We start from the raw sequence: 72089 nt of genomic DNA, 5'->3' as shown, positions 1-72089 counted from the left end.
TGTTTGTCTCTATGATATTCATCTAGGAATTACTTTTATCTGTGTTATGTTATGTGCTAGTATGATATGATGTTATGTGCTAGTGACAGTAGGGGGAGGTAGTCCCCGAAGTATCCGGTCGGTAGGACCGAAGGGGAGGCCAGCACCCAGATATGCTAGGCAGTATCCGGTCGGTAGGACCGAAGGGGAGGCCAACACCCAGATATGCTAGGCAGTATCCGGTCGGTAAGACCGAAGGGGAGGCCGGCACCCAGATATGCTAGGCAGTATCCGGTCGAGAGGACCGAAGGGGAGGCCAGCACCCAGATATGCTAGGCAATGTCCGGTCGAGAGGGCCGAAGGGGTAGGTCGGGCACCCAGATATGCCTGACAATATATGTATGTTAGGAGATTATGGTATGTGGTACAGTGGGGGAACTCACTAAGCTTTGTGCTTACAGTTTTCAGTTTTGGTTTCAGGTACCTCCTCAGCTAGGGGAAAGGAGCCGGCGCGGTAGCAGCATGTCACACACACACTCTCTGGATTCCGCATTTATGAGATTCTCTGGGATTTATACTCTGATATTTTGATTGGTTGTATGATTTGGCTTTTAGACATGGTTTACGTTGCGTCATGGTTGATCAAACAATGTTAATGTTTTCCTAGTAATGTTTTAAAACGAAATTTTTGGACGTAAAATTTGGGACTTTACACGCACACTCCCCATGAAGTGTGTCAAAACGTATTTTGAGGCCTTAGGACTCATCTAGGAAGGTTTCTTACTTCATGTTCTAGCCATATATGGAGTTCGTTGCCATTTTAGGACCTAAAAAGGGTGTGTATGGTTACACATGGTGTGTGCATCCGTACACACCTGAAGATCATGATGTTTGGCGTTTTTCATGCATATCTTCAAGTGTTCTTGGCCTAAAACAAGTTATTAATGAATCAAGGAAGCAATACTCGCTTGTTTTGAAGATTTGAAGATGAATGTGGATGATACTTGAGAGAAAACGAGTTCCAACTTTGAAGGAGTGGTAAAAGTGTTCAAAAATGACTAAGGGTCATATATATAGGAGGGAGTGTGTGGCTAGGATGGGTGGGTGGTTGTACACTCAAGTGTGTGGCAGCACACTCCATGTGTTGGAGTGTTTGGCCCGAGTTTGCTTGATATGCATCGTGTTATCCCATTTCTATGCTCCTACCTTAATAGTACTAGGTTTAGAACACTCAAATAGACCCTAAACAGTGTTAAAGATAGAAAAATGATTCTAACTTTGACTGAATTGATCTATTGTTCGAGATAGAAATTTCGGGTTGTCACATCATCCCTCCGTTAGAGAGAATTTCGTTTTGAAATTAGAGTTTAAGCAATAACTAGTGACAATTTAACTAAGCGAAAAGATGAGGATATTTCAGTTTCATTTGATCCTTGCGCTCCCAAGTGAATTCAGGTCCTCGCTTGGCGTTCCAGCGAATCTCGGGATACGGCGTTGCTACGTTTGCTTGACCTCCCGGTCCATGATCTCTACAGGTTCTTCCACGAAGTTAAGGCTCTCGTTGATCTCTATCTCGTCGAGTGGGATAACAAGAGTCTCATCAGATAGACACTTTTTCAAGTTCGAGACGTGGAAAGTAGAATGTACATTGTTAAGCTCGCGGGGTAGGTTGAGTTTGTAAGCTACTGGGGCGATTCTAGTGAGAACCTCGAAAGGTCCTATGTATCTTGGATTGAGCTTCCCATGCTTTCCGAAGCGTACCAAGCCCTTCCAGGGTGAGACTTTCAAAAGGACTCGGTCTCCCACCTGGAATTCTAAAGGTTTCCTTCGTTTGTCTGCGTAGCTTTTCTGTCGGTCTCTAAAGGCTTTTAATCGTTCACGAATCTGAATGGTCTTCTCTGTCGTTTCCCGAATGATCTCCGAACCTGTGAGAGTGTTGTCAGGAACTCGTCCTTTAGCTAACTGGGTGTCACCCACCTCGGCCCAGCACAGAGGGGATCTGCACTTCCGGCCATAGAGGGCTTCAAATGGAGCAGCCTTGATGCTCGTGTGATAGCTATTGTTGTAGGAAAACTAGACAAGGGGTAAATGAGTATCCCATGCCTTTCCAAAGTCGATCACACAGGCTCGCAACATATTTTCCAGTGCTTGGATGGCTCTCTCACTTTTTCCGCCGGTCTGTGGATGGTAGGTTGTACTCATGTCTAGCCTTGTTCCAAGGGAACTTTGTAGGGACTGCCAGAATCTCGAAGTGAATCTACTATCTCTATCGGAGATAATGGATATAGGAACTCCATGCAGTCATACGATCTCTCAAATGTATGTTCTTGTAAGTTTCTCCATCTTGTCAATTTCTTTGATAGGCAGGAAGTGTGTGGACTTGGTCAATCTATCGACGATGACCCAAATGGTATCAAGTCCACCCGTTGTCTTGGTCAACTTGGTTATAAAGTCCATAGTGATCCGCTCCCACTTCCATTCTGGTATCTCTGGTTGTTGTAGTAAACCGGAGGGTTTCTGGTATTCGACCTTGACCTTAGCGCAAGTAAGGCATTTACTCACGAAGTTAGCAATTTCTGCTTTCATGTTAGGCCACCAGTATAACTTTTTAAGATCCAGATACATCTTATCTGAACCTAGGTGGACGGAATATCGAGTGTTGTACGCTTCTGTCATGACCAAGTCTCTGAAGCCACCGTGTCTCGGTGTCCAGATCCGATCCATGAGATATAAAGCTCCGCCACCCTTGACTTCTAAATTCTTATCCATCCCTCTAAGGGATTCACCCGCCATGTTTTCAGGTCTTAAGGCTTCGAGCTGAGCCTCCTTAATTTTTGTGGACAGATGCGAATGGATAGTCATGGTCAATGATTTAACCCTTCGACCATAATATTCTTTCCGACTTAAGGCGTCTGCTACTACGTAGGCTTTACCCGGATGATAACGAATTTTGCATTCATAGTCATTGAGTAGTTCGACCCACCGTTGTTGTCTCATGTTGAGCTCCTTAGTGCTTTTTGTACCATACAGATAGCGTCTCCATATCTTCAGAGAAAACACAAATTCTCCTAGCTCAAGATCATGTGTGGTGTAGTTGACTTCATGTGCCTTCAGCTGTCTCAAGGCATAGGCGATGACCTTACATCGTTGCATTAAAAAACAGTTGAGCCCCTGGTTGGATGCATCACAATATACAATGAAGTCTTCTATCCCCTCGGGGAGGGATAGTATCGGTGCGGTGCATAAGGCTCGCTTTAGCGTTTGAAACGCTTTTTCTTGTTTCTCTTCCCAGTCAAAGGCCACGCCCTTCTGGGTCAGTGTTGTCAAAGGTTTCGCGATCCGAGAGAAGTTCTGTATGAATCTGCGGTAGTAGCCAATGAGACCTAGAAATTGACGAATTTTTGTAGGCGTCTTTAGTGCTAACCAGTTCTCAATGGATTTAATTTTGGACGGGTCCACATGGATTCCTTCTTCACTAACCACGTGTCCTAAGAATTTGCCTTTTCGGATCCAAAATTCACATTTTGAGAACTTCGCATAGATCTTCTCTGATCGTAAGGTTCCTAGAACTTGTCGCGGATGATTGCCATGCTCCTCCTTACTTCGGGATTAGATCAGTATGTCGTCAATGAAGACGATGACGAACTGATCCAAGTAAGGACGGCATACTCTATTCATTAAGTCCATTAATATTCCGGGCGCATTGGTCAATCCGAATGGCATCACCACGAACTCTTAGTGTCCGTAACGAGTTCGGAAGGCTGTCTTCGGAACATCCTCCTCAAGCACTCTCGTAAGTGGTGGTATCCGAATCTTAGATCAATCTTGGAAAAGTAATTCGCCCTTTGTATTTGGTCAAACAAATCGTCTATGTGAGGCAGGGGTAATGATTTTTTACCGTAAGCTTGTTGAGTTCTCTGTAGTCGATACACATACGGAATGATCCGTCTTTCTTCTTAACGAACAAGACCGGTGCTCTCCATGGCGAGAAGCTAGGTCTGATAAAGCCCTTGCTGAGCAATTCGTTAAGTTGACCAGATAGTTCCTACATCTCAGTCGGTGCTAATCGGTAGGGCGATTTGGCTACTGGGGTAGCTCCTGGGACTAAGTCGATTCTAAACTCGACTTGTTGTTGCGGAGGTAATCCGGGTAGTTCTTCTGGAAAGATGTCGGGAAAGTCGCTCACTACTGGGATGTTCTTTAGTTCTTTCGTTTCTAGTCTAGTATCGACAACATGAGCAAGGAATGCACTATATTCCTTACATAAGTTCTTCTGTGCTTGAATTCTTGAGATGATACGGAGACTCATGTTAGGTTTGTCACCATAAATAATAAGAGTTTCGTTAGATGGGAGGTTAAGACAAACAGCTTTCTCGTAGCACATGATGTCGGCGTGATGAAGACTCAACCAATTCATGTTGATTATGACGTCAAAACTTTTAATTGAGACTGGCATGAGGTCGATTGAAAAGGTATGGTTATCTAGAGTTAGGGTACATCCTATGAATATACTACTAGTGCTCTCGGTTTTCCCGTTAGCCATTTCTACAGTGAATGGTTCCTTAAGCGTACGTGGTTTTTGTTTAAGTAGGCGAGCAAATTTATGATTCACAAAGCTTCTCTCCGCTCCATTATCAAACAGTATGCATGCATAAGAGTTATCGAGGAGAAACGTACCAGTGACCACTGTAGGGTCGGCAACTGCTTCCGCGTGGCCTATAGCCAAAACTCTTCCCACTCCACCGGAATTCCCTGCCTTCGGGTAGTTCCTTTTGTAGTGGCCAACCTCGCCACAACCGTAGCAAGCTTGGCGCACACCTGCGTTGGGGACTTCGATGATCGGCCTTTCCGGAGCTTTGCAGAAATGGACAGTGTGTCCTTTCTTGTTGCAATTAGAGAACTGCATTTCCCGGAAGGGACCGTTGTGGTGGAAATTACATTTGTTGCACTTAGGCAAACTTCCAGCGTACTGTCGTATCGGAGTAGCAGCGGCAGGTGCTATCGCAGCATGAACTGCCATGACCTTCTGCTTTTTAACAACTTTCTGCTTCTTATTTTCATTCCAGAATTTCTGCATGATGTCAGCGGCTTTGGAGGGTTCTGAGATGGCTAGAGTTGTTGTTGACGGGGTACGAGCTCCATGGTTAATGAGCCGATGTGCCAATCGCTTGGCACTATCGAAAGTAGCGGGGTTTGAAGCTAATAGATTCCCCTACTAATATATATATATATATATATATATATATATATATATATATCTACACACACACATATATATATATATATATATATGTGAAAAAACATCATAAATGTTCCCTGTGGTTACCCAAAATCTGAAGTTTAGTCCCCGTGGTTTAAAAACCTCATAGATAGTCCCTGTGTTTTCAAAACTTTTGATGTTTGGTCCTTTTTGCTAACTCCGTTAAGTTTGTCCGTTAACTGAAGGGTATTTTTGTCATTTCACCACCACAGGGACCATTTATGATGTTTTCTCGTATTTTTTTAAAAAAAGAAAAAATTAAACATATTTAAATATATAAAAGGTCTCTCTCTCTCACTCTCACTCTCTCTCTCTCTCTCTTCCCTAACAAACCACCACATACCCTTCACCGCCGCCATTATCTTAAATAAGAGGGCTCTCTCTCTTTCTCTCTCTCTCTCTCCACACACACACAAATACTGTATACCCACCTGTACACTTTTACTTTATCTTCTTCGTGTTTCCTCTTCTATCTCTTATAGCTCTCCGAAAAATTATAACACATCGCACATACACACACAGAGGATGTGATTTGAAGCAACACAAAGCTCTCTTTTGGGCATATCTTTAAAATCGGTGACTTGAATCATTGAATTAACACCTCCATGATTGAATTGAAGCATCTTTATTCCTCTTTCAAGAACTCGAACTCTCCATCGAAGAAACTTCTGTAATTGCAGATATAACTGGTGATGACGAACAACTCTCACTTTTTTAGTCTAATCCAACAAGTTCATGTCAAAACTTCATAGTATTTGATGAAGAAGTCATGAGCAGCCTTTAGAAAACGAAACAGATGAGGAAAGAAGTGTTGGTAACAGTAATGACTTGTCTTTCTATAGCCTACCGGAATCTGAATCAGAAGAACACAATAGTCAAGAGGAAGAAGAAGAGGAGGTAGAGATGATATCATTGGATGTTGGTCCAAAATCGACATCTAAATCTTTTAGATATGATGTAAATACACCATTAATACCTGATTTTATCGATTTCAGTAAAGGAAAACACACCCAAATTGATTTTAGAAATGAAAACACACAAAGACACACAATTTCATATTTTATTTCAAGGAATCCACCTGATGAAACCCACAGCTTGAATTCATATTAGAAGATGAAATATGGAGGGTGATGATTTATGGTCCCTATCGTGGTGAAATGACAAAAATAACCTTCAGTTAACGGACAAACTAAAATTAACGGAGTTAGCAAAAAGGACCAAACATCAAAAGTTTTGAAAACACAGGGACCATCTATGATGTTTTTAAACCACGGTGACTAAACTTCAGATTTTGGGTAACCTGTAACACCCCAAAGTTTGGAAAGTCAAGAAAAGAAAGAAGACCTCAATTTTAAGGGGAGACTCGGCGAGTCCATGGAGGGACTCGGCGAGTCCGAGCGGGATCCGGGTCGAGGTGTAAGCGACCGACTCGGCGAGTCGGCCAAGGAGACTCGACGAGTTGGGTCTGAGCGAGGAAAACCCTAAAACCGGGACTTGGAGCCTATTTAAGCGTCTCATTCTCCTTCCTAGGGTTCCTTTACTGCCTCTCTACCCCAAAACACCAAACCCTAGCCACCATATCCGTTTTAGAGCTAGATCTTGCCTTGAAGAGTGCACTAAAGCTTGGAAAAGGAAGAAAGGCTTTGGAGGTGCAAGAAGGGGTTGTAGATCCGGGATTGAGAAGACATTTCAGACCAATTGGAGGTAATAAGCTGTTGCTTGGAATCCCTTTGCACCTAGATCTATTCTCATGTGTGAGTTTTGGACATTTTGGCATGATAAGTAACCATTTCGAGTTAGAGGTCCAGATCTGAGGTTGCTACCTCAGATCCATGTTTGTTTTGGTCTAGAATCCCCTAAAGTATCATCCCTTGGTATGTTGAAGAAGTATGTTGCCATAAACCCTAGTTTGAATGTATTTTAAGCCTAGATCTCTTGATCTACACGTAAAGTTTGCCACTTTACGTGGGGGATAGGCCTTAGAAGTATGGATCTAGGAGTTGGAAGCCCTGCTTGGCTTGAAAAGCCACTGCATGGATTAAGGACTGAATAGACTCGGCGAGTCCTTCGAGTGGACTCGGCGAGTATCTTGAAGATGAGGAGGAACTCGACGAGTGGGATGAACAGCTCGTCGAGTCGGATGAAGTTAGGCATCAACTCGGCGAGTTGGAAGAACAACTCGACGAGTTGGTTGAAGATTGCCTTGGACTCGGCGAGTCAGGTCGCGAAACCTCAAACCCTTCGAGTTGAGACTCAAATCAGTGAGTTGGGTGGTGACTCAGCGAGTTGGACAGGACAGGACTTGGAACTAGTTGGACTCGACGAGTCATAGAATGACTCGGCGAGTCGAATCGCAAATAGAAAGACCCTGAGCTTATGAACTCGGCGAGTCATTAGGAGGACTCGGCGAGTAGGGTTGACCTGGAAGGTTGACTTTGACCAGAGTTGACTTAGTTGACTGTCAGACTAAGTGTTATATGTATATTGATAGCTCGGAGAGCTAGAGGAGCAGCGGTTCAGGGGATTGTCGAGTAGCAGCCAGAGGTTTATCAGCAGAGCTCAGCAGTTCAGGTGAGTTTTCTCCCAGTAGGAACGGGTCTAAGGCCACAATGCCGGCCCGTTTAGCTAGCAGTAGTATCCGGATTTTGATCCGATGCAGTAGTTAGCATGTTTGATGCCTTCGTGGCTCAGACATGATTTATGTGTGTTCATGCTAGTAGATATGTTTATGATATGTCCAGTCAGCTTCGGACTTCGGTCTGATGTAGGGGACAAGGTCCCAATCAGCTTTGGACTTCGGTCCGATGTAGTAGTTAGTATGTTTAATGCCTTCGTGGCTCAGATAGGATTTATGTGTTTATACTAGTTGATATGTTTATGCTATGTTCAGTCAGCTTCGGACTTCGGTCTGATGTTGGGGACAAGGTCCCAGTCAGCTTCGGACATCGGTCCGATGTAGGGGACAAGGTCCCAGTCAGCTTCGGACTTCGGTCCGATGTAGGGGACAAGGTCCCAGTCAGCTTCGGGCTTCGGTCCGATGTAGGGGACAAGGTCCCAGTCAGCTTCGGACTTCGGTCCGATGTAGGGGACAAGGTCCCAGTCAGCTTCGGACTTCGGTCCGATGTAGGGGGCAAGGCCCCAGTTAGCCCGGACTTCGGTCCGATGCAGCGGGCAAGGCCCAGTATGTGCTTTATATGTTATTGTGTGGTATGTGGTAGATTGGGGGAGCTCACTAAGCTTCATGCTTACGGTTTTCAGTTTTGGTTTCAGGTACTCGGTTTTCAAAAGAGGAGCTCGGGAAGATTGCAGAGCACACACCATAGTCAGTTAGCCTGGGAATGTTTGACTCTGATAATGATATTATGTTTTGAATTTAATACTCGAAAGTGATGTTTGACTTATGATACGTTTTTATAAATCTAGTTTTAGTAATGTTTTAAAAGAAATTTTTGGTCGTGATTTTTGGGTCGTTACAAGTTGGTATCAGAGCCTTGGTTTGAGGGATTCGGGCGCACTCCCGAGTGTGCCTGAACTCAAACTAAGGAAGTGGTATAGAGTTTTCAAAAGAAAAATCATAGTTACAAAAGGATTTTGAGAACAGAAAACAATTTTAGAAAAAGTGTAAAGAAAAGAGTTTTAGAAAAAGCAAAAAGAGTTTTGAAAAGAGAAAAGGGTGTGGTGCATGCAATCAGCCGAGCTCAAGTAAGTACTCCCAATTCACCCATACGAGTTATGTTATGATTATCAGTATCAGTTTCAGTTCCAGTTTCAGCTTCAGCTTCAGTAGAACAGCATGCTAGAATAGGACTAAGGATCTAGGATGATGCCTTATGTGCCTGCTTTATGTATTCCAGCTTGTTGAGAATTGCATGCTAGTATTGAGTAGATAGTAGTAGGATAGCCTGTGTAGGTTATGCATGATAGTATGAGCTTAGCATTGTATGCTAGTGCAGTTTCTTGTTATGAGAATAGTTTTGCCTGAGTACGTTTCCTTTATCCGAGTGCTGCTTGCTTTGTGCTTTGTGGGACTCTGAGTGATGGGAGTTAGCCATTAGGTGAATACGTCACATCACATGTGATTAGGGTTGAATAATCTCAGAGTGCTGGATTTGGCCATACTGCGCAGCTCTCGTCTGATTCTAACCGTTGTAGGGACGAGACTTTTACTCGAAGGATTATCCGAGCCTCATTGCATGTGATGGTATTCAGGTGATGGCTAATTGGCATTACAAGGAGGCCTTCAGCAGTTGAGGACTGGTTTGGGTGGAGTCAGAAGTTCCCTAGGGCAAGCCTAGGATGAGAGTAGCAGAGATCAGTAGTAGAGAAAAGGGGATTTGGTGGAGTTGAGGTAACTCTTGAGGAAAGTACGGATAGATGTGGAAGGTAGTAAGGGCCCATACTACTGAAAGCAGAGGATCCGTACTCAATTCAAGAGGGGCCAAGACGAAACCAGGGAATGGTAGAGTGTGTGAGAGGTCCCTCAGCAGTAGTATGTAAATTGATCAGGAATTGTTATCTTTTCAGCATGGTGTCATTGCACGAGATATCAGTTAGCAGTTCAGGCGTAGAGGAGGGATCTGGCTCGGGCTTTAGAGCCGGGCAGCTTGATGATAAGATGAGGGATTTCATTTCCGCAAAGATTGTGCGCAGCATCATTGATCAGACTCCAGTGATTTTTGGTTCAGTTAGAGAGGCCATCGTGGAGCTTATGGACAGTCATCTTGAGGCCTTTAGGGCCGGGATAGTTTCAGGACAGTTTGGGGCTCGTCTAGAGCCCGATTCTTATGGAGTTTGGGGATCCATCAGAGAGGGGGATTCTATTTCTGACTTTTGCCATCAGGGGTCAGGAGTGAGTGGGGCATCCTGCCTCCGGGAGAGACCCTTACATGATTGGGTAGCTAATGAGGTTTCGCTAGTCATTCGTGAGGAGTTACCCAACATCATTGAGCGGGTCACTGGTCGTTTGACCGTTAAGTTCCAGGGACAACCAGCTGCTCTTCATACGGTTGATGGAGTAGTCGGGGTCACTCAGGAGCAGGAGATTGGTTTGGATGGGCAACTCGGAAAAAGGAAGCGAGCATGTGTCGCAGGGAGATTGGGAAGAAGTGTGGAGTCCTACTCAGCTGACTTGGGCGCTGGAGGTCAGGAGGACCTGGAGGTGTGTGGTAAGTGTGGAGGAACCCATGGGTTTGCTTGTCACAAGTTCAGGTGTTTCAAGTGCGGGGAAAGGGGGCATGTGTATCGGGATTGTAAGCAGGAACAGAGATGTTTTCATTGTCACCAGCCGGGTCATTTCAGGTCTCGCTGTCCCGTCTTGGTGGTGGAGAGAGTTCAGGGTCAGGCGCCCATCGTTCCACAGGAAGTCAAGATCGAGCCGCACTAGATCTAAGGTATGTTGTTGAATTCCTTCCTTTGTAGTAACTCTATGGTTATGGTATTGCATCGATGTTAGTAAGCATGTATCTGTGAGTATTATGCTACCTGCTTGTGAATGAGTTATATGCCATTTGCATACCTTGGTTTTAGATTGATAGTCAGCGGTTGCTCCCCAATAGAGCGGGTTATCTAGGTTGCGGTAACTGTAGCATGCTTGGGAGGGATTTGGTGCGTCTCGCTAGTTCGGAGTGGCATAGTGTTAGAGATGGATTGGTTAGATCCCTAGCTATGGCAGGCTTGGGTTCCTTAGCAGAATGATTATGGAATGGCAGCAAAGATCGGGATCTCTTTTGAGTATCGAGCAACAAGGGGTAAGCGGGATCGAAGTGGGGGAGAATCCTCCGAGTGTGCCCAGGTAAGAGCACGCATACCCAGAGCGAGTATGTGGCCTCCGAGAAGGAAAAGAAGTAGTTCAACGTTTGATGGACTAAGGATTCAAGGTTGGGAGTTTGAGAAACTCCCCACCAGTTAGCGCGTGCGAACGAGATGGTCGGAAGCTGGTTGAGAATCCAGGATTGGAGGACCACCTGTAGGGGCTCAAGTGAATCGGAATGAGGATCCTGAGAGCGGTTAGCAAGAGATGTCTTCGTATTAGTAGCCTGTGGCAGAGTCAGCATGCAGGATCGCGTAGATTCAGGAGTTGGGAGTTTGGAAACTTCCCAACAATAGCTTCTTGTATCCGGATTAGTGGACGGTTGGTTTGGGAACCAAGCCGAAGAGTTCCTCGACGAAGCGCTAAGTATATCAAGGATATAAGATGTCGAGGACGATGCAGTATTCAAAGATTGAGGGCTGGTTTTGAGAAATCGGGATGAGGAATCACTAGCGGGACTAGGGATAGTTAGGATGTTCTCGAGATAGTAGTAGTAGTGTTGTAAGTCTGCGGGGGTAGCCGTAGCATTCACTAGCAGTCAGATAGTAGTAGTAGTGTTGTAAGTCTGCGGGGGTAGCCGTAGCATTCACTAGTAGTCAGATAGTAGTAGTAGTGTTGTAAGTCTGCGGGGGTAGCCGTAGCATTCACTAGCAGTCAGATAGTAGTAGTAGTGTTGTAAGTCTGCGGGGGTAGCCGTAGCATTCACTAGCAGTCAGATAGTAGTAGTAGTGTTGTAAGTCTACGGGGGTAGCCATAGCATTCACTAGCAGTCAGATAGTAGTAGTAGTGTTGTAAGTCTGCGGGGGTAGCCGTAGCATTCACTATCAGTCAGATAGTAGTAGTGGTGTTGTAAGTCTGCGGGGGTAGCCATAGCATTCACTAGCAGCCAGATAATATTAGAGAGTTGTAAGTCCGCGAGTGTAGTCGCAGCCTTTATCAGATTGGTAGGTAGCATGAGCGCGTGTTAGACGCGGGAAAGCAGTAGTACCCACCAGTTCGGGTGCAGCAGTGAGGATATGGGAATCCACGGGTTAGATTTCGGATTTCCCAAATGGTTCAGTTATGGCTAAGTCAGCAATTTTGGCTATAGATCGTCACATCAGTTATGAGATCAGAGTAGCAGTGGACCGTTGGGGTTCGGGTATGTTAAGGGCTACCGTCAGTCTGGGAGCCATCATGTTGTTAGTCGTGGAATTGATGATGTCAGGATGTGACGTATGGACCCGGTCGGTTGGATCGGAAGGTTGCTAGAGCCACAGTGACAGGATAACTAGTGGAAACTAGTCCTAGAGGAAGATTTCATTTAGAAGTCGTGGAAGCGACTAAGTGAGGAGTCCCTTGACTCCACAGTTGGGTTGGAGTTCAGTGTTTCAGTCAGATAAGTGTTTCAGGCAGCTCAGTGTTTCAGCCAGTTCAGTGTTTCAGGCAGCTCAGTGTTTCAGCCAGTTCAGTGTTTCAGGCAGCTCAGTGTTTTAGTCAGTTCAGTGTTTCAGGCAGCTCAGTGTTTCAGTCAGTTCAGTGTTTCAGGCTGTTCAGCGTTTCAGTCGGTTCGGCGTTTCAGGCAGTTTAGAGTTTCAGGCATGTTCAGTATTGCAGGCAGTTCAGTGTTTGGAAGGTTTCAGAGTTTTGGGACAGTATTAGTATTTGTGTTGGAATGCAAGTGCTGACGGTATAGTTGGTTGATTTGGAAATGGCAAGTCTCTCTCAGCAGGATCAGTTGAGCCTTCTGCCAAGTGTAAGTGATCTGTAAGGATAGCTAGGCAGGTAGCTTTTCTTTCAGGAGGGAAGGCTCGAGTTAGTAGGAGTTGAGTAATCAGATGGGATGTAAGCAAGCTGATTCCAGCAGCATCGTTTCAGTATGAGCGGCAGAATGGATAGAACAGTTATAGATAGTCGAAGTATCTTCAGGAGTCGCTGGAAGCGACTAGGAGATTGCGATGGAGTGTAGTGACCGGTGGGAGTCCGGTAACTCAGATATCGGTAGATTAGTTGGACCAGAGTGGTCTCAGTGCATCCAGTAAGCGGATGAGGGGTACATAATTCTCAGTCGGAGGAAGTAACATTGAGGAAATTAGGGAAAGGAGAAGAATTCAGTAGGTACCAACAGTTGTGACCAGCACTGTGAGTGACTGGAGTGATGGACAGAAGGGTGTTAGTTTTCCAGATAGAGAGTTGGAGGCAGTTCGCAGGACAGTTGGTCATAGCAAACTTCGAGGACGAAGTTTAGTTTAAGTGGGGGAGAGTTGTAACACCCCAAAGTTTGGAAAGTCAAGAAAAGAAAGAAGACCTCAATTTTAAGGGGAGACTCGGCGAGTCCATGGAGGGACTCGGCGAGTCCGAGCGGGATCCGGGTCGAGGTGTAAGCGACCGACTCGGCGAGTCGGCCAAGGAGACTCGACGAGTTGGGTCTGAGCGAGGAAAACCCTAAAACCGGGACTTAGAGCCTATTTAAGCGTCTCATTCTCCTTCCTAGGGTTCCTTTACTGCCTCTCTACCCCAAAACACCAAACCCTAGCCACCATATCCGTTTTAGAGCTAGATCTTGCCTTGAAGAGTGCACTAAAGCTTGGAAAAGGAAGAAAGGCTTTGGAGGTGCAAGAAGGGGTTGTAGATCCGGGATTGAGAAGACATTTCAGACCAATTGGAGGTAATAGGTTGTTGCTTGGAATCCCTTTGCACCTAGATCTATTCTCATGTGTGAGTTTTGGACATTTTGGCATGATAAGTAACCATTTCGAGTTAGAGGTCCAGATCTGAGGTTGCTACCTCAGATCCATGTTTGTTTTGGTCTAGAATCCCCTAAAGTATCATCCCTTGGTATGTTGAAGAAGTATGTTGCCATAAACCCTAGTTTGAATGTATTTTAAGCCTAGATCTCTTGATCTACACGTAAAGTTTGCCACTTTACGTGGGGGATAGGCCTTAGAAGTATGGATCTAGGAGTTGGAAGCCCTGCTTGGCTCGAAAAGCCACTGCATGGATTAAGGACTGAATAGACTCGGCGAGTCCTTCGAGTGGACTCGGCGAGTATCTTGAAGATGAGGAGGAACTCGACGAGTAGGATGAACAGCTCGTCGAGTCGGATGAAGTTAGGCATCAACTCGGCGAGTTGGAAGAACAACTCGACGAGTTGGTTGAAGATTGCCTTGGACTCGGCGAGTCTATTAGTGGACTCGGCGAGTCAGGTCGCGAAACCTCAAACCCTTCGAGTTGAGACTCAAATCAGTGAGTCGGGTGGTGACTCAGCGAGTTGGACAGGACAGGACTTGGAACTAGTTGGACTCGACGAGTCATAGAATGACTCGGCGAGTCGAATCGCAAATAGAAAGACCCTGAGCTTATGAACTCGGCGAGTCATTAGGAGGACTCGGCGAGTAGGGTTGACCTGGAAGGTTGACTTTGACCAGAGTTGACTTAGTTGACTGTCAGACTAAGTGTTATATGTATATTGATAGCTCGGAGAGCTAGAGGAGCAGCGGTTCAGGGGATTGTCGAGTAGCAGCCAGAGGTTTATCAGCAGAGCTCAGCAGTTCAGGTGAGTTTTCTCCCAGTAGGAACGGGTCTAAGGCCACAATGCCGGCCCGTTTAGCTAGCAGTAGTATCCGGATTTTGATCCGATGCAGTAGTTAGCATGTTTGATGCCTTCGTGGCTCAGACATGATTTATGTGTGTTCATGCTAGTAGATATGTTTATGATATGTCCAGTCAGCTTCGGACTTCGGTCTGATGTAGGGGACAAGGTCCCAATCAGCTTTGGACTTCGGTCCGATGTAGTAGTTAGTATGTTTAATGCCTTCGTGGCTCAGATAGGATTTATGTGTGTTGGGTTAAAGATTCGTTTGAAGATTGCGTCATTGGGCTCGACTGTTAGTCCATTTATTTTGTACTCCGGTTTGGGCCTGTCCAACCGAGAGCCTGTTAGGTTTTTTATATAAGTATATGCTTGCATGCATAATAAAAAAACCGATCTAGATTACAAGATAGAGAATTACGATAGCTTTGATTTTCTTTATCGTTCTTGTAAATCTTCTAACCCTCTACAGTTGATGTTCTTGATCGAGCTCTTCCGAGGGTTATTTTATAATCATTCGACACGTTTGATTCATTCTTGACTTGTTCTTTATTTTCGTGTTCTTGCTGTTTAATATTTATTTACCTGTTTAAGATCTAATCGATCTTCAAGATTATGTTTTAATCTCATCAATTGGTATCAGAGCAGGAGGCTGTGTAATCGATACACATCTTTTCTGTGAAAAGGTTTCAGTTAGGGTTTTTCCGCAATTACTGATATTTATTGAGCCGTCATCTCATTATTGACGTATCTTGATATTTATTGTTTTGCCCTAATCTGATTTATTACAAGTCTGATCTTTGAACAGGTTTTTCGATCATAATGGACGAGTCACAATCAAATCCCATCAATATTTCCAACAGCATCGGTTCAACCACGAAGATTCCAATCCTATATACCCATGATTATGAAGTCTGGGCGCATCACTTAGAAGACTACGTTATAGGATCTGAGGATAATGGATACCTCATATGGGAAGCAATCATTAATGGACCTTTTTCTCATTCTGCAACGTCAAGGATTATTAAAACTCAAAAGGAGTATAATGATCTGCTGAAGGATGTCAAAGATATTGCGCAAGATGAAAAGGATAAATTCCAGTGTAATATCAAGGCGTTAAGATTGATAAGATTCGCCCTTCAGTCTGACACCTTCAGGTTGGTCAGCTCATGCACGACGGCAAAGGAAGTTTGGGATAGACTTCGCGAACTGTACTCTACAGACGAGGATCTTGAACATTCTATCCAAACCTTGCTCTTATCTGAGTTTGGAGAATTCAGGCAAGGAGCCGAAGAAACTGTGACCCAGACGTTCGATCGCTTCAATCATCTTCTCAGCAGGATGATCAAACATGACATCGAAAGGAAGCTTATCGAGCAGAAAGTTACGTTCTTAAATGGTCTAAGGTCAGAATGGAGAGCAGTGGTGTCAACAGTTAAAGCCCATGAGCAGTTTAAATCATACTCTTTGGCGAAACTGGTGGGTATTCTCAAGTCTCAGGAAAAGGTTGTGCTGCAGGAAAAGAATGTTGTTTCAAGCCTAGGTTCGCTGGCCCTCCTGTCAAAAAGTAAAGCTGTGATGGAGGATGAAGACCTCAACCTAGAGGAGTATGACCTCACGTCTGAGGATTATGCTATGATGGTGTCTAACCCCAAGAAGTTCATTAAGAAGAGATTCCCCAGCAACAAAAACCGAAACTGGCAGGGGAGTTATAGTTCAGAAAAGGTTAACAATGAACCAAATGTTGAAGAGCCCAAGAAGGAACCGAAAGCAGATGGTGATTCTGGAGTAAGCTGTTACTACTGTGGAGGGAAAAATCACTATGCTAAGGATTGTGTCCTCAAAAAGATGGCTGAAAAAGATGAGGAAAAGGATGAGGAAGCTTTGCTACAGAAAAAGCTTGATGAGATGAGAAAGATGAAATCTACCGCTAACCCTTCCATGAATGCTCTTATTGTGCAGGGTTCGGTTGCAGATGACGAGTTCGGTGAAGTGGAAGTTTGGTCAACCGACTCTGAAGACGATGAAGTGAGGAAGCCTTCTCATGGAAAGGCTTGCGTGGCAAAGGAGGAGAGCAGTGGAGGAAGGTGCTTCATGGTGTCCGGTGTATCTCAGATGAGGGGATACAACACTGATGGTGGAAGCAATGAACCGAAGGAGCAGCAGGATATGTGCTTTACGGCCAATGCTGATGGTTGTGATGAGTACTTCTGGTCAGCTCCAATAGATAATGCAAACGAAACGGTAGGCTTATCAGAAAGAACCTCATGGATGAGTAAAGGTAGATACATACCAGAACCCTTGAATAAGCCAGATAATTTCGATGAGCCAAGTACTAGTGGTACGAAAGACATTCCTCAAGAGAATGGAAGTTCGGCAAAAGAAGACATTCCCTCTAGTTCCTCAGTTCAAAGTGAAACTCCTACAGTTCAAAGTGAACCAGCCAAGGAGAAACCGAAAATGAAAGCCAATATTCATCATCAACCGAAGCAGATGAGGAATAAGAAACGTGAAAGGAACCAGAGATACAGGAAGAATCTCTCTGAAAGGAAACAATTCTGGCAATCCCAAAATGCATATTTCTCACATCAAGACAAGAATCTGAAGTTTGAGAACAATCCTGTCAAAAAGCATGAAAGCCACAATAACCGAAAGCCAAGGTTCGGTTCAGAAGAGAATACCAACCGAAAGCAAAGGCTCGGTTCTGAGAATGACTCCAACCGAAAGCATAGGTTCGGTTCAGAGAACTGCTCCAACCGAAAGCAAAGGTTCGTTTCAGAAGTCAAAAGAGATCAAAACTCCAAGGTCAGTCCCACCAATGATCAAAAGCAAAAGGGTCACCTAGAGTCTCCAGCCAAGAAGTCTTCTCAATCTAAGCCCACTCCTTCTCATTCATCTAATTCTTCCAATTCATCTCCATCTTGCTCTAAAGCTCATTCTATTCGTTCTCAAAAATCTCATTCGTCAGCTGAACAAAAAGGCAAACAGAAGGTTAATGCATCCAATCCAGAGTCTAAACCGAACGCACCTAATCCTAATAAAATAAAAGTCTTTACCATCAAAAAGAAAGATGAAACAACACTTATAAAACGAACATATCTTGTTGACATCTCTCTTACTATTCCTGTTCCTATGAAAAGCTCACGTGGACCCAAGAAACTTTGGGTTCCTAAATCTGCTTAATTTTTGCAGGTTATAAGTGACGAGCAGTTCGACGAAGAATGGTACATCGATAGTGGCTGCTCGTGTCACATGACAGGAAGGAAAGAAGAGCTCAGGGAATACAGGTCTCTTTCAAACAGTGGCAACGTCAAGTTCGGAAACAACTCTTTCGGCACCATAAAGGGATACGGAATGATAACTAATGGTGATTTTACTATAAGGAAGGTGGCTTATGTGGAAGGACTACAACACAACCTCATCAGTGTATCTCAGCTTGTTGGAGGTACAGGTCTCAAAGTCTCATTCGACGATGAAGGTTCTGAAATTATTGAGAAGAAGACAAAGAAAGTAATTCTCAAATCGGAGCGTAAGGGTGAAATGTTTCCTCTAAACATTAAACCTATCAAAGGAAACCCAACTATATGCTTGTTATCAAAAGCTCAATCTGACGAAAGTTGGTTGTGGCACCGAAGACTCTCTCATCTCAACTTTAAAGATATCAACAAACTTGTCACTGGAGATCATGTTCGAGGCCTTCCATTGCTCAAGTTCGACAGAGATCATTTGTGTGCTGCATGCGAAATGGGGAAGCAGAGTCGTCAAAGTCATCCATCTATAAATAACACAAAAGTTTTTGAACCACTCGAATTACTTCATATTGATTTGTGTGGTCCATCATCTATCGAAAGCATCGGTGGTAGCAAGTATATTCTTGTTATTGTTGATGACTTTTCACGATTTACATGGGTGTTCTTTCTAAAGCTCAAATCTGAAGCGACTCATAAGCTGAAAGTGTTCATCAAGCAGATTGAAGTACAGCTCAAGAAGGTCGTTCGCAACATCAGAAGCGACAATGGTCTGGAATTCAAGAACAGGGAATTTGAAGAATTTCTCGCAGAAAAGGGAATAAGTCACAACTTCTCAGCTCCCTACACACCTCAACAGAACGGAATTGTCGAAAGACGAAACCGATCTTTGTGTGAAGCTGCCCGAACTATGCTAAGTTTCGCTTCCTTACCTCTTTACTTTTGGGCTGATGCAATTTTTGCTGCTTGTTTTACACAGAACAGGTCTTATCTCAACAAACGATTCACGCTCACACCATACGAGATTCTCAACAATAGAAAGCCCAATGTGAAATTTTTCCATGTGTTCGGCTCACGGTGTTTCATCTTTAACTCTAAAGAACACCGCAACAAGTTCGATGTCAAAGCCGACGAGGGAATCTTTCTGGGTTACTCTCTCACTTCCAAAGCATACAGGGTCCTAAACAAGCGTTCGAGAAAAATCGAAGAGACCTATTACGTGACTTTTGACGATAGCTATGTCAAAAAGCTACAGGCCAAAGAAGACACAACTGGGGAAATCTTTCCTCAAACTGGCCAAGTCACAGTCTCGATCGCTAATCTATACGAGAAATTTATGGAGCTCTTTGACAAACCAGAGAAAGCCACTCTCTCAGAAGCAGGCGCAGCAGACAACAAGGTAAACCACATGAAGCAAATTGTCGAAGAAGCTGCCAGGAGAATGAATGAAGGAGGATTGAATTTTGATGAACCCCCATCCAACGTTGCTTCAGTCGAGGGGGAGCCAAGCTCACATGTTGAGGGGGAGCCAAGCTCTACAACTGTTACCGAAAGTCCAACTGCAACCGAAAGTGCTTCTCCAACCGAAGGTGCATCAATGCCTGAAAGTCTAGCACCACAAGAAACCTCTGAACCTCAAGTTTCTCATAGCTCATCAATCGAGGGGGAGCATGATGATATGTCACTTGACTACGAAAGCCAATCCGAGCCAGAAGAAATGATCAATGCTGAACTAGACCCAACCTTTGATCCAAATTATCCTCCTCTTACCAAATGGACCAGAGATCATCCTATCTCTCAGGTGGTTGGTGATGTCTCCGAAAAAGTTCTGACCCGATCACAACTGAAGGCAAAACAGACATCCTTATTTTCAAAGGTTAAGTTTTGTATGTTTAACTCATTCGTATCAAAAGTTGAACCGAAGACAGTTAATACTGCTCTCCATCACTCCGATTGGGTTCAAGCGATGCAAGACGAACTGAACGAATTTGAAAGGAACAAAGTCTGGCGCCTCATTCCAACTCCTCAAGATGCCTCGGTTGTTGGTCTCAAATGGGTCTTTAGGAATAAAATGGACAAGGAAGGGAATGTAATAAGGAACAAAGCTCGTCTAGTAGTAAAGGGATATTGTCAGGAGGAAGGGATTGATTATGAAGAGACTTTCGCTCCCGTAGCTAGGCTGGAATCTGTTAGAATATTTCTTGCTTACGCTGCCCACAAAAACTTTGAAGTTTTCCAGATGGACGTCAAGTGTGCATTTCTTAATGGAGAACTCGAAGAAACCGTATATGTGGAGCAACCTCCTGGGTTCGTGAACGAAAAGTATCCAAATCATTGCTACATTCTGGATAAAGCTGTGTATGGCCTCAAACAAGCTCCGAGAGCCTGGTATGAAACGCTAACTAAATTCTTAAAGATGTCTAAATTCAAACAAGGTTCGGTTGACCCAACCTTCTTTCGCAAAAAGGAAGGTAACCACCTTATGATAGTTCAAATTTATGTCGATGACATCATCTTTGGCTCTACGAATCCCAGCCTAACAGCTGAATTCAGAAAGCTGATGGAGACTAAATTTGAAATGAGCTCAATGGGTCCTATTAACTTTTTCCTTGGTTTAAATATTAGACAGAGACCCGAAGGCATCTTTATCAATCAGGAAGCTTACACAAAGACTCTCCTAGCAAAGTTTGGTATGATGGGAGACTCCAAAGTCAAAGTCCCAATGGCATTCGGCACCAAGCTAACTCCATCTCTAGACAAATCGGCTGTTGATATCACGCTCTATCGTCAAATGATAGGCTCACTAATGTATCTTACTGCTAGCAGGCCTGACATCATGTTTTCTGTATGTTATTGTGCTCGATTTCAGGCAAACCCACGCGAACCTCACATGCTTGCAGTGAAGAACATTTTACGCTATCTCAAGCGAACCACCTCCTTAGGACTATGGTATCCTTCCAACTCAGGCTTCTTCGTTCAAGCCTATTCAGATGCTGACCTTGGAGGATGTGGACTCGACAGAAAAAGCACCACTGGTGGCTGTCAATTCTTTGACGAGAAGTTGGTTAGCTGGCAATCCAAGAAACAAACGTGCGTGTCGTTGTCTACTGCCGAAGCAGAATACATAGCCGCTGCATCCTGCACCTCTCAAGTGATTTGGATTCAGAGTCAACTTCGAGACTATGGACTCAATATGAAGAAGATCCCATTATATTGTGACTCTGAAAGTGCAATTAGGATCTGTCATAACCCAGTGCAACACTCTAAAACCAAACACATAGCACTGAGGTATCACTTCATCAAAGATCACGTGGAAGATGGAAACGTCGAAGTACACTTTGTCAGAACCACTGATCAACTGGCTGACGTCTTTACCAAAGCTCTTCCTGAAGCATCATTCAACAAAATTTTACAAGGGCTAGGTATGATGGAATCAAAGTCAGTACCTCAAACTACCTCTCAACCTCAAACGTAAGAAGCGAACTTGACCGAACGTTCAGGTTCGGTTACATAATCTGACTCGCTCATCACTACAAAGGTAGTTTTCTTGGTTGTATATTTCTTGTACAAAGTTGTTTATATTATTGTCAAAAGTATATTCTGATTGCATGTCTAAATTCCTTGGTTTTCTAAAATTTTCCAACACCGAAACCTACCGAAGGTTCGGGTTCGGTTTCTCAAAATTTTCTTGAACCGAATCCAACCGAACGCTCGGGTTCGGTTTCTCAAAATTTTCTTAAACCGAAACCAACCGAACGCTCGGGTTCGGTTTTTCAAAATTTTCTTAAACCGAAACCAACCGAATGCTCGGGTTCGGTTTTTCAAAATTTTCTTAAACCGAAACCAACCGAACGCTCGGGTTCGGTTTTTCAAAATTCTCTTGAACCGAAACCAACCAAACGCTCGGGTTCGGTTTTTCAAAATTTTGTTAAACCGAAACCAACCGAACGCTCGGGTTCGGTTTTTCAAATTTTTCTCAATCGAAACCAACCGAACGTTCGGGTTCGGTTACCAAATTTTTCCAAAGTTTTTTTCTTACTCTTTCTAAGTCTTATTTTCTCTTGCTTATTTTTTTATTATTATTTTTATTTTTTTCCTTTTAATTTTTTTTATTTTATTATTTTTTTATCAATTTCAAAAACTCCAAAAATATTTTTCTCTTTTAATTTTGTTTGTGTTCGTTCATTTATGGGGATATACTTGTTGGATTACTTAAGTGTCCCTAGAAGCATGCTGTTGTATGTGTCCCAAGCCTCATAAGATTTTGAATAATAGCCTTCATGACCTGGTATAAACAAACCTTGTCTTCCCAATAAGGCTACCACATTTATTCTAATCGTGAGCTACCTCACTCTCTTCTCACATGAGTTAAGAGTTTTCTGCTTGGTCCTTCTTTTTGCAACTGAGGTACTTTATTTTCTTACACCATCTCCATTACATTTCTCCATTACATTCGTTTCATCAACGTGACCCTTGAGACTCTCAGAAATTACCACTGAGGTTTATGGTTACACAATAACTGTGTTTATGATCTTAGTTTCGTGCTACTACGAGCTGAGTGAAACCCAAAATTCAACACCAAATCTGAATTGACGGTGAACAATTAATTTGCTCAAGTTTTCACCAAGAATTGACGGATGTACCTTCATGAAATCTCAACTTTTATTTTGTGTGATTCCTATGAAATTGTTAGACACCATAACATTTCTTCCCTTGGGATCCAGTTTTTAATTTTTTTTTGAGATTTTATATTTTCCAAGCCAATTTCAAATTAATTCCTACCTACTTGTTCAACAGATTACACCGGTCTCACAAGTACTTTGATCACTTTCTTTCTTATTTCAAGATTAGAATTGTTGCATCAAAGCGAAAGCCACCCTGAAGTAGCCTAATTAAAAGAAGCCTTTCAATATTTATTAATAAGTGTTTGATCGTAATTCAACGGGAATCCACATTAACACTTTAAGGTCTCTCTTGACCTTGAAGGAAGAGATTCGTGCCCGGGATCATTTGTTTCATGTCATTATTGACATCACATTCCTTCCTATAAAGAGTTGCTTTATTTCTTTTCCTTTTACACTCTTCGCACGAAAATCTTTGATTTTCCAAAATTCCGTTACTAATAATTACAGGCTGTTTTATTGCTTTGGTGACTAATTAATAAGACGTGCTCAACAATCATCCACGTAGGCAATTTATTCAAAAGATGCGATTCAAAAGATAAGACGAAGGGTTGCTGACTCAGGCGGGAAATAAAAGGATTGAATTTCAACCGGTGGTAAAAAAAAGGGGGCGAGTGTGAATTTGAAACGCCCACTCTTTTACTGACATAATGGACGCGTGTGCGAATTTCAAGGGATTCCTCTCTGGCACTTAAAGGCGCGTGAGGATTTGAAACGGTTTGTTCTGAAATGGCGCTTGTTGGGCGGCGTGTTCCTAGGAATCTGACACTCTCTCTCCTACGTGATCATCGCATGCCTTAACTGTCACGCATCTGTCATTCCGGGAAACCTTTTTGTATTTCCATAGAAGATTTGAACAGATTTTTCTCTCTCCTTACAATCACTATAAAAGGCAGTCTCTACTCTCATTTACCTCTTTACTGCATCCGGAATTTCCAAGAGAGCAAACACTCCCAAAAGCTTCACTGTTCATCTTCTTCTTCTACCTTCAACAATGGCAGAATCATCTTCCGTCCATGCTACCTCACATATACTACCCATTCGCCCTCACCAATGCTTGGTGATCGATCTGAACCCTCTGGCGTACGACTCTTACATGTCGTCGATCATTGAGTGCCTGAAGTACTCCCAAATCGCTCCAGCTCTCTCCAGGATTGAGTCTGTACCCATGGAGAGTCTCTCGCAGGTGTATGCGACTGCATATTACGACAAAGCCGTTGAGGGGGTCTTCTTCGAGGTTGCTGATCACAAGACCTCCATTTCTCGACAACGATTCTGTACACTGCTAGGGTTGGCTGCTGACCCGTCGAGAATTAATCCGGAGACGATTCCTCTTGGCCATCTGTACAACATGTTCTATAATATGGGGTACACGGAGGTGCTCACCTCCGTTGTGAAGTTCAAGAAATCCTGCTTGCCGTCGCAGTGGAACGGCATGTTCACAGTCCTCTTCAAGGGCTTATCTGAACGGAGCTCAAGATCCGATGGTTCAAGTCGACTATTCCTGTCGATTATGTATGCAATTTACAACGGAGTCAACCTAGACTTTGGGTTGGTCCTCTGGCAACAGCTCATCCAGAGCCTTTCTTCTTCATCACGACATTCTGAGGTGTCGTTTGCCCGATTCTGGATTCTTATCACCAAATGGGCGATGGATAAGTTGGATATTCCCACTGTTGTTGGTGCATCGATGTCTTCGGTCGGTACTTTTCATACCACGAAGATCATCGTCTCTGAAGCATCTAAGTTTTCGTTCATTGGCTCTATTCCGGAGACAATGTATGGCAATGTTCCCTCTGACAGCAGGCTCATCCGGACGATTAAGGAGTTCAAAGCGACTAGACCTAGGCAACTTACACCGGAAATGCTAAAGTCCATCCATGATGCTGACAAACCGGTTAACAGGGGCAAAAAGGCGGAAAAAGGGAAGCAAGTAACCAAAGCTCCTAAAGGTCCTTCTCCTAAGAAGAGGAAACAAACAAAACCTGCCCAGTCACCGCAACCGAAGAGAAGGAAGACTCAACCGAAGCGAAAGCTTATCATCCCTTCCTCTTCGAGTGACTCAGAAAACGAGACTTCGGATTCGGACGGCTCTCAACGAGGCGAAACCCCTCCAAGAGGCAACACCCCACCCCGATCTCCTACCCCAGACATGGAAATCCATAATTCACCCATTCCTTCACCCACTCAAACAATCCCTACTTCCATTCCCACCATAACCCCCACTACCACTATTCCTCCAACTTCTTTCCCTATACCACCACCCATTTTCACTGATACAACTACAACAACGACCGCAAAGGTTACAATCAACGTATCTGATACGGGGGTTCATACCGATGCAACCGAAACACCACCCGTAACCGAAACCCCACCCGTCACCGAACCACCTCAAACCGAAACCCACACTCAACCACCACCCGAAACTACCCCAACCCACACTCAACCTGAACCTACAAAAACCACCACACCCCCAGCTTCATCACCCCCACCATCTCCAGAACATGCCTCTGATGGAGATAATCCGTTCCTTGGCGGTGAAAACATGACCTTCGATTCGGTCTACTTTAGTCCGTTTCAGGTTCAAAGTGACGAAGAGGACGATGCTCCAGTGACAAAGAAGCATCTTAAGGAGCTAAACGAAAAGGTTGACTTACTTCTTGCTTCTTCTTCCAACAACCAGTCCTCTCTCTCTAAAGCCGCTCTTCAGAAGATTGTTGATGCCTTCTCCAGGGCTCAGCATGATTCAGTAGCTTCAGCCACAGCCGCCATAGACGCCTCCACAAAAGCCTGTGAGGCTGCGACCGCAAAAGTTGATAAACTATTCTCAGATGCCTCTTCCCTGTTGAAGTCCTTACAGGAGAGCGCTGATGCCACCAAGACAACTTTGGAACCAATCGTTCAGCAATTGGCAAAGTTCGTCTCAACGGAGTTACAGTCATTCGCTAACCTTCGCCAATCCATTAGCGATGACAACTCGGCCCTTCGTGTCTCCATTGATGAGCGCCTCGCTAAGCTTCAAGAGGATCTCGCAGTTGAAAACTCTTTAATGGACACTCTGGCAAGCAAAACCACCGCCCTCAAGGTCAAGAGCACTCAGCCTTCAAACTCACAGCAACAGCTTGAAGCTCTTCGATCCGAACGGGAGGTTATAAAAACATGTGTTTCGGATGTACACGCTGCCCTATCTAACATCCTAGAAGCACACGATCCGATTCTCAATCATTCGGTGAGGCGAACCCTTGCTGAAAAACTATCTCCTGCCATGGACCTTCTCAGCAAAATCGAAGGCTTACCTAGTTTCGTGTCCGATCCGAAACAAGGGGGAGAAGGGAAGAACTCCGGATCGAAACCACCTCCTTCCTCCAAAGCTACTCATACAACCGAACCACCTCCGACTGGTCAAACTTCGGGTTCGGGTGTGAAGGATAAAGGGAAGAACATAGCTGAGGAAGAAGATGAAGATGAAGATACAGAAACCATTGCGGACATGTTGAAACGTAAAAACAGTCGCAATGTTGATGATGATATGAATCGTGTGGCGCGAGAGGCTGAAGAAGCCGAACGCAAGAAGAAAGAAGCCCACGATCTCCTTGAGAGCAGGAAGACTCTCTTCCCTACCTGGACTCGGGAGCGAATGATTAAGGAGGCCATAGATACTCCTAGCATCCTATGGCTCGAGCCGGTGATCTCCTTCGACTGCTATAATTCTGTCGATTCGCAGTTCGATATGCCGTTGACTCGAAAGGCGTTTATCTTCCATGCATTCTCCAATATTTTTGAAGTCCCTCATCCTAATCCTGAGGCTGATAGGGAGCTAATCGAATTCTATCTGAAGGTTGCTCGTCCTCAGTATCAAACATGGAGCGCCCAGAAGATAGTGAATGTTCGGGTATTGAAGCCTTATACCGAAGGAAGATTTATCAATGTTCGGTTCAAGGTGATTCGAGGGTCTGCAAGAACTGAACATCTTATATCCCTGGCAGATCTACCGAACCTAAATCCTCATGATTGGATCGTCTTGCATAACATCCTCTTGACGAATGAAGCTGAATATGGTCCGATTATAGACCATCTCAAAAGGATGTTAGTTTGTTACATCATGGAGGTAGCCCTAATGGATCAGGAGGTAGCCACAGTCTTCAAGAAGAAACCAAAGATTGCTCCTGTGGGATCGGCCAGTGATCTCAATCAAATGAAAATGGGCAAGATCGACCCGAGACGCAATTCGGTCATGTTCACTAGAGCAGACGGACAGAAATGTCTCTTTGCTTTAGCTGACAAACATCTTTACACCACTGCTTGTCTAGAGCACGTGTTGTCGATCATCCAAAGGTGTAAAGAGAATGCAGCAGACGATGTCAAGTACTTCAACAACATGATCCAATGGTACATCAGATTCAGGCAGACGATACTTGCTCTGATTTCTCGTCTGTTTCAGACTGTGAAGAAGAAGGTACCTGCTGCTGCTGGCCCAAGTAACAAGTGAAGATCTCGCTCCAATTGACGCAAAGGGGGAGATTGTTGGGTTAAAGATTCGTTTGAAGATTGCGTCATTGGGCTCGACTGTTAGTCCATTTATTTTGTACTCCGGTTTGGGCCTGTCCAACCGAGAGCCTGTTAGGTTTATTATATAAGTATATGCTTGCATGCATAATAAAAAAACCGATCTAGATTACAAGATAGAGAATTACGATAGCTTTGATTTTCTTTATCGTTCTTGTAAATCTTCTAACCCTCTACAGTTGATGTTCTTGATCGAGCTCTTCTGAGGGTTATTTTATAATCATTCGACACGTTTGATTCATTCTTGACTTGTTCTTTATTTTCGTGTTCTTGCTGTTTAATATTTATTTACCTGTTTAAGATCTAATCGATCTTCAAGATTATGTTTTAATCTCATCAATGTGTTTATGCTAGTTGATATGTTTATGCTATGTTCAGTCAGCTTCGGATATCGGTTCGATGTAGGGGACAAGGTCCCAGTCAGCTTCAGACTTCGGTCCGATGTAGGGGACAAGGTCCCAGTCAGCTTCGGGCTTCGGTCCGATGTAGGGGACAAGGTCCCAGTCAGCTTCGGACTTCGGTCCGATGTAGGGGACAAGGTCCCAGTCAACTTCGGACTTCGGTCCGATGTAGGGGCAAGGCCCCAGTTAGCCCGGACTTCGGTCCGATGCAGCGGGCAAGGCCCAGTATGTGCTTTATATGTTATTGTGTGGTATGTGGTAGATTGGGGGAGCTCACTAAGCTTCGTGCTTACGGTTTTCAGTTTTGGTTTCAGGTACTCGGTTTTCAAAAGAGGAGCTCGAGAAGATTGCAGAGCACACACCATAGTCAGTTAGCCTGGGAATGTTTGACTTTGATAATGATATTATGTTTTGAATTTAATACTCGAAAGTGATGTTTAACTTATGATACGTTTTTATAAATCTATTTTTAGTAATGTTTTAAAAGAAATTTTTGGTCGTGATTTTTGGGTCGTTACATAACCATAGGGACCATTTATGATGGTTTTTCTATATATATATATATATATATATATATATATATATATATATATATATATATATATATATATATATATATATATATATATAAGTTGTAAGTTAAAATATAACATTTATGTATATTAAACTATGAATTTATTTTATTAATCTGTGAATTTTGTGTATTATATTAAACTGTGAATTGATTGTATTAAGTTGTGAACTTTTTATTATTTTTTTCGTTAAAATATGAATTATTTATGTTTGAATGTTTGTATTAATTTTCTTGTATAAATATGTAAGAATATAGCAGTTTTTATAATTGTTTTGCATTAAATTCTAAATTAGTGAATTAATTAGTTTATTAAACTGTGAATATACTATTTAAGTTGTTAATACATGATTTTATATACAGATCATATTTGGAACGAATGATGGTTACAACGGTGACACAAGTGGTTGGTGATAGTGTGTTGTACTAGGTGATAACGGTAGAGTTTGTGTTTGACTTCTTTGAAATTTTCAATTATTGTAAAATTAATTGTATTAAGTTGTAAATTTTTTTGTATTAAACTGTAAATTGTATATATATATATATATATATATATATATATATATATATATATATATATATAATCAATTTACAGTTTAATACAAAAAAATTTACAACTTAATACAATTAATTTTACAATAATTGATTGTATATATATATATATATAATAATAATAATAATAATAATAATAATAATAATAATAATTTGTCAAAGACTAACAAATTATTTCTTAAAAGATCGCCAGTTAGTCCCTTCGACGGATTTAGATAGACTCTAGTCTAGTTCTAGTTAGTGGTTTTTATGTTATCTAAAACTGAAAATCAATTTCTAATAAATGAAAGTCATAGAGACAGAAAATCGGTCTTTGATATTATCCCATTTGGTCTCTAATATATTTTCTTTGAATCCTTGAATTTTGATTGTATTATATATGGTACCTACTAGCAAGGTTGTAGAACTCGTTACTCGGTACCAGCTCGGCCGACTGGGGAGTAGCAAGTACTCAGGAGTACTCGGATTCGGTAATTCATGTAGAAATATTTTTTGGAAAATTATATATGTCAAAATCATAATTTGATTGAAATATATAACCAAAATTAGATAATGTGAATACATACAAACTGAAATACATATAATTGTCTCACTACGTGGATAATTACTGAAAATTTAAGATATATATATAGTAATAATCACATGTTTGTGTTAAATAATAAATCATTAAGTGCATTAAACATATTAATCTTGAAATTCTTGATTTTTTTCTCTTTTTATGACAATTTTGACCCTTTGACCGATTTTGACCGAGTTGGCCGAGTAGGCCCGAGTTTGACCAAGTTTGTCCGATTTTTGACCGAGTTTCACCGATTTTTGGCCGATTTTGACTAAATCCGAGTTTTTTGGCCGATTTGACATTACTCGCGTTGGAGGGCCGATTCCGAGTAATCGGTCGAGTACTCGACCAAGTAGGTCGAGTTTTGCAACACTACCTAATAGTATCATTTTGGAACTGAATATATACTATCTTATTCAGTCTCAAATATCTTTCATTAAGATCCTGTATTTGTTTTATATCGGTCCTTATTACCATCTTTTCATGACTAAATACCTGTCATTAATATGATCTTATTATATCTCTAATCTCCAATGTGATACCTTGGTTTCCTATTTTATATCTCATCGGTTTGATATTGTCTTTCGGATAATAGACTGAACATCCGTCGTTAATAAAATCAATATGTTTCCATTGTGTCCCCATTTTTATGTCATATGAGTCCTTAATATTATTTTTAATGACTAGATATGTCAGTCTCATATACAATAACTTGATTATCTTAGCGACTGAGTATGTTTTTTAGGGACTGTTTAAAACTCATTAATACCAATGCTTTTAGCCTCTAATAAGTGTTTACTAGAACTAATAGACAAAATTGCAAAAATGGTCCCTATGGTATGCAAATTTTTGGGGTTTTAGTCCAAACAGTTACTTTTTTGGTTTCGTAGTCCTTTTGGAGTGGTTTGTATGTGAAAATGGTCCCTCCGAAAATTGAAATTACTATAATACCCTTGGGGTATTTATTTTTCATTTTTCTTTCATTATTCTTAAATTTTAATAATTATGTATTCATTTTAATAATTAAAAAATGAAACGCCTCTCTCTCTCACCGGCAACACAACACAAAGGCTGCTGCACCCCTTACCATTACCTCTGCCTTTTTAAACTTTCTTCTCCAACCTTAAGAGGCTTATCTCCTGCATAAGTTGAAACAAATAAGAGATGATGACATGTGAAGCAATAAATGAAATGTTAAGGGATTAACCTGTGTGGAGCTCCTCATCCCTACCGGCTACACATTACAGGCAAAGCATTAGGGGAGGTGGAGGTCCTCATGCCTACCACCGCTATCCGATAACTCCTACTTCCAGTATTGATGCATCAGCATTCTGATTTTTCCCTCCAGGTAACTCCTTATTCCATCATCAATTCCTAAAGGGTTTGCTATTATTGGCGTTTTTTGATGCTTAGCTTGAAATAGAATGGCAGAGAAGGAAGCCCTAGATTTCAAAAACTTGGATTGATCTTGAATTTCTGGTACCAAAGCTCATGTCAGCAATGATCAGAACATATATGACCTATACTTCAAAACGTTGGGATCACTTGTCCAGTTAGCAATTTGCAGGTTTCAACAAAAGAGGGATAACATGATCAAGGTTTATCAGGCGATTGGTTGGGGAACAAGAAGATGGGTGGGGTTTTTCCGTTCTTTACTGACGAGAGAGAGAGAGAGAGAGAGAGAGAGAGAGTTTTTGAGGTCTCTAATCGTAATAGTTTGTGCAGCTACCGTCTTCGTTGACCTATTGTTCATCATTTTTCCTAGGCGATCAAATGTTCATCTTTTTTTTGAACCAGGCCTTCAATCCAAAAACAATGGTATGTTGGTTATTTTTTTTAAGAACACACACAAATGAAGTTTTTGATTATATTTTACTAGCCATAGATAAGAAAGGGAAGCGTTGGGGAAGAAGAAGATGGGGTGCGGTTTTTTTATTCTTTGCTGACGAGAGAGAGAGAGAGAGAGAGAGAGAGAGAGAGAGAGAGAGAGAGAGAGAGAGAGAGAGAGAGAGAGAGAGAGAGAGAGAGAGAGAGAGAGAGAGAGAGAGAGAGAGAGAGAGAGAGAGAGAGAGAGAGAGAGACCTTTCATTTTTTAATTATTAAAATGAATAAACAATTATTAAATTTTAAGAATAATGAAAGAAAATGAAAAATAAATAACCCAAAGGTATTATAGTCATTTTAATTTTCGGAGGGACCATTTTCACATACAAACCATTTCAAAAGGACTACGAAACCAAAAAAATCATTGTTTGGACTAAAACCCCAAAATTTTGCATACCACAGCGACCATTTTTGCAATTTGTCGAACTAATACTTACTTCTGATACAAACATTAAGCAGCAATAACGAGTTGTAAATGATACATTGTGAATCTAGATTTGAGCCCCAAACTAGCTTTTATAGGGGCTAAAATATTGACCGGATTTCTTGTAAATGCAAGAAATGAACAACTAATAATAAATAAATGTAGAGTGGTCGAATGGTTATGACTATAATTCTTGCTTCCATGTATTTGTTATGATTCTAAAAACATGTGTGCTTTGGGATCATAGTTTTTTTTCATATTTTCTTCACTTTGTTTAACTTTCATATTTTAATCAAACCAAGACAAAAAATCGATATGTGACAAGAAAAAGTGAGCAAAAACTTATTCGGGAAAAAAAATATAAGTCAAGTAGAATTATGTAACTAAGAAAAAACATGAATCAATACAAATAGTCGAAAAATGTTACCAGAAACCCTACTTTGTGGGCCAAAACAAAAACTTTAAAAGGGTAAAATGATTATTTTGGAAAATATTTACAAAATATATTAATTCAACAAAACAAAAAATAAAAGGCGATGTCATTCAACATGTTGTCAAAAAGTATGATAAGATGTATAAACTCTTATCAACCAAAATTCTAGGAAAGTGGTCATATGGTGATATCTTCAGGGTAACTTCCTAGCACACTCAAGAAAGTAGCAAATTCCTGCCAAAAAGAGCAACATTTTGAGATCAATAATTCATGGCGTTTAACATTGAAGTCATAATTATTAGAGTAAATTACACGAATGGTCCCTATGGTTTAGGGTAATTTGCATGTTTGGTCCCTAACTTATTTTTTTAACTCGGAAGGTCCTTACTGTTTGTTTTTCTTACACGATTGGTCCCTGTCTTACCTAAAAGATTATTTTTCTCTTGATTTTTTAATTTATTTAAATAAACACACCCGCAACCCATCCCATTCACCTTACCTTACCTACCCCACTATTTTTTTTTTATTTAAATAATAGTTTTCTTAGGTAAGACAAGGACCAAGCGCGTAACAAAAACAAACAGTAGGGACCAAGTGTGTAACAAAAACAAATAGTAGGGACCTTTCGAGTTAAAAAAATAAGTTAGGGACCAAACGTGCAATTTACCCTAAACCATAGGGCTAATTATTATGTTAAATTTAAAAATTAAAAATAAAAAATGAAACCTTAAGATGCGAAAGAGCATTTTGGGCTCTTTGGTCTGCCATGGATGCTTGGAAGTCGACATAGAAAAGGTAAGGGAAAGACCTATATAAGAATTTTAATTTGGAGTTAAAATTGCATATACAAAATAGGACGAACACATTGTACTGTGTTTGGCACCTGAACTGATGTCAATAGGATAAAAATAGTAATTTTTTGTCCCATCCAAAAATGTGAAACAAGATGGGAAAGAGACTCAACTCTTGATCTCTTGTCTCTGCAAAAAGACGAAAATGCCCTCTTCATCATCATCATCATCGAAAATAAAGCTAGAAAGTTTATCCGGTCCTATCTAGTTATGTCCCATCCCATGTGACACATGGGATAGGGCACGATATGACTGCACGAGACTGGATAAGCTTTTTAAGGCTATTTTCGATAATGATGATGACGAAGAGGGCATTTTCGTCATTTTGCAAAGACAAGAGCTCGAGAGTTGTGTCTCTTTCCCATCTTGTTTCACATTTTTGGATGTTTTTTGTCCTATTAACATCAGTCTCAGTCCAATACATGTCAAACACAGTGTAGACTGTCTTGTCATGTTATGCGTGTTTTACACCGTACATACCCAGGGAATCCATTAGTGCTTTCGGTATGTGTAGGTAAAGCACGTCTTTGAAGAGGGCGGCTTTCAATCTGTTTTAAAGTAAATTAAATTAATGAAAAATCAGCTACATTTTTATAATATAAAGAAAAATTAAAACACGAGCAATAAAAAAAAATAATAAATAAATAAAAATAAAAATAAAAATTAAAAAAAAAAAAAAAAAAAAAAAAAAAAAACTTGCCTTGGTGAGATTAATTTGTCTCATAGCAAACACTGCAAGTGCCTTGAAAAGCATCCCGGGACCCTCGTCAAGTGAGAAGACAATACTTGTCTAAAACAATAAATTCATATATTTACATGTGACTAAATACAATAAATAAATAAATAAAACAATATTAAGGACCTGTTTCTTTTTTCTTTTTTTTTAATAAAAACAAACCTTGAATGGTCTATCAGTACGTGGAATTATAGGTTCCCTTGCCAACATTAAGAATCGAGTCACATTATCAGAATAATCCTGAAAAAAAATGAAAAAAATAAAATCATACAAGTGTGATTTACAATCAACATATAATTTATAATCAATGACCATTTATGGTTTTGTGGACTTATGTATAATTAGACACCAAAATGAAATTATACTGACAAATAAACACAAAAATGTTATTTATACTAATATTTTTTCGTTAATTTAAAATATAACACTAAAATACATTAAATAATACATATACAATATATTTATATATAGTTATCAGACAATCGAACAAAATTATTTTATTACTTTAAAAGATTGTTTACTAAAATAAAAACTTTAACCATGAAATCTCAAAACAAAATTATACTTAAAATGAATGCTTTTTACGTTACATTTGGAAGATAACAAAATACTATTTAATTAAACTTTCGAAAATTTTTAAGAACGTTGCTCTTACTGAATGTTATGTAAATAGAATTAAATTTATAACTGTACTATAAATACAATAATCTTTCATTCCACGAAGGAATGAAAAATCAGCCAAGGAATCACATTCCGTTGAGGAATGGAATGCTTCATTCCATTCCTGTGTAATGCTCAATTCCATTCCAGGTTTGATGATTACCTGAATATCTTGAACAAGCAGATTCAATCCATAAATCTTGGCAGCAGCAGCACTAGCTACTGCCCCAGTATCTTCAAGTTCATGTAGAGCAACATGCTGACAAAGAAAGAAGGAAAACATTAAATAAAATATTAGTAAATAATTATTCAACTATAATTTATCAAGAAGATTCTATAAAAAAAAAAAAAACTATAGAAAGCATTAAAACATGGACATGTTTTATATGCCACTAGGTCTAAACTCTAGGTACACTTATAAAATGTAGAAAATTTTACATAAATGGTCCTTCTGGTTTACCAAAGGTCACAAACTCAGTCCTTGCTAGTTTTTTTTAACGAATATGGTCGCTGTGGTTTCCAAAACTTGCATGGATGGTCGTTTTTGCTAACACCGTTAGTGTGAGGGTAATTTGGTCTTTTCAGCAGGGACTATTTATGTAACTTTGTCTAAAATGTATTTACATGTTGCAGTGAAGATGATTAGATAGTATCAAGAGTTTTAAGAAAAATTGTAACTGAAGTCATAATAAGACAACTCTAATTTTTCATATTATATTTTTCGGATCAAATTCAAGAAACCAACCTAATTTCATTCATTTGTTTATTATAGCATCCTACTTTCATTTCTATCGATCACAGAATTGTACTTTATAAAAATAAATAAAAACTACCTAATTATACTATAATTGAAAATAGGATGCTATAATATACACATAAATGAAAGTACATTGCTATTTTTTTTTTCATTTAGATTTTTGTTTTCAGAGCATAGTAACATATAGTACCTTTGCAGCCCCAGCAGTATCATCCACAGCTTCTCTAACTATCCCTAATCTTGTTAACGTGTTCTCACATTGTGCAAGAGCCTATAGAAGCATTGATGTACATATTATTATTGTTGTTATTATTTTGAGATAATTAATTAAACAAAATGGTAGCAAATAATATATATATATATATATATATATATATATATATATATATATATATATATATAAAATACCTGAGGATGGCTAAGAACCCTTTTGAGATCTTCAATTTTAACACCATGATTAGCAAGCAAACAATGGCGAATAGCAAGTTTGACTTCACCAACAATGTGCAATCTGTGTCTAAGTAAGAGGTCATAATTCCTATGAATGCTTCCTCCTAAGGAATTTTCAATGGGTAAAACTGCTCGATCCACTAGCCACCTCTCAACAGCCTGCAGTGTTTAAATAAAACAAAAAGTTTAAAACATTTCAGAGAGTAAACTGCAAAAATGGTTCCTGTGTGTAGCAAAAACAATTGTGGAATTAATCCCTTGAAAAAACGTTTTTGCAAGGAATGGTCTTATGGCCATGTTTCATTGTGGATTTGGTCCCTTTTACGAATTGAAATGACTAATTTACCCTTATGATATTTCAGTTTGGAGGGAGGGAGGGAGGGTAAATTAGTCATTTTAGTTTAGAAATGGACCAAATGCGCAATGAAACATGGTCCCTGATAATCAAGGAATGGTCTTATGGCCATGTTTCATTGTAGATTTGGTTTCTTTCCCAAGTGAAATGAATAATTTACCCTTATGATATTTCAGTTTGGAGGGAGGGAGGGAGGGTAAATTTAGTCATTTTAATTTGGAAATGGACCAAATGCGCAATGAAACATGGTCCCTGTGTTTAGGAAATAAATAATCAAGGAATGGTCTTATGGCCATGTTTCATTGTGGATTTGGTCTCTTTCCGAATTGAAATGACTAATTTACCCTTATGATATTTCGGTTTGGAGGGAGTAAGGGAGGGTAAATTAGTCATTTTAGTTTGGAAATGGACAAAATGCACAATGTAACATGGCCATAGCCCCTTGCAAAAAAATTTGGCATGGGACGATATCCACATCTTTTAACAAAACACAGTTTACTCTATCTGAGAAGACAAAACTTGTCTAAATAAATGATGTTAAAAAATATTTGAGAGAAATAAACGGTGGCTGATCACTAAAAAGTTAAGAGTTAATGAGGAAAGTCTCCTTTCACCAATTTTCTCTATTTAGTCATTCTTTCTACATCTACATTAAGTCAAAAAGAGACACTAATATATAACAAACAGAACTAAGTCATGTCCCACTATTTAGACCCTGTGTCCTTTTTCCCATTAAGTGTTGTATTTAGGTAAAGGATGTTTAAAATTATTTGAGAAAACCCTTGCTTAATGTGTTAAGACACTAACCTTCTATCTATTTGCCCTTCTTTTTTCCTTTCAACTCCTCTTACGTTAAAGTGGTGAATATTGTGAAATTTGTAAGGATAAAATGGTTGTGTAGTCTCATACAGACGGATTATTCGGTCTAGAAAAGAAACAAGGTTTATATACACAACACTTTATCCAAACAAACATTTTATTCATTCATCCTTCCTAAAGCTTAAATATATTTGAGAAAATAATGCCACACTTAAGAAATAGAAGTAAAAGATAAAGAGAAAACTGTGAAAAATGGTCCCTCCCACCAAAGAAATCGTAATGCCTCTGATTCTCTAATTGATTCGTTTTCGATTGGGTACAGGTTTCACCCTACTCACAAATAACTTTTTATTCATCATATGTTAAAGAAGATAAAAAGAAGGATCTTCCTAAGAACAACATCGACGATGTTGATATATACAAAAATCATCATAACATGATCATCATTAGTTGATGATTTTTGTATACATCTAAAGATGCATACAAAAAAGAAAACTAAAGATGCATACCAACAATCCTCTCGAGATGATTTTTGTATATATCAACATTGGGAATCTTGTTTTTATCTTCTTTAACTAATAAGGAATAAAGATTTTTTCGTCTGTTGAATAAAACTTCTATCCAAACATAAAGGATTCAAGATAAGAGGGAGAATCCTCCATTATGGCAACCTAAGCAGCTTTTGATGTCTCTAACATTCCCCAGTATTGTGACATCCAAAATGGCAAAAAAAATATGGGCAGCAATATTTCACCCCGAAACCACTAGGGTTGCTGGTAGCAATGGAAGGATGTTTTGTGTGGTTTTGGTGTGTGATACGTCTTGCAGTTGTATGTGACATTTATTAGTTAGAGGATCACACGCATTAAATTCTTTTTGGAGAGAGAGAGAGAGATCCACGGTAAGGGCAAAATTGTCAATTTATAGGGATTTAACGATGTTAAAGTTAGGGACCAAAACCACAAAGATAACCTTGTCAAAAGGACTACATTTGCAAATTAAACACTTTTTAGATTCTATCCAAAGAAAACAGCAAACCACATGGGCCATTTTTGCAGTATTCTCATAATAATACAAAATTGAAGGGCCAAAAGGTCATTTTAGCACATTTAACAAATTAAAACAAACGGATGTTAAAGTGGGACATGATAACCACAACACAAAAATGTAAAAAACACGTTTTTTGCAAGTTGACAAGTTGAATACTTTTTAGACTCCATCCAAAGAAAACAGCAAACCACTAGGACCATTTTTGCGGTTTTCTCAAAATAAATGATGGCAAATTTGTAGAAATTTGGGTATTGATAGGAAAATCCTCATTTCCTTGACTTTCTCCATTAACTCATTCTTTTTGCATTAAGTAAAAAAGAAACACTCATATAATTTATCAGATTAAGTCATGTCCCCATTATGTCAAAAAAAAAAAATAGCACCTAAGCGATAAACCTGTAATGCTAAGGATTATGCAAGCAAGTCTCATCATGCCCCTTTCTAACTAAATGTACTCTTTATTAATGCTATTCTCAGAAGTAAAAATCAACCTGAATCCTAAACATCTACAACCCATGATTGAAAAACAGATTTGAAATTTCTTATTTTATCACACGATTATATATAGACCAGATCAATTGTAGGAATCAAGCCTATAACCAAAAAAAATAATAATAATGGTTCAAATTAAATGCTATACAAACCTCGAATGTTGTCTCAAATTGTTCACAAGGAACTGCTTCACAGTTAGGGTAAGCTTTTTCAGCAGCAGATTCACTATAAGCCCCAGGAACACCCTGTCAAAATACAATAAAACTTCAATACAACAACAAAAGCAACCTCAATTTCATTTCAGCATTAATGTTTGTGCTTCTTCAGTGATGCGATAACTTGTTTTATAAAAAGTATAAAATCAATCGATGTCTCCGAATGTATAAAAACATACACCATGGATTTTACAGAAGATACGGAAAAATCAATAATTTCCCAAAATGAGATAATTAAACCTGGTAAGCAACACGAATTCGAGAACCCTCAGATGGTATTCCAGTCAGATCGGTAGACGTTAAAGGCCCTAAAAATTAGCACAAAGTAAACTGAATCACAACATAAATTCGCAAATGTAGTCAAGATTACAGAAGGAAATGATGAGAGAAGATAGATTAGTGAAAATGTTGGGTTTTACTTGGAAGAGAAGTGCTTTTTCCTTCGCTGGTGCCTCCTTGAATGGAGGATGATGTGGAGGCGGAGACTGAAATGGGAAGTCGCCGGAATTTGAGTTGGGATGGGAGCTTTTGAGTAGAAGTGGAGGTGATAGGGTGGTTATGAGGCGGGATGATAGGGGATCGAGATATGGTGGCCGCCATGTTTGTTGCTGGGGAGGCTGGAGACCAGTGGAACGCAGCACCGGTGTGATTAATGGAGAAATTTTACAAAAGAAGAGGAAATTTACTTTTAAAACGTTTTTCTATTGCAGAAGTTTGTTGTAAAAGTTTTTTTAATAATTAAATTTTTATGCACGTTTATTTTGAGATATTTTATAAGAGTTCCTTTTTAAAAAAATAAAACAAAAATCATGTTTCATATTCATGTTTTTTTATCGTTACAAGTAAAAAAAAAAAAAAAAAAAAAAAAAACAAAAAAAAAAAACAATAAGAATATGATAATATTGATTTACATATTTAATAAAATGGATTAATTAGCAAAAATAATAAATCAATAATTATACAATATCATTAAAGAGATTAAAATGAAAATGTTATTATGACAAAGATAGAAAGTAATAAAAATAATTAGTTGATAACCAATAAGTGGATGAAAGAGTAAAAATAATAGGTGCCAAAATTGTATTGATTGATTTAATTAATAGAAATTTATAAATTTAGCAAAAAAGTTTAATTATTTTTTTAAAAAATAATCAACCATCATTTTTTAATAGCAAGTAACTTATCGCAGGTGTGTAATGTGAAGTTACCACCTCCGCCTCCGATTTAATGTTTTGGACTATGATTTGATCCAATTTCGGCTCGACAATGCAATATATATATATATATATATATATATATATATATATATAGAGAGAGAGAGAGAGAGAGAGTTAGGTTATTTTGTTTTCACTATCTATTGTGTGCATGTATGACTGATTCTGGACCAATTATTTTAATTATTTTAAGAAAGTAATTAATTCATATTACATGTTAAAGATATAATAGGTATTAATTACATCTTCAGCATTTAATAAGCATTAATTACTTTCTTAAAATAAATAAAATGATTGGTCCAGAATCAATCATACAGGCACACAATAGATAGTGAAAACATTTGAACCTAACTTTCTTTCTCTCTCTCTCTCTCTCTCTCTCTATATATATATATATATATATATATATATATATATAATCGCAGTTGAGTGAGGCGGCGGAATATATTCCTATCAAATTGAACAATGGTAGTCTTTATCTCTTAATGATAAAACAATGGTAGTCTTTATCACTTAATCTTCATTATTATGTTCCTATCAAACCGAACAATGGACATCCAAAGACTCCAAACAGTTTCCCACTTCATCAGCTTTGACTGGATACCAAATGATCTTTGGCCTAGCATGAGAGAGTTATGGGTTCAAGTCTCTTAGGAGACATATGTGGTATTTAAGAGTATGTTAGCTAGTTTGTCATTTAAAAAAATCATTTAACCAAATTTGTGTGAACGTGTGTCTCACTCTACAAACTGAAGTGTTCTCATCCGTGACTTTTCCTTGTATTCGATTATTTTCCATTAAAAGTTGACTTGGTTTATGAATCTTGAAAAAAGTATGATAGCTAGTTAAGGAAACTCGAGATATTAAGGACATGATTCGATTAATTGGTATAGTTTTCAATAAGTAGTTGGGGAAATCACCTTGGCCTACGTCCTAGTCATGGGAACTTCTAATTTACTGGAAGCCTGGAAATGGTTCATATTTTGGGATCGATAGCAACACAAACACAACTTAAAATACATAAAAAGTAAACATGAGAGAATATAATTATTAGGGAATTTAGGTTGAAATCCATTATATGTTCATGAACTTTGACATTGTACAATGCATGGAGAAGAAATGTCTTCTCGTATGCTATAGTATTGAGTACTTGTTAGGGCATCCACAATGCATTGAACTCCATAGAGTTCAATGGATCGCCACATCATCTTTATATAATCCATACAACTATATCATTTTTTTCCTACAATGCATTGAAGTCTACAAAGTTCAATAGAATGTTATAAAATATTATTTATAGTAAATATTTAAGAATTAAAAACTTTCCCTTTTTCCCATTGAAGAGTTCAATGGTCGTTGAACTCCAAATTCATTGAATGCTAAAGTGACATCTCATAATGGTAGAATTTCATCCATTGAATGACACATAGACTTGCCACCTTATTCAACTCTCTCATTGAACTCACCATTGTAGATGCTCTTATAATATTTCCTTGTAAACTGACTTTCCCAATCCTTTGAAGCTTCTCAAATTCATTCATGGAGCATGGAAGAGTTGACTTCCGTTGTGGATGTCTACATTATTCATACCTCTCAACAAATGCTTCTTGAAAATGTCTCAAGTTTTATGCAGGCACATGGACCTATAGAAATAAGCATCTCGGGATTTCTAGCCAATGAAGGTAGATCTTCTTTATGAAAACATGTAAACTCAAACTTTGGCAAATGATTGTCGAGGTGAAACGGGCAACTTTCTAGGATGAAATGTAACTCGGCTAAAGAACGAACATCAAGTGATTCATTCATTCTACCAGAAGTATTATCCTTTATGTGAAACAAAAAAGATTTAAACCCCAAACATCCACTTAAGTCTAAGTAGACAACATTTTTTAGACATCTAACATGAGCTTGAAGTTCTACCAAATTGTAACGTTTGTTAAGATCTAAATTCTCAAGATTTGGAGTCAGCCGAAGGTCAAGCCTCCTTAAGTTTGAACCTGAAAGTTTGAGTGATCTGAGCATTAGACATTCATCGGGCATGTAAAGTTCTACCGAATCACCATTAAAATCTAAATGCTCAAGGTTTGGAGTCAACCGAAGGTCAAGCGTCCTCAACTTTGAAGTACTAGAAAGTTTGAGGGATTTGAGCTTTAGACATTCAACGGACATGTGAAGCTCTACCAAATGACTACATCCTAGAAGAGTAAACGTCTCGAGGTTTGGAGTAAGCCCAAGGTCAAAGGTCCTCAATGTAGAATAACTGAGGTCAATGAATATGAGCTTGTTTAGAACCTAACATAAGAAAAAAAATATTAGAGTAATAACAAAGCATTTGGATATTATATAGTAATATAATGAATCATGCAAAACAATCAATAAACTACCTTTCTTTCTCCCCCTTCCCAAAGTTTTACAATTTTGCTATCAAGCATCTGAATTGCAACAAGATTATTTGCTTGAAATGTTTTGGGTAAAGAACTAAAAGGGTAATCGTTCCAACGCAAATATCGTAAAGCATCTAGAAAGTATGGGTTGAGCTTATTAAATACAAAATTATAACACAGCAAGCCTAAGGCATTTGTAAAGCTTGGGATGGGTCTATTAATTTCCCGATTCCAATACAAAGACAATTGTAGAGCCACATCAAGAAACCGAAGTTCCTTCATCTTTCTAAGACCTTTCATAACGATTTTCGGGTCAAGATCCCCCACTCGAATTGTATATATCTTGTTGCTTCAGTACCCTATAACCAAAACACAATCACCGTGAAACTTGTGTCCTAACAAATAAAAATATGTTAGTTTCTCTAACATCAAAAATAAACTTGATCCTCACCAAGTCATTAGCCAATACATATTTAATTTCTTTGGTATCCCACAATCGGCTATCTGGGTGCGAACGCCGAACAATATTCTTTGCCATTTCTTCTAAATGTCATGCACACCCACAAGATCATAATCATCAATAGTTATGAGAGATTTTTGCTCAAGAACTCTTAAACCAATTTTGGCATAAAATCCACAACTTTCAAGAGCTTCAATTACCGAGTCTTCTGGCCAACCTTTCAGCATGGTTGCAACATCTAGGAATAGTTCCTTGTAATCTTCGTCTAGACTAATATAGCTTAATTCCAACTTTTTTCGAGTTTCCTCTAATGGAATTGCTTTTAGTCCGTCTAGAGCATCTACCCATTCGAACTTACTTTTACCACAAAGAAACGAACCCAAAACTTTGATTGTTAAGGGAAGACCAGCAACATAACATACAACTTGTCTCGATAGCTCTTCATACCCTTTTGGAATATCTCTCCCAAATGCATATTTACTAAATAGGTAAATTGCTTTCGTATCCGATAACAAATTGACAGTATGGATCAACTTCACTCCATGTGCTACCAACACTTGTTTCTCTCTTGTTGTAATAATAATTATACTTCCCGACATAAACCAATTAGGGTCACCAGCTAACGCCTCAAGCGGGTTAATATGATCTACATCATCGAGAACAAGAAGAACCTTTCTACCACGCATAATCGTCCACAACATCATTTTCCCCTCATATTCATTACGTATGTGGATGCCTCGACTATTTAATACATCAGAAAGGACTTGATTTTGCAACAACTTCAAACCGGACAAAGAAGTGTTTGCAACTTCACTGATGTTCTCAATTAAACTTTTACCCTCGAACCGAAAGGATATCTTACTAAAAACAGCTCGTGCCAAAGTTTTCTTCCCACCACCTCCTATCCCCCTGATGCCAATCATGCGAACATCATTGGTAGCAGTTCCTAAAGATGATACAATATCGTTGATTCGGGTCTGCATGCCTATTAAGTTTTCATCAATTCGGTAATTAATGGAACGTAACTCTAAGGAAACCTCTTCAACTATTTTCTGGATAAATTTAGCTTCATGTCTGTATTTTAACAAATATTGAATAAGCTTACATAGATTACACAAAATCCCATATGAGCATGCATTTACTTTCAGATCTATAACAATCATATACGAAGTAATATGTAATAACAATCACTTAATCATGCCTGGTGTTAGATTTTTCCACAAGACTTTAGTTTAAGTTAGAATTTGAAATACAACATTTTAAACATTGTTTTTAACATCAGCCCACCCATGAAGCATGTGGGATTCAAACTTGGTTAGATTATCTTTTTAAACATAGATTATAAAGAAACAAAGTGAAAGAATTCAATATTGCAAAATAAATATGATGAGGTACGTACCCATCAGCAGTGTTCTTCAATTCCCACCCAGCCAGATCTACTGCTTCTTTTAAAGCCTCTCTCCATTTGCCAGCAGCCTCTACATTCTCGTGTTTCGCAAAGGCTTCTCCAACTGCCCTACTCTGTTTGCGGACTTCGGAGGGTTCCATGTCATAGAAAACCGGGTAAGCAATATGCTCATTTGTTTTGTGACACTCCATTATCTTCACAAGCTCATCCAAACACCAAGATGAAGAGGCATAGTTTTTGGAGAAAACAATGATGAAGAATTTTGAGTCTTCAATAGATCCGAATCCGATGAGCTCATCACTGATTATTTTCCCTTTATTGATTCGTTCGTCATCCTTGTAAGTGTGAATGCCTTTCTCCTGAAGAGCACGATAAAGATGATCAACGAAGTTCTTATGGGTGTCTTCACCTCTAAAACTCAAAAACACGTCATACAAGCTCTTGTGAATGGATGAAGTGGAAGAAGACGCCATTGACGTGAAGGTATGCCTTAAAGGATCTTATAAAATCAAATCTTTGTTGAGGAAATTTTGTAAGAACTTGGATGAGATGAACTGAAGGTGATGTGTTTGCAAACTTTGGAATTAGGTGGGGAGAAAAAGTGCCCCTTTCGACCAAAGAAGAGATCAGAATGGTTACATGTTTTTTTTTGTAGTTTTGTTTTATATGTTTGTATTTGTTCGAGTTCATTAATTATGAAAAGTACATGTTTTTTTTATTGACAATTTTGCAACAATTATTTTTAAATTAATTCTGAAAAGTACATGTTTTTTTATTGATAATTTTGCAACAATGATTTTTAAATACGACTCCTAATTTTTTTCACAATAAATTTTAGATCCACATTACTTAAAAAAACACTCTTTTTTTTTGCAAGAATGAGCAATTTTGAACAAACATTATGGTCTATTTTATTTTATTTTTCTTTTTATATTTATATTACCATACTCGATTTATAGTGGTTTGTTTTTTTATTATTTTATTTTATATTTTTGTATTTGCACAAAGAAAATCTTTAATTTACAACTAGATAGATGATATATGGTTGAAAAAGTCATTCATTTGTTTCTTTAATTATAAATGAATAACTTATGAAATTTCGTATTAGTTACAATAGTGTGAAAGCGAATTAGCGATGTATTTGTTTGGAAAAACTTCCGAAGGGTACTGGAGCCAAAGAAGACTTTTATTTGTTAAAGAAGAAAAACGACCATAATAACTTTTACACATTGACCGCTTAATTTCCTACTTATAATATGATAAAATTACAAAAATCAACAATGTGATTATCATTTTTATGGATATGGTCCAATTTCTTTACTTATTTTGTCATTTCCTCCCTTACTTATTTTGTCATTTCCTCCCTGTAATGCTTTTGATTATGCTTTTGGTCCTACCTGGCAGTCGTTAAGCCGTTAAATCCAATTTTATTCATTCTTCTTTCATATCCCTCTTCTAAAATAACATTTTCTGAATTCTTTTTAATGAGAGAAGTTGAATAAGTAGAAAAATGATGGTTGTGAGTTTTTTTCAAGAAAAGAAGTGGAAAGAAGATTTTTGATAATTTTCCCTCCTAACATTCATTTCAAAAATAGTTGGGCGTACCACTTCACCATGCATGCATCGTGTAACTTCAACGCTACGCTTCGCGTAGCTGGGAGTACACTCAACGTACGTCACAGACTTACTTTTCCACTCTCCTGGTCTTAATCCGTTAAGACCATAGCTATAATCTCAAATCTGGACTCATTATAGGCTAATACTTCATAAAATTTGTGACTTTAAGCTTTAGCATGGCTGAGCAAATCTAAAACTCATAAACTCTCACTCCTTGCTCACAAAAGTTCTCGTATATCATGCATGGGGAGATCTTGATGTCAAAGATCCCATTTTTATGAGTCCACTCAACTAGAAACACTTAAAAGGGACATGTATCATGCTCTGGAGTTCAACAAACTCATAAAGCTTCAAGCTTTGGGACATAAACCCTAAAATGAACCACAATATGCACAAATCAAATAATGAGAAAGCTTTCAGCTTGATACCTCCAAATGATGCAGCAAACACATGGAAACTCAGATCCAAAGCTTGGACACCAACTCTACTCTCTTCAAGGCTCCTTCTTCACCCAAAGAATCCCACAAAGATCACTCAAAAGCTTCAAATGGCCACTCAAGCTAAGAACCGGAAATTAGGGTTTTGAGGGGAGTTGAAGACTGGAAAATGGTGGTTGGAAATGAGGCCATCATGTTCCTTAAATAGGGACACACCACACAATTAGGGTTTTCACTCTGAGCCTAGTACGCTCGACGTACCCTTTGGTACGCCCAACGTACTAGGTGGCCTCCGCGTCCATAATACGCACATGAGTATGCTGAGCGTGCACATGCGTACGCCCCGCGTACTCATTTGCCACCTTTTTGTCAATTAAGGGTTAGCTTTGACAATTCAATAAAAGTAAGAGTTATCGATCCATATCTTATTTCTATGGGTGAGCATTTGGACCGGTGGACCGGACCGGACCGATGAACCGGACCGAACCAGACCGGACCGGACTGTTTTTTTGGACCCTCAGGCCGGTTCTCGGTTCTAGGAATCCATCCCGGTCCGGTCCGGTTTTTACCGGGTTTAGAACCGGTTGGACCTGGTTTAAAAAAATTTGTAATTTGTGAATTTTTTTAAACAACCATAACACATTCGTTTTAAGTCGGATTGACACGCGGTTTTTTCCAATGTTTAATTTACAATTTGTAGATGAACTTAGACTATAATTTTGTTGATTTTGGTATTATATTCAATGAGTTACAGTCTTTCAAAGTTGAGCTATCAAAGCTGAAAAATTTCAGCTTTTCAGCAACATTTTTAAAACTTTGTAATCTATGAAAATTTTTAAACAACCATAACTCATTCATTTTAAGTCAGATTGACACGTGGTTTTTTTCAAAGTTTAATTTACAGTTTGTAGATGAATTTAGAATATAATTTTGTTGATTTTGGTATTATATTCAATGAGTTGCAGTCTTTCAAAGTTGAGCTATCAAAACTAAAAAAAATTAGTTTTTCAGCAAGATTTTTAAAATTTTGTAATCTGTGAATCTTTTTAAACAATCATAACTCATTCGTTTTAAGTCGGATTGACCTGCGCTTTTTTGCAAAATTTAGTTTACAATTTGTAGGTGAATTTAGACTATAATTTTGTTGATTTTGGTATTATATTCAGCGAGTTACAATCCTTCAAAGATAAGCTATCAAGATTGAAATATTTCAACTTTTTAACTATTATTTTAGACTATAATTATGAATTTTATGTATCTTTGAAAGATAAATCATATGAAAGGGATCATGGTGAACTTGATTTATATGTAAGTTGTTTTTATTTGGAAAATTAATTTTGCAAGTTATAATATTCTAACATCAAGGTAGATTAGTTATGCATGAAACGGAAACGTAATCATTTTTACAAGTTATATCGTATCAAACCCAATAACATATTCGTTTAAACGAGTTCTATCAAACCCAAAAACATATTCTAATGAGTTGTACTATATGCATGAAACGGAAACGTAATCATTTTTACAAGTTATATCGTATCAAACCCAATAACATATTCGCTTTAATGAGTTCTATCAAACCCAAAAACATATTTTAACGACTTGTACTCTATGCAATTAAAGTTGTACCGGTCCAAACGGGTCCAAGAACCGGAAAACCCGGACCTGGACCCGGACCCGGACACGGACACGGACACGGACACGACTCATCCGGTCCGGTCCACGGTCCACAATATTATCCATAACCGGTCCGGTCCAAGAGCCAGTCCGGTCCGGTCCGGTTCGGTCCAAATGCTCACCCCTACTTATTTCGGGGTGTTACATTACGAATTTAGATGTTTTTTGTTTTTTTTCCGTTAAAGAATAAGTTTTAAAACTTGAAAATATAATGGTTCTAAGGTTTAAAATGGTTCCTTGTTAAACGTTTACACACACACGTACTCATTTGCCAACTCTACTCTCTTCAAGGCTCCTTCTTCACCCAAAGAATCCCACAAAGATCACTCAAAAGCTTCAAATGGCCACTCAAGCTAAGAACCGGAAATTAGGGTTTTGAGGGGAGTTGAAGACTGGAAAATGGTGGTTGGAAATGAGGCCATCATGTTCCTTAAATAGGGACACACCACACAATTAGGGTTTTCACTCTGAGCCTAGTACGCTCGACGTACCCTTTGGTACGTGTGACAACCCAAGTTTGATCCATTACATTTCCCCGTTACCGTTAACGGAATATTCCATTTTGTAAAAAGTTCCGTTAATTAGAGGTCGTCAATTAAATAAATATTTCATTTAGTTATGCCGTTAAGTCGTAATAAGAGAAATAAAAACTCATAATACACATTTCCATTTAGTTGGAAAAGTTAGTTTTTATTATTACGACCACTAAATCGGGTGCTACCAAAAGCCCCGTTAAACGACAGTATCGGGTAGAATATCACTGAGCTCCAACTCCCACCCATATATAATGGGGAGTAAACTCTATTTGAACCTTTTCCACCCTATCTCTCTATACTCGCTCTCTAGACTCATTTTCGACTCGAATCCGCAACCAAACGCTTCCAAATCGTAAGTCCACTTACCCTAGCTTGTTCTAAATATTATGACTCGTGATTATAGCTTAGAACTTGACCATTTAAGCTGTTGAAAAGGAGTTCACGGCCTAAGATCCTCCTTAGGCCGTAAACACCTTAAATGAGGCCAAAAAGACCCGAACTTGTCCCATTAAGCCTAGGAACCAATTGAGGATTTACCCTAGGAGTTTTTACTCTTTGAAAACAATTAATTTAGGGCATAAAAGAGAGTTTACGACCCAAGCACATGCTTAGGCCGTAAACACCTCTAAACCTTGTCAAAATGTCCCAAACACACTCCCAAACCACCCTTAGGCTTAATACATGAATTAGGGGCTTGCTATTTCGGGTTTAGATCATTTAAACACAAGGATTTAGGGGGAGAAAAGGAGTTTACGGCCCAGACATGTGTTAAGGCCGTAAACACCCTCAAACATGCCAAAATGTTGGTTTTTGTTCCCCAAATGGCCTTAGACTATTACTATAAAATGCTAGGAAGGTATTAAGGGCTTAAAACTTCACTTAACTCATGGCATAGGAGTTCACGGCCGTGAACTCCCTTAGGGATGGTTCATGGGCCGTAAACTCCTTAATGAAGCTCTTAGAAGCCTTAAACTCATTCATGCCTTATGGATTTGGACCTAGAAAAATTCCACTAACAAGATAGAGCCTTAAAACACACTAGAACCCCTCACCATGAGTTTATGGTCGTAAACTCATGGGGAGTTGTCCCAGGGCCGTAAACTCTAAGTATAGAGTTTACTCTTGGAGAGTAAACTCCATTCCTAAGCCAATTGAGCCCTTAGTTGTTACCCGGGACACCCCAAACACTTAACCAATGTGTTTTTCGCTCTTTAGGGTGCGTATACTTGTTTAATTAGTATTATATGTACTAATTGTATGTAAACATATGTTATCATATGTTAAATAGGTCACTAAGTGTGTCCAAGTCTTTACTTGACACCGAGCACCCAACCGGCGCCTTTGTCGGATCCACTTACACCAGGTGAGTTCATACCCCTGAATGAACCTTTTAAATGATTTTATACGTTTTATAGGGGGGGGGGATACAAGTTAAACATGCCAGTTATCATATCAATCATATGTGATTGATAACCCGCATGCACAAGGATTTACCACACTGTAAACTGTTTTACCGAGTAGGATGACTATAAATGGTTTTTTTTCTGAAATGTTTTCACTTGTTCGAAATTCTTACTTATACTGTTTATTCAAAGTTTCATTTCAAACTGATTTATGAAAGGTTTCCAAAGAATTTCTAAAGGTTTTAAATCAAACTTATTTCACAAAGGAATACCAAGTCGTGATTTTCTTAATATATAAAGGTTTTCCAAAGTTTACGTCTATGTTTTTATACTTCTACTCGGTTAAGATACCACTGTGTTATTTCTGTTTAGTTAATACTTCTACTTCGTGATACACTTATACTTGAGAACGTTTCCATTTTGTGATACACTTATACCTGTTGGACGCTTATACTTGTTCACACTCTTACTTAGTGATATGCTTTTACTTCACTTATACTTGATATCGCTTCCACTTCACTTATACTTGATATCGTTCCTACTTCACTTATACTTGGTATTGCTTCTACTTCACTTATACTCGATACGCTCCTACTTCACTTGATGTCGTTTCTACTTCGGGATACACTTACATTTGGCACGCTTATACTTCACGATTCGGTTATTCCACACTGTACACTTATACTTCACGATATGAATCCACTTGTTACACACTCAAGCGTAGTTAGATGTATGTCTGTGCTTGTTTAGATGCATATAAGCAATGATTGAAGGACTTAGGAAGGCTTGTCCGCCCTATTTCCTTTTCTTCGTTGAGATGTGGTCTGGTGGGATCGGATGGCCGTCCGAAGGTCGTTTGATTCATTAGTTATATGTTATGTATATGAGCATAGACATATAGGTTTACTCTAGTCAGTCCAGTTATGAGTCTCTACCTCTAGTACAACACTTACATTAGAAACCCACTCCCCACTAGAAACACACTACCCTCTATTTGGGATGCATCTTCGGGACGCGGCCTTCTCCGTCGTCTAGTTGGTAACCAGAGTCTCCTGTAGGGAGAGCGGACATTGTGTGTATAGATCTATACGGGATTGACACCCCCGCACCCTGACTGCTAGCTACAGTCCACGGCCCACCAAGCCAAGGGGTGACAAATGTCATATTTTATAGACGCTTGTAGGGCGTCTGGTACTCTAGTGTCGGTTAGTATGGTTACGAGTATCCCAGGTTGCCTTATAATTCATGGCCTTAAGGTAACGGTATTTCACCAGCAATTTACATTGTATGCTGGTAACTCATTTTCAGAGTCACACTGTTTTGACCTTGCAAGACGTATCTTTCATTTGATACTGTCTGCGGTCTGTATTCTCTGTTTTGACCTTGCAAGATGTGTCTTTCATTTGATATTGTCTGCGGTCTGTATTCTCTGTTTTGACCTTGCAAGATGTGTCTTTCATATGATACTGTCTGCGGTCTGTATTCACTGTTTTTAGACCTTACCAACTGTACCTTTCATTTGGTACCTTCTGAGGTCTGTGTCTCCATTTGTTAGACTGAACCAGGCGTGTCATTCGTTCGATACTCTCCTAGGGTCCATGATTCATTTGCCTTAGTCAGCAGTCCTCACTACTGAGGCATATGTTATTTTTCCTGACTTCTCTTGCTTTCTTTAATAATCAAATTCAGTATTTTGATAATGATAGCGATTAGGGGAAAACTACTTTTTACCACATAACTCTGTCCAGTCTTGGTAGAAGGCTGCTTTTATTAAAGAAAATATAGGATTTCCTGGAAAGAACTCTAATACACTGTAAACTCTTCAACTACTACATTATAAAGTTATTTGAATAAAATGTCACCAAATACTTATGAACTCACCAGCATTTGTAAAAATGTTGATACTCGCTTTTCAAATAACTTGTATTCTCAGGTCAGCATTTAGACAGGTACATCCCCGGAGCTGCTGATGAAGATAGTTTAGTACCATGTTGTACTTATTATATTTACTTGTACTACCTTGATGTATTATAATGTAAAACTATTACTATTAATGCAATGTTTTGCTGTACTTTGATTTCTATAATGCATGTGTTGTGATACTTGACATGACGTCATCCACCCCAGAACGTTTCCGCCGTTCCGGTTTTGGGGTGTGACAGTACGCCCAACGTACTAGGTGGCCTTCGCGTCCATAATACGCACGTGAGTACGCTGAGCGTACACATGCGTACGCCCCGCGTACTCATTTGCCACCTTTTTGTCAATTAAGGGCTAGCTTTGACAATTCAATAAAAGTAAGAGTTATCGATACATATCTTATTTCGGGGTGTTACATTACGAATTTATATGTTTTTTGTTTTTTTTTTTCCGTTAAAGAATAAGTTTTAAAACTTGAAAATATAATGGTTCTAAGGTTTAAAATGGTTCCTTGTTAAATGTTTACACACACACACGTATATATATATATATATATATATATATATATATATATATATATATATATATATATATATATATGGTTGTTTGGTAGGATTAAATAGTTTGAATCATATATACGTTTTGAAAAATATGTCTATGATTGAAAACATGCTTGGTTAAACATATGAATGTTATGTTGGATGATAAAATTGACAATTTTACCTTTCTAGCTTTTAAGTAAGCCTATTGTGCCATGTCTACAATCGATTCAACAATACAAGAAAACTGATTCAAAACACAAGATTTAAGATGCTACATTTTAGAAACACAAAATAAGAGATATGATTCATATCACAACATAAGATGCAATCAAAGATTTCAAGCAAACACTCATTTCAAATCACAAGATTTTTTTGGAATAAAATTAGTTTCAAATTAAGATTTTTGTTTGTTTCATCAACAAAGAAAAAAGTTTTCAACGAAATAGATTTCAACAAAGATTCAAATCACATCACAACATTAGATTTTAGGAAATATTTCAACAAGTATGTTTCAACACTTTCATCAACAGACATTTCAACACAAAAAATCAATGACAACAAATAGATTTAAGCAAGTATGTTTGTTTGAAATGAAAATTTTAGCAGAACACTATAAGATCAACCAACATAAAAAAGATATCAGCAGAAAAGAAGCTATTTCAACATTTTGTACACCGAAAAAAAAACAAACAAATCGATATTAAGGCAATAAGTTTATTGAAGGGCAAAGAGAAAACATTGACAAAATGGCGGTAGTGACAAAGTTGAAGGAGCCCGGAGGTTGGGAGGCGTGACAATATGGAGGAGGGCTGAGGCGTGGTGATGTGGTGAAGTGACGATATGTAGGAGGTACGAGGAGGGAAGGACGCCATTTATGTGATGGATGCAAGAATAAAGAGGGAAACACGTTTTTGGCAAATAAGAAAACACATGTTTTTTTTTTTTTGGGATAATGACTTGAAAGGGTAACCAATTATACATTTTTTACATATTTGGTCACTTAACTTTTTTTAGTACACTATTAACCCTTAAACTTGTTTTATTGTTTAAAACATACCATTATTACCTGTAATAGCAGGTAAAACACCTGTTTTAGGGGTTTGAGATGCACCTACGGCGACAATTTCCGGCAGATTCAAGCTCCAACGATATCCCATGTCATCTTTTTCGGCGTCACCCTCAAGAGTTCTACCAACCTCTTCGTCAACATTACCACCATTGCACATGATTCTATTCCAGGAAGATGGGCATCCACTGAAATCGATTGACTCTTCATTCCAAGAATTAAAAACAAACCTAGTTTCATGCTTGATTTCTTATTTAAACTCCGGTAATGCTAAACTAGGAAGCTGATTCATAGCAAAAAAGCCCCAAATGCATCGTTGATTTCAATTTAGGTGTTTTTCCTGATGATTTGCTAAAACGATTTCAGCAAAATATCACCGAAATCTCAGAAAAATCATTTGTTGCTGAAATCGATTTCAAATAATTTGAGTTTTCAAGATTTCAAACCCACCAAAACCCTTTGTTTCTATGGGGAAGGAGGATGATATGAGAGTTGTGTCTTACGAGAGGAGGCACCGATGGGGATGTGTAGGTGCTTCATCAATGGAAGGTAGAAGAGGGTTTTTCTCAGTTAAGATGGGTTTGGAGGCTAGATATCCAGAAGGCAAAAGGTTCGACTTAAATAAAACTATAGTGCGTTGATGTGGGTTGTCGGAGGTGGTCTGGATACGGTGGTAGAGCAAGCGTGAGCACAATCGTTGTTTCCTCTCTGTGGTTTCTGCAGTTTCAAACATGGATATGGCAGACATATTCGAAGATTAGACCTAATGTCGGAGTTAGATGCAATCCAAAATTTGCTAGATGGGAGAAGAAGAACCTGAAATTCGACAATAATGGCTCGATTTTGGACCGTGATTCAGAAGATTTATGTTGGGATCCATATGCTACAAATGAAAACGACGATCTCGGTAATCACGTAAATGGAAGGTAGGTTGTTCTTGGTGATTGCTTAGATGAAGAATCGAAATCATGGGGTCGATGTGTGGGGTTTCTGAATTAGGGGTGGCAGTTGGTTGAACTCTTGGTGAGGCCGGAGAAGATACTGGAAAACTCATGTTTGGCCGGAACAACGTCAGAACCGGGAAAACCTACTATAACCGGTCATAATGGTATAATGCGAACATTTCAACAAGTTCAAGGGTTCATAAATCACGAAAAGTAATTTAGTGACTAAATGTAATCAAATGATAAAATATGTTACCTTCTTAGGTCATTATCCCTTTTTTTTTTCATTCATATATACTCCTAGATCTGACCCAATAAGTGGTTAAGTGACCCATTCATACATACATGAAATTAAGATTGAAATTAAGATGGTGAATTTGGCCAATTCAAAACTGGCATTAAAATGTTACAAAACACCCTTAATATTGTTATAGCCGAATGCATTTTTGAAATATAAAACTAAAGTAACAATATTTGAAAAAGTGAGATGAACAATAGATCAATAAAAGTATACTATTATTTCTTACATTGTTGTTAACTTTTGGATCAAAGTAGTAATTATTTAATTTAATAATAGTCAACAGGAATATTTTAAATTGTTTACGCACGGCAGGTGCTACTTGCTAGTAGCCCGATCTGAACATCTCTCTCGCTTTCGCGCTTGCATAATGTTTTGAAAACAGCTTTTAATCACACTCACCCAAACACACATTTAGGGCTCCGAATCATGGAATCGGATCTTCCATTGATGGAACTGACTGAAGAAGACGATTCTCTTATCCAACCGTTTCCAGATCCCAAGCAAACACCTTCAAAATCATCATTCAATTACTTTAATTGCTCGCCTCTCGCACTTCCACCTTCACGCACCAGTAAGTATCTACCAGATTTTTAAAATTTTGTGCAATAGAAGTAAAATTTCAGCTACATTGCTTGAAACGATGTTTAATGATGCTTTACATTGTCTCAAATATGACTCCCTTTCGGTTCACACTTTCCCCTTCCAGGTTCGTTTATGGGGTTTAAGTCAATGGGTTTGTTTGGTTAGTTAAGTTTGGTCTGATCCTGATCCTGTTTTACGATATGCAAGTTAAATCGATGATTTGGGCATTCCAGAATTCCCAGCTGTTATGCTTAGTGTTATTACTGATTTTTTTTTTCGATACAATTTGTTCTTTAAAATAAGTAAATACCATGTAGTTAGTTACTCACAACTATACTTGTCGGCTAAGTTTTTATCTTTTTATCTGGTCATGGACACAAAACGACAGTTAAATAATGATGTTCATATGCATTGCAGAAAGTCTGAAAGATGGTGTTCATACAGAGAAACCTAGCACTTCATCTTCTGAAGCTAGCAACAATAAAGAGAATATAAACTCAAACAATTTAGAAATGCCAAAATTAGGTATGGGACCTATCCAAATGAAGAGGAGAAAGAAGGGAGCAGAATGCAATTTGAGGAAAAGCTTAGCATGGGATAGAGCTTTCTTTACTGATGAAGGTTGTCCTATTTCCCTTTTTTGGTATTAAATTTCAAAACTGGATTATGTTTTTGGATTCCTCATTCTTATGCTTTTGATGAATGATATGAGTAAATGAGTAATAAACACTCTCTTCATTTCATAGGCATTCTCGATCCTCGTGAATTAAACATGATTACTGGTATCAATGCTTACACATGTGGAAGGGGATTGCCTACTATAAGTGAAGAGGGAAATAGCTCATTTTCTTCAAGTAGCAGATATAGAAATGAACCCAATGATATTGAGGCCTCTAAAGAAGCTCTACTTAAAGAGTTACATAACAAGAGTCACACATCAAAGGGAAACAGAGTGGGAAATCATGATTCTTTACCTCATCATAAAGTATGTTGGGAGTCTTTCTTAAAACTATTATCCTCTGTTTGTATCTTAGCCTAGATGAGTTGTTTCTCATTTTCAAAATATAATGTTTGCAGATTACACACAAAGTTCTCTTAACTGATCATTCAAATTCAAATAGAACAAGGTCCAAGATTGGTGTGTGTTCAGCCCCTTCACCTGTATCATCATATCCTTTTTGTGTTTCAGCAAGATAAGACTTTCACTTTCAATAACAATTTAAATTGGTTTGACCTTTGGGATACATTTGACCTATTCTTGGTTGTGAGCCTTAACTCCTTGTACTTTGAAAAGGCCAAATTCAAACATTTTGAGAACAACAAAAAAGGAATCCAAGCTTCCTAAACTACCCATGTCAAAACTCGGATCTTGCTCTTCTACAAAGGGTTCTATAACAACAACAAGCCAATTGAGGCATAATCTGATTCCTAAACCACGTAAGTGTTAATGAATTCTGGAGCACATTTCTATATATGGTGTCTGAATTTGTTTTTCTTTTGTCTTTTTCTTCCTGCAGCTATAAATGCTCAGAAGAATGTTGGGTTGAAAAGTTCTTTAAAAGACGTTAAAGCAAAAACAGGATTAGACAACCCCCATTCTAAAGAGCTAGCTCAAAAGACTGTAAAATCGGTAAGAAATTAAGGGCTATTTTGACCTTTATCCTTTCAGAAGTAACAATATAAAAGCACAATATTTTGGAAGTATGACTCCATGTAAGTAACTAAGTGTTGTAACATGATCCTTTTAATTTGTGTAGACACACTCATCTTCTAAAGCAACTTCTTCAACCAAATCACAGTTTGTACATGTTGACAAAGCTAATAGTGGGTTAGAAATGGTTCCAGATAGATTGCATTCATGTGAAATTCATGACGAATCTACCCCTCTTCCAGCTAAAAGTCTAGCTCAATATACTCCAACAACTTCAGTAAATGTTCCAGCCTTTTCAACCTTTATCTTTTACTATTAATTTCTCAAACTTGTAGTTTTTAATGCTATTTATGAAATTCTTGAAATGAAGTAATCTGGAATTTAAATTACTACAGAACAACTCATTGCCTTCAGGACTAAGATTGCCTTCACCTTCACTCCGATTCTTTGATCAGGTAATTTTGCTTTTTTATTATTTTTATTTTATATTTTGATTATGAAGATGTAAAAATATCCATAAGTCATTTATTTAGCCTATGTTTGGCGTACTAGCTAGCTGAAAAGCTAACTGTTAGCTGTTAAATAAAAAGCTAGCTGAAAGCCGAAAATCTAGCTGATAAAAAATGGCGTTTGGTAAGACTAGCTGAAAAGCTAGATGAAAGGTATAAAAAACATAAAAAGGCATTTAAAAGAATGTGTTTCTATAATTAATTAAGGGGTATACTTGGAAAATTTGAAAAAAGCTCATAAAAAGCTAGTCTAAGTAGTTTTTTAGCTGAAAAACTAGCTGATAGCTGAAAATCTAGCTGATAAAAAATGACATTTGGTAAAACTAACTGAAAAACTAGATGAAAGATATAAAAAGACATAAAAAGGTATTTAAAAGAATGTGTTTCTATACTTAATTAAAGGGTATACTTGGAAAATTTTAAAAAAGCTAGTCTAAGTAGCTTTTTATAAAGCTACTTTTTGGCTTGCCAAACATGACAACATAAAAAAACTCTAAAAATAAGCTAGCTTATCAGCTAGCTATGACTCACCAAACACAACCTTAAAATCATTTGTTTCCCTTATGTGTGTTTCAGACAACAGCTACACCAAAAACACCGAGTGGACAATGTTCTGTATTAAATTCTCATACTACCCCTTGTGGTAGTCCATCATCCAATTACATGGTGAACAAAGGGATTTTAAATTCAAATGTATATCAAGATATAGTGAGGAAAATGCAATACGAGTGTATTAGTGCTTCTGATGTTGACTCACATAAGGTCATTGAGCTAGAGAAAAGAATCCTTGAACACAAGGGCAAAATGGGAATTGAGAAAATTACATTGAAGGGTAATGAGGAGAACAGAGAAGGCAAGAATGCCAACATTCAATCGTCTGAAAATGATGAAAGACTTCCTTTTATTCTTGAAACAAAAGATGATCATATCTCCACTTCAGTGTCTACATCTGAACAATCCATTCAGCATCAAGAACAAAATCTTTTGACTATGGTTGAAGTGGGCCCATGTGAAATTGCAACTGAGATTAATGATCATCTTTTGCTAGAAGAAAGTGGCTCAACTTATTCAAGTACTTATCCACATATAATTGAAGATGAATTTAAAAACAATAATGAAAATCAGAAGCATCAAGAAATGGGGATAATTATTGAGAACATGCTAACAACTACACATAGGGTAGAAGCTGAGGTGTCAAAGATAAGCTCTGGGGAAGAATTTGAAGCTAAAGTGAAAGTGCTTCAAGAAACAAAGAGTCCAACAATGTTAAAGTAAGTAGCTTTAAGACCAGTTTTTGATTTGTTTATACTTTATAATCTTTACAACTCATCCTTAATTTAAGGGGAAAAAATGTTAAAACTTGAATCTTGATTTGTTAGGAAAAGGTCATATAACATCAAGAGGCAAGATAACTCTTCTATCAAGCATCCAATAAATGCTATTGAAGATGGTGATGAGGTAATTAATATACCTTCACCAAATAGAGTAAAACGCATGATTTTAAGTTTAAAAGAAGAGTAAATTACATGAATGGTCCCTATGGTTTAGTGTAATTTGCACTTTGGTCCCTAACTTATTTTTTTTTTAACTCGGAAGGTCTATACTATTTGTTTTTATTACGCGCTTGGTCCCTATCTTACCCAAAAAGACTATTTTGCCATTGGTTTTTTAATTTATTTAAATAAAGAGAAAATTACACGAATGGTCCCTATGGTTTGTGGTAATTTGCAAGTTTGGTCCCTAACTTATTTTTTTAACTTGGAAGGTCCCTACTGTTTGTATTTGTTGCACGTTTGGTCCCTGTCTTACATAAAAAGACTATTTTGCCCTTAATTTTTTAATTATTTAAATAAACTTACCCAAGTCCCACTTCCACCTCATCTTACTTTACCTTACCTACCCCATCTTATTTAAATAAATTAAAAAATCAAGGGCAAAATAGTCTTTTTATGTAAGACAGGGACCAAACGTGCAACAAAAACAAATTGTAGGGACCTTCCGAGTTAAAAAAATAAGTTAGGGACTAACTGTACAAATTACCCCAAACCATAGGGACCATTCGTGTACTCTTTACAAGAAACAACACCTTACTTCAAATGATAATTAATGCCCTATTTTACTTATGCAGGATCTTGTTCAAACATCAAAAAGGGAACAATCTGATACCAAAAAATCTAATTCTTGTAAGGTTAATCATGTGGAGTCCCCGAGGGGCGAAATTGGAAAAAAAGAAGATGACGTTGGAGCCACAACTCCTTGCATTTCTGCTTTGATGAATTCTCAGTTCCATGAAGGGCATTCTGGTAATTTCGTCATGCCTGAAGAAAGCTCAGGTTTACACACAACTGAGGTTAATGATCATATTTCTCAAGAAAAAAATGCAAATCCAAAAGAAAATAACAAAGAAGCAACAGTGTTGATGTAAGTATGTTTCAGCAACTTGTAGATTTTTATATTATTATTTTTTTTTGATTTTTTTTTTCAGTTTTTGAATTTGATTCTTGGTTTGTTGTTGTCAGGAAGAAGTCAAATAACATCAAGAAGCAAGATAAGTCTTTGGTCATACATCAAGAGGTAATATAAATAATTAAATATACTTATATACTAATATAAATGTAAATTGTAAATTGTAAATGACAAAGATAAACAAAATTGAAATACTTGAATAATTTGTAACTGATATAAAATATAAATAATGATAAAAATGAAAATTCTATTTAATCACAGCATGATAAATAACTTAAACTGAACATAAAGTTTTTTTTTTTCCTAGTTAAGTACTGTTTGGATAAAATGCTGAATAGATAAATGATTTCTGTATGGAATAGGTGTTAAATACACAAAATCTGTTTCTTTTTTAGTCTGAATGAACTTTCTGAATACAAATAAATGACTATTTTACCCTTTTGTTAAGAACAAATGAATGTATATTTCAAAACCATCATAATAAAATCATAAATAGTTGTTTATCTGATATTATTGCAATTTTTTTAAATCTAATTGTACTTGACTAAAACATGGTGAGAAGTGAGAAACTAAAAAAATATTATATATATAATAAAATCAATTACATCAGTAAAACTTTTACCCTCATTTGTGGGAGGTTGTATTAAAACTTTTAAAAATAAACAAGGGTAATATTGTAAAAATGAAACAACCTTATACATCCACATTAATTAATGCACTATTTACTTATGCAGGATCTTGCTCAAACATTAAAAAGGGAACAATCTGATACCAAAAAACCTAATGCTTGTAAGGTTAATCCTGTGGAGTCCCAGAGGGGCGAAATTGGAAAAATAGAAGATGATATTGGAGCCACAACTTCTTGCATTTCTGCATTACTGAATACTGAAGGGCATTCTGGTAAATTCATTATGCCTGCAGAAAGCTCAAGTCTACAAGAGGGACCTTTTGAAATTGCAACTGAGGTTAATGATCATATTTTTCAAGAAAAAAATGTGAATCTGAATGTTCTTCAAGAAGAAAATAACAAGGAAGCAACAGTGTTGATGTAAGTTTCTTTGAGCAACTTTTAGATTTATTTACTTTTTTTTTAAAAAACTTTAAAATTTTGATTTTTGAATTTGATTATTGGTTTGTGGTTTTCAGGAAGAAGTCAAATAACATCAAGAGGCAAGATAATAAGTCTTTAGTTGTAGATGCTGTACCCTTCTCTGATGAATGGTTAGCAGCTATTGAAGCTGCTGGAGAGGTAAATGACCATTTTACATTTTTACCCTTTTGTCTAGAACCAATTCCAAATATAATTGACTGTTTTTTATTTTTTTCTGAGAACTGTATACATTTCTTTTTTATCCCCATTAAGTGCTTTATGGATTAACTGCTGAATGGCTAAATGACCATTTTACCCTTTTGTCTAGAACCAATGCCAAATATACTTGACTGTTTTTTTTCTGAGAACTGTTATAAACTGAATTCGTAATATAAATATTTCTTTTTTATCCTCATTAAGTGCTTTGTGGATTAACTGCTGAATGGCTAAATGACCATTTTACCCTTTTGTCTAGAACCAATGCCAAATATAATTACCTTTTTTTTTGAGAACTGTTATAAACTGAATTTGTAATATAAATATTTCTTTTTTATCCTCATTAAGTGCTTTATAGATTAACTGCTGAATGGCTAAATGACCGTTTTACCCTTTTGTCTAGAAGCAATGCCAAATATAATTGACTGTTTTTTTGCTGAGAACTGTTATAAACTGAAATTGTAAATTACAAAAATTATAAAATTTGATTTTCTTCAAATGCAAAATGATATTTTAATCCTAACAAAACTGTATATAATATTTAATCACAATATCATTGATAATTTAAGATAAACATAATATCTAAGAAGCTTAAATACAAATGTTGAACTCAAAGTTGATTAGCAAATATCACTTATAATTTAAAGTTTAAACTAAACATATTTTCACTTCACAGATTTAATAAGTTAAATACAAAATACAAACTTTTAGAAATAATAACTTGTTTCCTTCCTTTCTTTTTAATCATCTTCTTTTTATAAAGAGAAAGACTGGAAACTGGAAATGTTTCTCTTTGATATCCTGATGAATAAATAATACATGATAAATTTAACATTGTAGATGATTTTATAACTTGTATAAAAATAAAAATGGTTATAAATTATAACAGAATGTTTATATTTTATAAAGATCCATTTTATAAAAATAAAAATGATATGCATAATTTATACAGGAAATCCTTACCATGAAGTGTGGGGCTGTACAGCATTCACCTCCAGACAAATCTATTCCTGAACGAAATCCATGGTCTCCGGTATGACTCCATAATCCTAAATTTTATTATTTAAAAAAAATAAAATAAATATATAATAAATTTATTTATATATAAACCTAGCAATAAATGTGTTCTTTTTTAAATGGATTTTCAGGTGAAAAATAAAGCTAATCAGATTGGGCCTTACGACTGCACAAAGTACACAAATGCAATGCCCTCAAATCCTCATTTATTAGATTCATAGTTTGTTTTGAGTTTGATGCATTTTTTTTTTTAATAATAAAAATTTAATCTATCTTTCCTTTCCTCGTAGAAATGCATCAGTAAATTACCTTTTACAGATACAGAAGAAAAAAAATACAACGTAGTTTCACCATTATCACTGAACTATTGATTTAGTTAACAAACTGTTGGTATAATAATCATAAGAAATTATAGTTTAATGACTAAATTGATAAAATGATGAATTTAACTTTTTAAACAGTCAAACTAGTATGATGTTTTGTTTAACAACTACAGAAAATCTATTATAATAAATGAAAGTTTTTTTGTCATATATCTTTTTCTCTTTTATTTGGATACATGATATTTTCTAGAATTTTTAAATTTTCTATTTTTCACTTGTTATTTTATTGTATTTTTCTTTTTATTAAATTAAAATTCCATATTTAATATGTAAGGTATTTATTAGAAAGAGTTTATATATGTAATCCTCCTTAATAAATGAAGTTTTTTTTTGTCACATGTCAATCTTTCATGAGTTTTGACACTTGTCATTTTGTGGTATTTTTGAAATAAATATTAGCCACTTGTCAATTTTTGGTTTGTTTCAATTTTTAAAATTAAAATCATATACTTATATATGTAAATGTAAATTATTAAATATCATATATATGATATTAAATTGTAATAAATACATTTCTTTCTTTCTTATTTTAAAGTTTTACATTAAAAAATATTAAAAAAATATTTTTTGTTTACATTTTAATGTTTAATATTTTTTTAAATCAACTCGTGTAATATACGGGGCTCACACCTAGTGTATTCAATACATTAAATCCTCATTAATTTTAATAATTCAAAAATTTTCTCATTTTTTTTATAAATTTAAACTTTTCAAATTTGTTAAAATTTCATATTTTATTTTTTTTAAATAAATTCATGTAATACATGGGTTTCACACTTAATAGTTAACATGCTAAAGCAATAAGATGATAAAAGATTAAAAGTCCAATGATTTTTTTTTTACACTCAAGAAAATAGTTCTATAACAAAGTCACGAATAGAGTTTTATGGGTGAACCAAAATTAGACTCATAACATGAAAAGAAAAACGAAATTATTCGTTAGCAGAGTTGTAAGTCCAAAATTATATACCAGTCCAATAACCTTTTAATCAATTTAAAATTGAAGCTAGCCATTTGACTAACATGATGTCTAACAAGACTTTTCTAACAAGAAGACCATGAGTTCAATATCATACACTAACTCGTTAAAAAAACATATGGAATGAGTTGTCATAATTCTTATTTGCTTATTAATTTTGCTCGTACTAAACATAAATTCAAGTCCATGTCTCACATTGTTTCAAATATGAGTATATGACAAAAAGGTTTCAATTTTTGCTTGATTGACACCGGTTTAAGGTTCAATCCACCACATGAATGAATGATATGTAGTCAAGGTCCGTATCATTGATGAGTTTGCTTTAAACACTCATTGTGGGCTTTGCTATATTTCTCATTATTTTATCGTATTGATTGGAGTTTACAGAAAGGAAATACCTATCAAACATATTATGTTTGTTTTAAAAGGCAATCTAATGTTTTTTTTTTTTTGTATATTAGGGAAACTAACTCTCATACGACCTTTTAATAACGTCATTTTACCGATTGTAAAAGGTTTAAAGGATATTTTGGTGACGTGGCCTCTATAGTGGAACGTTAATCGGCAAACGAAATAGGCTTATTTAAAACAATTCAAACAAAAAGGCAGTGCACGTGGCCATTTCACTAAATGACATGACACCGACATTTCTTCCGTGACACATATATTACCTTTGAACTCGATATCAAATCATATAAGGATATTTTAAAATAGAAAAATGTAAATTCATTCCTTTAAAGTACAAAAAAAGTTGGGTGACGTTTTAAGATAAACGTGACAAGTTGGATGACTAATATAACATTTTTCCTTTATAAAACAACGAATTTATGTTGTGTTTTATGTTTTATAATTATAAGAAAAATATCTTAATATTTTTAAAGGATTTGAGATTTGTTTTACCTTAAAAATTCCATAGTATTAAACTAATTAGCTAATATGTTAGGGAAAATAAGACAAAATTTCGCAAATAGTTATTATGGTTTTCATTTTTTTCTTAAAATTATGAAACATTTTTTTTTGTGAATGGTCCCTTTAGAGCAAACTTGACATAACGGTAGTCCTTCCGATGGATGTTCATTAGATGGATCCACTAAGTTGAAAGAATTTTAGATAATGAACATTTCTGTCATTTTGTGAAACTTCGTCTGAAAACCATTTGTTAAATTTTGAATCAAAAAACATATGTTAATCATGATTAATTATTTTAGCATGTGTAACAACGTACTTAATTTTTCTTTGAAAAATTTATATCTTTATTAAGGAATATATTCAAAATTTGATTGAAAATAACAAAACCCTAAGGATGTCATACTCAATATACAACATAAGTTACAACGTAAAGACCTATCGGTCCTGAATACTGTTGCATGTTGTCTCTTAATCACTCGACATCATAATCAAGTTCCAACAACCATATCCCTGATACATGTGATGCATATAATTTGAATGGGCTAGGTTTGGGAACCTGGTGATACACATAGGGTTTTTAATCCCACAATATTTTAATGATAATAAATCTTATTTATTAATCCTGCAAAACCAACTGTTATCAAACAATATAGATATATCATATGACAGATATCTATAAGACATTATACTCATAGTTACCCAACCCGTCAGTTCTCACACACTGATCCTATAACAACGATCTTATGAGATCCATCATGATGGATCACTGTAAGCAACGAGTTTTGTCTATACTACTTTGGGGATTCCTTAGCAACATGCATAAGTCAATAAAGGAAACCAAGGGGGATAAAGTACACAAATGAACACACAATCCCTTTCCCTAGATAAGTATAATTCATTAACACCTATAGACTTCGAGTCTGCTAGCATTCCATAAGATAATTTAGTCAGTGGTCGTCATCTTACTCTTGCAGATGACCATACATACCCACCTGTGACACACCATTTCTGGCTATCCAGAAAGACGAGGAACACTAGTGCAAATACTAGTGCAATACTCTGATACGTAACCCACACCATGAGTACGTAATGGTGTCATAGAACAGAGCTCTGTTCTCTATTCCAATCTCACACACACCTCAATATAAAAACTACCCACTTCAAATTACTTTGAACTAAGTATCATTCATACGCCTTAGTTTTTAACTAGACCATATTTCAATACATGTAATTCACTTTTAATACAGTCGTCCTGTTCATGTAATACTATCACAACACATGGTATAACTACTCACTTATTCAACTTAGTTGAAAATAAGCATCCATTATATGTCTTAGTTTATAACACCACAAGACTAAAATCCATGAAATCAACCTCCAATATAATTTCCTACTTATGCTATACTACCATAATACATGTATACCTTTAGCACAAAATAGTAAGTATTCAGTATAAATTTAATCTTTTTAAGTAATAATTCTTATGCTAAGATTGTCATGTTGTATTACCAAATATACATTTAATACATGTTTAACCATACCTCGCTCCCACAATGTATGTTATGTAATATTACCAAATATACATCTAACACATATTCTGATGGGCTTTACATGTAATAACGTGATAAATCCTTATACATTTAAGGGTACATGCAACCTATTAGATCTAGTCATAACACTATTGAAGTAACATTCTATTGAACAACAAGAACCCTATAAGCCCTAGCTATTTTCGAAATTCATAAACAAGTTAGGGATTACATATCTTTTAGTTATTGTTGTAAATAAATAATCAAAGCCTTCTTCAATAACTCTTGGAATCAAGCACCAAAAATCCCGTGCCTCTGATGGTTAACACCCAAACCCTACCAACTAGGAAAATTGAAGAGAGAGGAGATCTGAGGGAAAATTTAAGCTATTCTTCTAAGCAGAAGAGTGGCCGAAATTTATAGGGTTTAAGGCCCTATTTATAGCTAATAAGAAAACCCTATCTAACCCTTACATGATTAAAATAATAATATCTTAAATCATGTAATTATCTGGTTTCCTAATTATCTCCGAGGGATATTCTAGAACCCTAGAATTCCCTCCAAACCGTCCACCTCTTGTGGAAGGTTCTGGAACGCATTTTGTTTAACTTTTGAAAAATTACAACTTAGGTCCTTGCACTTTTAACTAATCCAATTAGTCCCAAGATTAATTCTAATTAACTTCTTATTAATTCTTAATTAAATAATACTAGTTCAATTTAATATATTATTCTCATAATATATTAATAAATCACTCATTGCTATTTATTAATCATATAATAAATCAATAAATTCAATATCCCTCTCTAAAAGTCATCTTATTCAATTACTAGGTTTGAGGGCAACCCAAAAGGACTTTGCCAATAGTTCAAGTATATACCAATTTTGTTATTGGCCTAGACACCTAATCCAACATATTCCAGATAATAAACATTTAATTTACATATAAGCTTTTAGCATATATTCAATATTTTAAGTAATAAATACTTATATCAAAATCATGCTCATGAAAGTGACCATGCACTCACCTAATTGAGGTGGAAGATTTTCGGTAAAGGTAGCTTCTCGCCTAACAATTTCTATTTTCCCCTTTGAATGATATAAATACAAACATTACTAAGTCTTAGTTTTCATTCGTATTTATAAAGTTATATTAACTGTTTCCGGGTTCTTCATTAATCCCAAGAAATAACAAATTCTATCAAATAAGGAATGACTAGGTAAGATCATATTGGAGGTTGGATATGTTGGTATATAAATATAATGTTGGGAAAATCTACTTGAAACACCTCACTAAGATCTTGTCTAGACATCACTCCCATAAGTAGATCAATCGGTATTACAACTGGAATTAATTATAAATCTTATTTATAGGATCATAATAAGGACAATGAACTTAAATATAAGTTACAATTAACAAGCGTAGTAAGTGCAACTCACCTTACAGGTTTTCTAGCGAAAACTAAGAAGCTTCATGAGCAAAACTTTGAGGCTAAATACTTATTTCTGTCGGGCTTTCTGACGTCACACTGCCTAACTACAAATGCCCAGAACCTCAGAAGATCAAAGTTCTAGAGGGAGAGAAGAAGTTTGAGGGAAAAGTTATAGAAATGAAGATACATATGTGGATATTTATAACACCCTCCAGAAGGCGCGCCACACTGTGGAGTGGTGTCTCTTCTTTGGTGGTGCCATGTGTCGTCGAGGTTGGTAAGGGAAGAGGTCTCTAGCTCTGCCATGTGGCAACATCTCGTGCTGCTTCGTCACCCCTCGCAAGTACTTCTCATAATCTTCAAAAAACACATCTCTCGCATACAAGCTTTGTTTTCGATGTTCTTTATATTCACATATTCATATTGACGTGTACTACACCTTTCATTTAGATTTCATCGACTAATTCATAATCTATTTTCACTTAAAGTCTGTAAAGATTACAATTTAAAAGACTTTTCAAAATTCGTATATTATTAATACGAGATCCGTTCTTGACGTTCTTTATATCAACGAATTGGTGTTTACGAGGAAATCAAATCTTCTTTACATCATTTTGGCTAACACGTAACCTATTTTCATTTCGTATTTTACAGTACTGATGTGCTCTATCGAGCACGTAACTTTGAAAAATCATAACTTCCTCATATAATGTCAGATTTTGGCGTTTTTTATATTCACGGGTTTGTAATCATGACTAAGATTACTTTTGTTTAGATTATTTATTCAAAATAATCTGTTTATTTAACCCAATTTGTTAAGTTTAAAATAAGCTTTTATGCAAATATTATATACCTATAATATTTTCCCGAACTAAATTTACATAATATATATATATATATATATATATATATATATATATATATATATATATATAGTTAGGTTCAAATGTTTCTACCATCTATTGTGTGAATGTAGAATTGATTCTACTTGATTTATTGGTATGTTTAACAAACTTAATAATATGATTGTGTAGTGAGGGGCTGTGCAAAATAATAAAGAAGAGGTTGTGATAGGGTTGTGTGAAATAATGGTTGCGACAGGTTAGAGAGAGAGACAGAGCCGTGTGAGAAAATAAGTCATGTCTACTGTGTCTATCTCAAGTACTTTTGTACAGCCGTGCTAAACCCAAGTACTTTTATACTGTTGTGCTAAACCTAAGTACTTTGTACAGCCGTGCCTGCCGTGATTATACGAAAAGTACTAATGTACTGCCATGTTGTCGCGAGTATTATCATATCGTCGTGCCTAATCACCTTGGAATTAAAGTTGTCTACTGATAAATATCCTTTAGGAAAGATCCCTTAAGATCATCATAATGGGGTTAGTAAGTGAGAGTGATGGGAAAATGGGGTAAGCAGTTTATTTGAATGTCGATGGTTATCTAATTAAAAATTATAATATTGTGGGTTGAAAACCCTATGTATCTTACCAGGTTTCATAACCTAACCCCACTCAGTGTATTTGTATCACAGGAAACAATAATGATGATGACTGAGAGATTTGAGTAACCTTAGACTATATTAAGATATTATAAGTCTTCGTTTATACTTATGTTTCTTGTATCAGTAATGACATCCCAAGTTTTTAATAAATCAATGAAAAGCATCCCTTTAGGAATATTTTATGGGATAAATTCCGCATTTATAAATTAAAACTCTGATTTTAAAATAAGCATGAACTGGTCTTTTCTGGCCGGGAAAATGGGGATGTCACAGTTGGTATCAGAGCATTAGTGTAAGCGAACTAGGAGTAAGCATTTATTTCTAGACTTAAACTTAGAATGCTAAGCGATGATCATGAGATGGGTGTCTAGTATATTTTAGGTAGTACATCTGAATAGATACGAGCACTAGCTTACTTTAGGATAGATGCCTAATTTGCTTCTATGTGCTAAATGATTTACACGTGCTATAGCTATAATGTACCTTAGGATGCTATAAGATGCCTTTAGATGCTTTAGGATGTTCGGGCCTGTGGTCTATTGCCAACCAAATCTGGAAATTTTATGTGTTTAGATTTGTAAACGTTTAATTATAGTATTAGAACTGGCATATAACCTTTTGGAGTGATAAAGAGATTTATACGTCTATCTTCCCTATCTATATTCTCGTCACTATGCACTAAACTCCTGCTTCGGTGTATAGAACATCATGGTGAGGAAACGTCCTGGACTAGGCAACGATAATGAGATTCGTCAGCCTGAGTGTCGATCAGTTAAGCGTGTGCCCGGAGCAGTGCCGGTAGCTGAACCTGTCACAATGGAAATGCTTAGAGCTATGTTAGCCGAGCAAAGAGAGGAAATGAGGCAGCTGATCCGAAAAAATGGAAGAGAACCCACAGTGCCTGTTGAGCAGCCCGGACTGAATGAAGGTCAGTCAGAGGAAAGTAACTATAGCAAGACCGTGAGTCAAGCATAACCTCAAGTATTTAGGAGGAACAACCTGGATGAAGGAGCTGATAGGAGAAAAAATGCAAGTATAAGGAATTCATGACTTGCAAGCCCTCATCCTTCACTAGAAAAGAAGGCCCGGTGGGAGTTATGGACTGGATTTTGGAGATGGAGAAAACTTTCATCACCTATGGTTTCATGTGAAGGTTGCAAACCACCTATGCAGTGAGACAATTTAAGGGCTCAATTGTTCACTGGTGGAACACATTGGGAAAGATAATAAGCCCAAATCAACCATTGCAATTGACAAGGATAGAGTTCTTGGTACATTTCAAGCGGAAGTATTTTTATGCTCAAAACATACTGGAACTGGAGAACAAATTCCTAAATTTGAAGAAGGAGAGTTTTGAATGTGGAGGTATACACCAATGCCTTCACCGGAAAGATGGAGTTTTCTCTGTGCATTGTTACAGACGAACTATCCAATATTGATAGGTACGCCAAAGGGATACCTTGGGAGTACACCATGTCGGTTAAGCAGACACCTACCTTCGAAGCAGCAATATGGGCAGGAAAGTCTGTGGTGGATATGATAAAGCAGAGAACCACTTACAATACTGAAGTTGGTGAGAAAAGGAAAGGAGAAGGACTCTCAATGTCCGAAAAAAATGAAATATGAAGGTCTGACCCCAACAACAAGAAGTATGGGGTAGTGATGAAGCCAAATGGTGCAATAAATGCAAAAGGAAGCATGCTCGGCAATGCAAGAGAGAAGTGACTCGTAATAGGTGTGGAAGACCTGGTCACCATTCTGATGAGTGCCGATATGAAGGAAGAGTATGCTTCAAATGTAAGGAAGAAGGTCATGTCATGAAGGACTACCCAAAGAAGAAAGAAGCTGCAAATGTCCCGCCTAAGACAAAGACAAGGGGATATCATATGATCTTGAATGCAGAAAAAGATGAAGCCGATGATGCTTGAGGAATGCAAGGGATAAATTCCTATCTTAGATAGTATAAGATCGATTAGCCCGATGTAATAGGCATGAATAATTGTTCAAGTAGCAAAATAATTTCCTAATTTATGTTATACGTTGAGTTTATGTGTGGTTTACTTTTACAATAACTTAGTGAACTGCGAGACAATACTTGGGACAAGTATGAGTAGGTGTGAAAGGTAGTAGAGACCTATACTACCGGAAGCACAAGAATCGCACTTGAATCAAAGAAAGTCACAAGGTTGCTAAAATATGGTAGTTGAGATGTTTTGTTCATTTCCATCATTACCTTTGTTTCGGTGATGATTCATGTTTTGTTCATTTCCATCAGCTATGACATCCCGAGTTTTTAATAAATAAATGAAAAACATCCCTTCGGGAATATTTTATGGGACAAATTCCGCATTTGTAAACTAAAACTCTGATTTTAAAATAAGTATGAACTGGTCTTTGTTGGCTGTGAAATTGGGGATGTCACACCTGAGTAGCAAGTTGCATTCGTGACACTGAGGAAGAAGTTATGTGAGGCCCCAGTGTTAACCCTTTCTGAGAATGTTGAGGATTTTGTTGTTTATTGCGATGCTTCCATCACTGGTATGGGGGTAGATCCTATGTAACGCGTAAGGGTTATTGTGTATGCTTCTAGGCAACTGAAGATACATGAGTTTCGATATCCATCACATGATTTAGAGTTGGGAGCAGTGGTGTTTGCTCTCAAGATTTGGCGGCATTATCTGAATGGGGTCTGGTGTACCATCTACATGAATCACAAGAGTTTGAGATATCTCATGGATCAGTCGAATCTTACCATGATACTGTTGGATTAGTGTCTAAGTCCATAACTATTATGGTATGTACTTGACCCGCTGGTGCATGGTCCTTTTGGGTTGCCTTCACCAAAGCAACTTGATAGGATGAATTATGGAGAGAGAGAGGATTAATTATGATTTATTAATATATTATAAGAATAGTATATTAAAGGAGAAATCATATTGTTTAATTAATATTAGTCAATAATTAATTATGAATTAATTTTGTGGCTAAAAGACATTAATTAAACTTAAGGGACTAGAACTGTCGATTGTATGATAGTTGAATATTGGGCTAATGGACTCCATATTAGAGGGGTGGACGAATTCTATGGGGAAACCCATTAGAAATCGTCCTAGGCCTCTAAGGAGGGAGTCCATGGGTTTCTTCGGGCTTAAGCAGTCAAATTAGGGTTTCCTTGTTAGATAACCCTAATAGCCTCACTATCTAAGGATCCCTAGAGCACCAAAAACGTGGCTAAGAGTTTCCTTAGGGTTTCCACACGTTTTTGGGTGCCTCCTCTCTTATCATTCTTCATCCTCTTGCTCTTGGTGTTTGTGAGCCATTAGAGGAGTGACACTTGTGACTTAAAGCTTTCTAAAGCCATTACAAGGAGGATTTGAGTTGTTATTGCAATATAACAAGAAGAGGTATGTAATCTAATCTTCTTGGTGAATTTCGAAAATAGTATGAATCATTAGGGTTTTATTATGTGTTCATAATGTTGTGTATCTAATAGTGAAAACATAGATCCAATTCTAGGGTTGCATGCACACATAGGATTGTTTGTATAAAACCCATTAGTGGTATCAGAGCCATTGGTTTTTGTTTTCAATTA

At 37.4% G+C, this 72089-nt stretch overlaps 3 protein-coding genes and 1 long non-coding RNA gene across 4 annotated transcripts; 2 read left to right on the top strand and 2 right to left on the bottom strand.

The window, feature by feature from the left end:
- Positions 1–30255: 30255 nt before the first annotated feature.
- On the top strand, positions 30256–31068 carry LOC145086309 (uncharacterized). The gene is made up of 2 exons (XR_013700373.1): positions 30256–30546; positions 30622–31068. It is a non-coding gene; the product is annotated as an uncharacterized LOC145086309 (long non-coding RNA).
- Positions 31069–31966: 898 nt separating this feature from the next.
- Positions 31967–39003, bottom strand: LOC145086308 (arogenate dehydratase 2-like). Its single transcript, XM_079024060.1, has 11 exons — positions 38744–39003; positions 38565–38632; positions 38262–38354; positions 35352–35552; positions 35134–35214; positions 34350–34445; positions 33689–33766; positions 33491–33580; positions 33271–33338; positions 32666–32747; positions 31967–32173 (listed from the first exon to the last, which is right to left on the bottom strand). Exons 1-11 carry the CDS (start codon positions 38922–38924, stop codon positions 32117–32119), a joined length of 1095 nt encoding a protein of 364 aa, XP_078880186.1. The 5' UTR covers positions 38925–39003; the 3' UTR covers positions 31967–32116.
- Positions 39004–41131: 2128 nt separating this feature from the next.
- On the bottom strand, positions 41132–44263 carry LOC145089275 (TMV resistance protein N-like). Its single transcript, XM_079027731.1, has 4 exons — positions 43782–44263; positions 42483–43456; positions 41923–42056; positions 41132–41830 (listed from the first exon to the last, which is right to left on the bottom strand). Exons 1-4 carry the CDS (start codon positions 44261–44263, stop codon positions 41132–41134), a joined length of 2289 nt encoding a protein of 762 aa, XP_078883857.1.
- Positions 44264–54541: 10278 nt separating this feature from the next.
- On the top strand, positions 54542–62033 carry LOC145086307 (uncharacterized). The gene is made up of 16 exons (XM_079024059.1): positions 54542–54801; positions 55230–55433; positions 55559–55797; positions 55890–55981; positions 56098–56249; positions 56330–56442; positions 56570–56740; positions 56859–56918; positions 57549–58243; positions 58352–58430; positions 59101–59393; positions 59492–59546; positions 60173–60486; positions 60585–60687; positions 61697–61777; positions 61893–62033. The coding sequence occupies exons 1-16, from the start codon at positions 54657–54659 to the stop codon at positions 61980–61982; spliced, it is 2886 nt and encodes a 961-aa protein (XP_078880185.1). The 5' UTR covers positions 54542–54656; the 3' UTR covers positions 61983–62033.
- Positions 62034–72089: the final 10056 nt, after the last annotated feature.

Source organism: Lactuca serriola, chromosome 2 (genome assembly GCF_051521515.1).
Source record: "Lactuca serriola cultivar US96UC23 chromosome 2, Lser_US96UC23_V15, whole genome shotgun sequence".
NCBI lineage: Eukaryota > Viridiplantae > Streptophyta > Magnoliopsida > Asterales > Asteraceae > Lactuca > Lactuca serriola.
The sequence above is the reverse complement of the archived record's forward strand: the minus strand, read 5'-3'. Positions and strand labels throughout refer to the sequence as shown.

Coding starts and splice junctions, on each gene's coding strand:
- LOC145086308 (XM_079024060.1), bottom strand. CDS start 38,924: ATGGCGGCCACCATATCTCGATCCCCTATCATCCCGCCTCATAACCAC. Junction 35,553..38,261: donor AATTTGAGACAACATTCGAG/GTTTGTATAGCA, acceptor TAAACACTGCAG/GCTGTTGAGAGGTGGCTAGT. Junction 33,581..33,688: donor GTACTGATAGACCATTCAAG/GTTTGTTTTTAT, acceptor TTATTGTTTTAG/ACAAGTATTGTCTTCTCACT.
- LOC145089275 (XM_079027731.1), bottom strand. CDS start 44,263: ATGGCGTCTTCTTCCACTTCATCCATTCACAAGAGCTTGTATGACGTG. Junction 43,457..43,781: donor TTGAAGAACACTGCTGATGG/GTACGTACCTCA, acceptor GTTAAAATACAG/ACATGAAGCTAAATTTATCC. Junction 41,831..41,922: donor GGGAAGGGGGAGAAAGAAAG/GTAGTTTATTGA, acceptor TTCTTATGTTAG/GTTCTAAACAAGCTCATATT.
- LOC145086307 (XM_079024059.1), top strand. CDS start 54,657: ATGGAATCGGATCTTCCATTGATGGAACTGACTGAAGAAGACGATTCT. Junction 56,919..57,548: donor CACTCCGATTCTTTGATCAG/GTAATTTTGCTT, acceptor TGTGTGTTTCAG/ACAACAGCTACACCAAAAAC. Junction 58,244..58,351: donor AAGAGTCCAACAATGTTAAA/GTAAGTAGCTTT, acceptor TTGATTTGTTAG/GAAAAGGTCATATAACATCA.